A 72,089-nucleotide genomic window follows, 5' to 3' on the forward strand; every position below is an offset into this window, starting at 1 on the left:
GCCCCACACTACTGGCAAAGGGTGGGTGCTGGACCTGTAGTTCCAGCCCCCTCTCTACTGGCAGGGGGTTGGTGCTGCACCTGTAGCTCCAGCCCCCCTCTACTGGCAGAGGGAGTTGGTGCTTGACCTGTAGCTCCAGCCCCCCTCTACTGGCAGGGGGTTGGTGCTGCAACTGTAGCTCCAGCCCCCCCTTTACTGGCAGGGGGTCGGTGCAGGACCAGTAGCTCAAGCCCCCCCCTCTACTGGCAGGGGGTTGGTGCTGGACCTGTAGCTCCAGCCCCCCCTCCTCTACTGGCAGGGGGTTGGTGCTGGATCTGTATCTCCAGCCCCCCCTCTACTGGCAGGGGATTGGTGCTGGACCTGTAGCTCCAGCCCCACTCTACTGACAGGGGGATGGTGCTGGACCTGTAGCTCCAGCCCCTCCCCCCCTCTACTGGCAGGGGGTTGGTGCTGGACCTGTAGCTACATGTCCCCCTCTACTGGCAGGGCGTTAGTTCTGGACTTGTAGCTCCAGCCCCCCCCCCCTACTGGCAGGGGGTTGGTGCTGGACCTGTAGCTCCAGCCCCTCGTCTACTGGCAGGGGGTTGGAGTTGTACCTGTAGCTCCAGCCCCCCTTTACTGGCAGGGGGTAGGTGCTGGACCTGTAGCTCCAGCCCCCCTCTACTGGCAGGGGGTTGGAGTTGTACCTGTAGCTCCAGCCCCCCTTTACTGGCAGGGGGTAGGTGCTGGACCAGTAGCTCCAGCCCCCCTCTACTGGCAGGGGGTTGGAGTTGTACCTGTAGCTCCAGCCCTCCCCCTCTACTGGCAGGGGGTAGGTGCTGGACCTGTAGCTCCAGCCCCCCTCTACTGGCAGGGGGTAGGTGCTGGACCTGTATCTCCAGCCCCCCCCCCCCCTCTACTGGGAGGGGGTTGGTGCTTGACGTGTAGCTCCAGCCCCCCCTCTACTGGCAGGGGGTTGGTGCTGGACCTGTAGCTCCAGCCCTCCTCAACTGGCAGGGGGTTGGTTCTGGACCTGTAGCTCCAGCCCCCTTTACTGACAGAGGGTTGGCCCTGGACCTGTAGCTCCAGCCTTCCCTCTACTGGCAGGGGGTTGGTGCTGGACCTGTAGCTCCAGCCCCCTTTACTGGCAGAGGGGTGGTGCTGGACCTGTAGCTCAAGCCCCCCTCTACTGGCTTGGGGTTGGCGCTGGACCTGTAGCTCCAGCCCTCCTCTACTGGCAGGGGGTTGGTGCTGGACCTGTAGCTCCAGCCCCCTCTACTGCCAGGAGGTTGGTGCTGGACCTGTAGCTCCAGCGCCCTCTACTGGCAGGGGTTTGGTGCTGGACCTGTAGCTCCAGCCCCCCTCTACTGGCAGCGGGTTGGTGCTGGACCTGAAGCTCCAGCCCTCCTCTACTGGCAGGGGTTTGGTGCTGGACCTGTAGCTCCAGCCCCCCTCTACTGGTAGACGGTTGGTGCTGGACCTGTAGCTCCAGCCCTCCTCTACTGGCAGGGGTTGGTGCAGGACTAGTAGTTCCAACCCCTCTCTACTGGCATGGGGTATGTGCTGGACCTGTAGCTCCAGCCCCCCTCTACTGGAAGAGGGTTGGTGCTGGACCTGTAGCTCCAGCCCCCCTCTACTGGCAGGGGGTTAGTACTGGACCAGTAGCTCCAGCCTCCCTCTATTGGCAGGGGGTTGGTGCTGGACCAGTAGCTCCAGCCCCCCCCCCTCTACTGGCAGGGGGTTGGTGCTGGACCAGTAGCTCCAGCCCCCTTCTACTGGCAGGGGGTTCGTGCTGGACCTGTAGCTCCAGCCTCCCTCTACTGGCAGGGGGTTGATGCTGGACCAGTAGCTCCAGCCCCCCCTCTACTGGCAGGGGGTAGGTGCTGGACCTGTATCTCCTGCCCCCGCCCTCTACTGGCAGGGGGTTGGTGCTTGACGTGTAGCTCCACCCCACCTCTACTGACAGGGGGTTGGTGCTGGACCAGTAGCTCCAGCCCCCTTCTACTGGCAGGGGGTTCGTGCTGGACCTGTAGCTCCAGCCTCCCTCTACTGGCAGGGGGTTGGTGCTGGACCTGTAGCTCCAGCCCCCCCTCTACTGGCAGGGGGTTGGTGCTGGACCTGTAGCTCCAGCCCCCCCCTCTACTGGCAGGGGGTAGGTGCTGGACCTGTAGCTCCAGCCCCCCTTTACTGGCAGGGGGTAGGTGCTGCACCTGTATCTCCTGCCCCCCCCCCTCTACTGGCAGGGGGTTGGTGCTGGACCAGTAGCTCCAGCCCCCTTCTACTGGCAGGGGGTTCGTGCTGGACCTGTAGCTCTAGCCCCCTCTACTGGCAGGGGGTTGGTGTTGGACTTGTAGCTCCAGCCCTGCTCTATTGGCAGGGGGTTGGTGCTGGACCTGTAGCTCCAGCCCCACACTACTGGCAAGGGGTGGGTGCTGGACCTGTAGTTCCAGCCCCCTCTCTACTGGCAGGGGGTTGGTGCTGCACCTGTAGCTCCAGTCCCCCTCTACTGGCCGGGGGTTGGTGCTGGACCTGTTGCTCCAGCCCAACTCTACTGGCAGGGGGTTGGTGCTGGACCTGTTGCTCCAGCCCCCTCTCTACTGGCAGGGGATGTTGCTGGACCTGTAGCTCCAGCCCCCCTCTACTGGCAGGGGGTTGGTGCTGGACCAGTAGCTCCAGCCCCCCCTCTACTGGCAGGAGGAGTTGGTGCTGGACCTGTAGATCCAGCCCCCCTCTACTGGCAGGGGGAGTTGGTGCTGGACCAGTAGCTCCAGCCCCCTCCCCCCTACTGGCAGGGGGAGTTGGTGCTGGACCAGTAGCTCCAGCCCCCCTCTACTGGCAGGGGGTTGGAGTTGTACCTGTAGCTCCAGCCCCCCCCCCCCTCTACTGGCAGGGGGTTGGTGCTGGACCTGTAGCTCCAGCCCCCCTTTACTGGCAGTGGGTTGGTGCTGGACCTGTAGCTCCAGCCCCCCTTTACTGGCAGTGGGTTGGTGCTGGACCTGTAGCTCCAGCCCCCCCCCCCCCTCTACTGGCAGGGGGTTGGTGCTGGACCTGTAGCTCCAGGCCCCTCTACTGGCAGGGGTTGGTGCTTTACCTATAGCTCCTGCCCCCCCCCCCCCCCTCTACTGGCAGGGTGTTCGTGCTGGACCTGTAGCTCCAGCCCCCTTCTACTGGCAGGGGGGTGGGTGCTGGACCTATAGCTCCAGCCCCTCTCTACTTGCAGTGGGAGTTGGTGCTGGACCAGTAGTTTCATCCCCCCTTCTACTGGCAGGGGGTTGGTGTTGTACCTGTTGCTCCAGCCCCCCTCTACTGGCAGGGGATTGGTGCTGGACCTGTAGCTCCAGCCCTCCTTCTACTGGCAGGGGATTGGTGCTGGACCTGTAGCTCCAGCCCTCCTTCTACTGGCAGGGGTTTGGTGTTGTACCTGTTGCTCCAGCCCCCCTCTACTGGCAGGGGGTTGGTGCTGGACCTGTAGCTCCAGCCCCGCCCCCCCCATCCCTCTACTGGCATGGGGTTGGTGCTGGCATTGTTGTGGAGTTCGTTGGCAATTTTAAGGCTTCAGTTTCTTCGTACCCAGCAGTGGTCTGATTTGGTTCCCTCTCTTACTGGATTCAACGTCCTCCCAGCGAGCACAAGAAATATTGCCGGAACAACCGTACACATCTTCAAGTGGAAACTAGATTGTTTCTCCTAAGGAGTGCTAGATCAACCGGGCTGTGGTGGATATGTGGGCCTGCGGGCCGCTCCAAGCAACAGCCTAGTGGACCAAACTCTCTCAAGTTAAGCCTGGCTTCGGGCCGGGCTTGGGGAGTAGAACAACTCCCAGAACCCCATCAACCAGGTATCAACCAGGTATACTTTTTTGGAAAGGTTGGTGGAGTGTCTCCCGCTCTCTGCGCCTCTGTGAGGGGGGCCAGGATCCCGGGTTCAATAGAGGATCACGGGTTCAATCACCATGCAGGCCAGAAATGGTTAACATGTTTCCTGTTGCCTTTCACCTGTTGCCTCTGTTCACCAACCAGTAAATATTTATCCAGGAGTTAGGCAACTATTGTGGATTGTATGTTAAGGAAAGTCAGTAGTTGACCTTGGGGAACCCCGATAAACCTAACAACAGGCTTCCTCTCCTCAAAACTCAACTCAATATCTTGTGGTATGACCTATGAGAGAAAATAAAAAACTTACTGTTAATTGCTTCTGGGGGATCTCTAAAGTGATTTCCTGAACTTTATCCATGATGCTGGAGGCTGAGTCTCCCAGGTGTACGGGGTCAGCTGTGGCACCTGTCTCTGTGGTCATCATCTCTAGGGCCTCCCTGATGGTCTCCTGCACCTGTCATTACCAACACAAACATTAATGGTGGAGGCTGAGTCTCCCAGGTGTACGGGGTCAGCTGTGGCAACTGTCTCTGTGGTCATCATCTCCAGGGCCTCCCTGATGGTCTCCTGCACCTGTCATTACCAACACAAACATTAATGGTGGAGGCTGAGTCTCCCAGGTGTACGGGGTCAGCTGTGGCACCTGTCTCTGTGGTCATCATCTCCAGGGCCTCCCTGATGGTCTCCTGCACCTGTCATTACCAACACAAACATTAATGGTGGAGGCTGAGTCTCCCAGGTGTACGGGGTCAGCTGTGGCACCTGTCTCTGTGGTCATCATCTCCAGAACCTCCCTGATGGTCTCCTGCACCTGTCATTACCAACACAAACATTAATGGTGGAAGCCGAGTCTCCCAGGTGTACGGGGTCAGCTGTGGCACCTGTCTCTGTGGTCGTCATCTCCAGGGCCTCCCTGATGGTCTCCTGCACCTGTCATTACCAACACAAACATTAATGGTGGAAGCTGAGTCTCCCAGGTGTACGGGGTCAGCTGTGGCACCTGTCTCTGTGGTCGTCATCTCCAGGGCCTCCTTGATGGTCTCCTGCACCTGTCATTACCAACACAAACATTAATGGTGGAACCTGGACTATAATGAAGCATCAGGCACTGAGTAAAGTAACTGGACTATAATGAAGCATCAGGCTCTGAGTAAAGTAACTGGACTATAATGAAGCATCAGGCTCTGAGTAAAGTAACTGGACTATAATGAAGCATCAGGCTCTGAGTAAAGTAACTGGACTATAATGAAGCATCAGGCTCTGAGTAAAGTAACTGGACTATAATGAAGCATCAGGCTCTGAGTAAAATAATTTCACAATATAAGTAATGGTGTTTCTCTACACTGACCACAGTGTAGAGAAACACCAAGATGACAGTTGACTTTATTAATAAAAATGTTTCAGGTGTTAGAGCAAAAAGTTTCCTATCTATAAAGTCAACTCTCATCTTGATGTGTCTCCATGTCAGAAGTGTTTATATAGAGGCCATACTACACTCAGTTGGGTGAGAACAATGTGACCTTCGGTAGTGTACCTTCACTGAGGTGTGGACAGTGTTGACATCTGGGAAGAGTTCCTGGCACTTCCGGAGCCAATCTTCTACCTTCATCTTGCACCCATCAGCTGTGTCTATGGTTGTGCCAACCTCCTGTGGGGTGTTGACTGTGTCGAGGCTCCCCAACATGGCCTGCAGCTGAGTCTTCCCTTCCTCTCCTTGTGTTGTCATATCTACCACACTGGTATCCTCCAGTTCCAAGAGCTTCATTGCTGACTTGTTCTGCTCTACCAGAGCATAGAGTCTGTCCTGGAGCTGGAGGTGCTGAGTCTTCCAGTCCCCCAGCTCTCCCCGGTACTCCCCCAGCTGGGACAGTACCTCTTCACAGCTAGTAATGAGGCTGCTGATGATGCTCTTCTGCTCCTGCACCAGGGAACGTAATGTCTTACTGATGCCTCTGGCGGGACCTTCATAAGGTTTTGCTGCCACTACTTCCTCAGTTGTTAGCTGAATATTTTTGAGTTTCCTAACAAAAGCCTCCACAGCATAGCTAATTGGGAACTGAGTAGAGGCTGTGGCAGCGTGCTCGGCACGGCAGCTGGGGCAGGTCAGCTGACCATTCTTGATAGCATTGTCAATACACTGGGAGCAGAATGTGTGGCCACATGGCAGTGTGCGAGGTCGTAGCTGATTGTCATCATAATCGTTAAAACACACTGAACATTCCTCTGGCTTGTTATCCTGTGGAAAAGAATATTTAGTTTGCTAGATGTATTTACATTTAAAACTAATATTACAGTACTTTATTTATTAATACAAATTACATAATATTTTTATACATTCTTTGCTATTTCAAAGCAGGGTTAATATTACTGACAGATTAACACATTCACAGCAAGGCCAATATTTTTTATAAACATATCTCGGAGTATGGGATAATATATTTAGGTAACATATTGCAGCAGCAGGGCTGTTTGTAAGCCATACCTGAGAGTGCAGACTAACAAAACCCATCCTTACTTTATTATGAATAATGGAAGAAAATGTATGTATCGTATGTGATAATGGGGGAAGGATCAAGTATTCTTAGTCTAAGTTGGACAATAAATACACTGTGGGTTACATCTTAACACATGGGTTTTATTGAACAACTCTGGGTTATTTTACACTTACTATGGGAACACACAATTACATTACAGGATTGTTGAGATTGAGTGATACTCTTCCCCAAACATAACCATGATGGATAAATTGACTATTGGTCTCACACAAATCTGGGCTTAGTTGATTTGGTGGTGATAAGACCACCAAATCTTATCTATTTGATTTATAAAGTACAGTATATATATATATATATATATATATATATATATATATATATATATATATATATATATATATATATATATATATATTATATATATATATATTATATATATATATTTATATATATAATATATATATGTATATAATAAATATATATATATATATATATATATATATATATATATATATATATATATGTCGTACCTAATAGCCAGAACGCACTTCTATGCCTACTATTCAAGGCCCGATTTGCCTAATAAGCCAAGTTTTCATGAATTAATATATTTTCTCAAATTTTTTTCTTATGAAATGATAAAGCTACCCATTTCATTATGTATGAGGTCAATTTTTTTTTATTGGAGTTAAAAATAACGTAGATATATGACCGAACCTAACCAACCCTACCTAACCTAACCTAACCTATCTTTATAGGTTAGGTTAGGTTAGGTAGCCGAAAAAGTTAGGTTAGGTTAGGTTAGGTAGGTTAGGTAGTCGAAAAACAATTAATTCATGAAAACTTGGCTTATTAGGCAAATCGGGCCTTGAATAGTAGGCATAGAAGTGCGTTCTGGCTATTAGGTACGACATATATATATATATATATATATATATATATATATATATATATATATATATGTCGTACCTAGTAGCCAGAACACACTTCTCAGCGTACTATGCAAGGCCCAATTTGCCTAATAAGCCAAGTTTTCAGGAATTGTTTTTCGACTACCTAACCTACCTAACCTAACCTAACCTAACTTTTTCGGCTACCTAACCTAACCTAACCTATAGAGATAGGTTAGGTTAGGTTCGGTCATATATCTACGTTAATTTTAACTCCAATAAAAAATAATTGACCTCATACATAATGAAATGGGTAGCTTTATCATTTCATAAGAAAAAAATTAGAGAAAATATAATAATTCAGGAAAACTTGGCTTATTAGGCAAATTGGGCCTTGCATAGTAGGCCGAGAAGTGCATTCTGGCTACTAGGTACGACATATATATATATACACACACAATGGGGCCTCGACTTACGATGCTAATCCGTTCCCAGAGACGGATCGTAAGTCGAAGCGATTTTTCCCATAAGAAATAAAGGGAATTGAATTAATCCGTTCCCCACCCTCCAAAATATTAACATACAAATACATTTTATACTGAATACAATGTTTTTTTCTAACTTCAATACAGTACCAAAGTTTCTCTTATCTTTATGGAGGGCTCTTGATGGCGTATGGAAGATAGTGATGAGGGGGGAGGAAGAGAGTTGTTACTGTTTGGAAGGGGAGTTCCCTTCCATTATCACATCAGTGATGTTTTCTCTAGGGTACTCTCTTTCCTACGTTTTGTCTGAATACCACTAGAACCTGGTTATGATACAGTGCTTGTTTGCCTCACTACAAATTTGTCAAGAGGCATTTGTTGTTCCCTTAATTTTAACATTTGTCTGTAATGATGCATCAGTGTCATTGAATAGGTTAAGGCAACGACCTACTGCAGCTTGATTTCGGCGAGTCGTTTCAGCAAAGGTTTGCAATTCTTCCCATGCTGAACACATTTTCTTAATTGTTGAGGAAGAGACATTCTGTACTCTTGTATCTGCTATATGCTCATCCTTACATGGGTTTTCATATGTTGAGCCTTACCACTGACTTTCCTGGGACTCATGGCAAGGTATATAATAATTACTTTAATGTTCAAAATGCAAAAAATCACCACAAAAGCGGAATTTCTTATAGGCGCAATTGTCACTAAGCGAGCAGCTGTAGTAAACTGAGGCAGGTCGGCCGCGTGACTGGGAACCACTCGCTCTGTCGACCCGAACGTGTACCAACAAATATCGTAAGTCGACGACACCATCGGATGTCGTGTCGCATTTTTCGATGAAATTCACATCGTAACTTGAAATTATCGCAAGTAGGGGCAATCGTATGTCGAGGTGCCACTGTATATTTTATATATATATATATATATATATATATATATATATATATATATATATATATATATATATATATATATATATATATATATATATATATATAGATAGCGGGCAGAGTGTATCGTGATCTTGCCTGTACTCCTCTTGACATACCAGAAAACATTCTAAGGAAACTACTCCAAGCTTGTACTAAAGAGGCATCCTTCTTAAGCCTGGATGGGCACATGTATAAGCAAGTAGATTGGGTCGCCATGGGTTCTCCCCTAGGTGTTCTGTTTGCGAACTTCTACATGGGTACCATCGAATAAAAGGTCTTTGTCGACATGAACTTGAAACTGGCCATATACTGCAGGTATGTTGACGACATTTTTACTCAGGTACCTGAGGTCAGACATCTGCAGGAGCTGAAGGAGGCATTTGAGCGGAATTCTGTGTTGCATTTCACCTACGATATGGAGAAGGATGGAAAGCTGCCCTTTCTAGATGTAACAGTCATGGAAAGGAGTGGAGGTTTCCACACTGCAGTCTACACTAGAGAAACATAGGAATGTGCCTCAATGCCAATAGTGACTGCCTAGACAGGTGCAAGAGGAGTGTTGTTAACGCTTATGTCGACCGTGCTCTCAGCCACAGCTCAGGATGGAAGCAAGTCGATGAAGAACTTTGTAGGGTAAGGCAGGTCCTAGTCAACAACGGCTTCTCCAATGGTTTCATTGAAGACATCATAAGAAGGAAGGTGAAATGCCATGCAACCTCTGAAGAGACAACTAACACAACACCTGTACCCCCTATTAAACTATTTTACAGGAACTTCTTTTCCACAGCTCATAAAACGCAGGAAAGGGTCCTGAAAGATATTGTTAATAGAATCGTTACCCCTACAGACAAAAATCAGAAGATACAATTGACGATTTACTATAAAACCAAGAAAACTGCCAACCTACTCATGAGAAACTCTCCAGACACAAAGCAGAACGCTTTGAAAGAGACCAATGTCGTCTATGCCTTCAAATGCCCACTTAGGGACTGTAAGCCTCAAAGAACTCAGTATATAGGCAAGACAACAACATCTCTTTCCAGGCGATTAACGATACATAAGCAACAGGGCTCCATTAAGGAACATATAATCTCTTCCCACAACCATACCATCACCAGAGAAGTCTTAACAAAAAACACGGAAATCATCGATAGATACACCGATAGCAGGCAGCTTGATATCTGCGAGGCACTACACATTAAGAAGTCAACACCAGCAATCAACAGCCAATTAATGCACAACTATATTCTACCCACTTCAAGACTCCGCACCAATATAGAAGCATCAAGAAATATGGGCCAATAGGCCGTTTGCATTTACTTCCATTCTTCCCCTTTAACTTTACCCAATATTTCGTGTTCTATCTTGTGTTGAAAGTTTGTTTTCACCTCATCCAAAACTGTTGTAACATCACCTCACCCAAATGCAGGTATATAAAATTAAAAGCCATTTGAATTATAGCATAGTAAGAAATCTGTTTAGTGTTTGCAGGTTACAGTTGTGTGTGTGTAAACTAAAGTCTTTGAAAATGTAATAAGTTATTACGAAACGCGTTCAAGTGTGGCGTCAGACTAGAAATAAAAATGAATTTTGGAGAACTGATTTTTCAATTACCATCGACAGTGAAAAGAAACAAGAAATAGAGAAAATTTGTGTTAGAATTATTGATCTTATTTTTTCGGTCATATTTAATAATATATGTCTACAGGAAAGAATGCTACCAAAATATACTAATTATATATAAATATATGTCGTACCTAGTAGCCAGAATGCACTTCTCGGCCTACTATGCAAGGCCCGATTTGCCTAATAAGCCAAGTTTTCCTGAATTAATATATTTTATCTAATTTTTTTCTTATGAAATGATAAAGCTACCCATTTTATTATGTATGAGGTCAATTGTTTTTAATTGGAGTTAAAATTAACGTAGATATATGAACGAACCTAACCAACCCTACCTAACCTAACCTAACCTATCTTTATAGGTTAGGTTAGGTTAGGTAGCCGAAAAAGTTAGGTTAGGTTAGGTAGGTTAGGTAGTCGAAAAATAATTAATTCTTAAAAACTTGGCTTGTTAGGCAAATTGGGCCTTGCATAGTAGGCTGAGAAGTGAGTTCTGGCTACTAGGTACGACATATATATATATATATATATATATATATATATATATATATATATATATATATATATATATATATATATATATATATATATTTTGGTAGCATTCTTTCCTGTAGACATATATTATTAAATATGACCGAAAAAGTAAGATTAATAATTCTAACACAAATTTTCTCTATCTTTCTTACATTTCTTTTTCACTGTTGATGGTAATTCAAAGATCAATTCTCCAAAATTCATTTTTATTTCTAGTCTGACGCGACACTTGAGCGCGTTTCGTAAAACTTATTACATTTTCAAAGACTTTAGTTTACAAACACACAACTGAAACTGAATAGAGCTTACACATCTTCGAGGTTTATATCTACATTTGAGTGAGGTGGATGAGGTGAAAAAACGAACTTTCAACAATGGGTATTAAATTCCAACACAAGACAGAACACGAAACAATGGGTATTGAATGGAAGTAATTGTAGAAAGCCTATTGGTCCATATTTCTTGATGCTTCTATATTGGAGCGGAGTCTTGAAGTGGGTAGAATATAGTTGTGCATTAATTGGCTGTTGATTGCTGGTGTTGACTTCTTGATGTGTAGTGCTTCGCAGACGTCAAGCCGCCTGCTATCGCTGTATCTATCGATGATTATCAAACATCTATCTATCTAACAACACAGAAATCATCGATAGATACAGCGATAGCCTGCTATCGCTGTATCTATCGATGATTATCAAACAACTATCTATCTAACAACACAGAAATCATCGATAGATACAGCGATAGCAGGCGGCTTGACATGTGAACGCATTTCGTAATAAATTATTACATTTTCAAAGACTTTAGTTTACACACACACACAACTATAACTTGCAAACACTAAACAGAGTTTAACCCTTAAACTGCTCATGGTGTATATATACGCCCTGAGTAACATGTCCCACGGTGCGCATGGCGTATATATATACGCCATAGGGTGCCAGGCCCGATTCAAATGGCCCGCGGCTACACGGGGTTCACAGTAACTTTCTCAGGACTCTTGTAAACAGACGCCATTTTTTTTTTTAAATCGTGGGCAATATTCTCAGGTGTAAGAGGCACAGTACTGTTGGAGCAACCAAGGCTGGCGCATGCAGCATGAGCGAACAGCATTGCGGTTCAGCTTGTGACCACAGCATCGCCGAAAAATGTCAAAATATATAAATGTTATTATTTAGCGATGACAATATTACAGATGACCCATGACTGTGATATAAATAACCAGGGTTGTGATAATAGCAGGATTGTTGTAATAATTAGCGCTGTGGGAGGAGTGATGCCGAGAGACGGAGGGAGACAGCATCGTTTACTGACTGTGTGGCCACCTGTTATTGTTTGCACTCACCATACCAGGTCAGTGGTTCTCTATGGTGAACACAAATGTAGATACTTATATATAATGTGTGTATTAGTGTAATAACAGCAAAAGGATTATGCTGGGAGGAGCCATTTGGGTGACGGAGGTGACGTCGTCTGCACGATTTGTCTAGCTGTTTAGAGGGTGGCCACTATGCTCTTTGGGCGCACTACAAGCTTAGGTGTACAGTTACGGTGCATAAAACATGTAGATACTTATATATAATATGTGTATATAGGGTAATAACACTGCAAACAGTATTGTTGGGGGAGAAAGTTTAGTGCGTGTGACCTTGAATGAGTGAGGGAGCCGCCAGCTGCCATCTGTGTATAGCGACGACTCTTAGTGCCTGAACTAACTATATCAGCTTAGCTTTACAGTTGTGGTGAATAAAATATATACATACTTATATATAACGTCTGTATATAGTGTAATAACACCACAAATGGTATTGTTGGGGGAAGAAAGTTTAGTGCGTGTGTTGAGGGAGTGGCAGCGAGTGGCTGGCTGGTGTGTGGTGGTAACTCTTCGTTGCTTTTCGACTCTCAGTACCAACTTAGTGATTCGTTATGGTGACCAAAACATGCAGATACTTATATATAACCTGTGTATAGAGTGTAATAGCAGCAAAACTATGTGTTTATTGTTTTATAAACATAATTGAATCACTAATATGCACATCATACTTTTGAGTATAGCGATTATTAATCACTTTTATTATATAAATATATTACAATACACACTATTGAATAATATTACTGCAAAAGAAACTAAGAAAAAATAAATCGAAGACATTGAAACAATTAGGTAATATCTTTGTGGCAACTCCCACCTGTCAGCGCGGGTGACGCTGACGGGTCTGACGACCGCGCTGTCAACGCCCACTTTTTGCCAGACGTCCTCGGTCAATTGCGCCCAAAATATGTCACCTACGATTTTTTTTTTATTTTTCCCGTGCTCAGGGGACACAAATTAACATGTCTAGAAGACGAAAAAAATTTTTGAATTCTTTATTTCTTGCGCACAGGGGTGTAAATGTCCCCAGGACCCCTGAGCAGTGTAAGGGTTAAACAGCTTTGATTTTATACCTGCATTTGGGTGAGGTGATATGTTACAACAGTTTTGGATGAGGTGAAAACAAATTTTCAACACAAGACAGAACACGAAACAATGGGTATAATATTTTGTAAGTTTAAAGGAAGAATGTAAGTAACTGCAATGGGCCTATTGGCCCATATTTCTTGATGCTTCTATATTGGTGCGGAGTCTTGAAGTGGGTAGAATATAGTTGTGCATTAATTGGCTGTTGATTGCTGGTATCGACTTCTTAATGTGTAGTGCCTCGCAGATATCAGGCCGCCTGCTATCGCTGTATCTATCGATGATTTCCGTGTTTTTTGATAAGACTTCTCTGGTGATGGTCTGGTTGTGGGAAGAGATTATATGTTCCTTAATGGAGCCCTGTTGCTTATGCATCATTAACGATGCATAAGCCATTCTATAGGCCATTGCTCCCCTTGCCTCTCTGAGGGGGCCAGGTTCTGGCCATGGTCCCCGGTAGGCCCTAGAACTCCATACACATGACTGATGCCAAAGTCTGACATTAGCATACCCTCCAAACACACACCGAAACTACGACGTTGGTACAACGTTCGAACAAGTTTTAACACTTCCTAACCAGTTATAACAACCAATATAGCAAGTTGTAACTTCGTTCTAATACATCATAAACATGTTAAGCCAAGATGTAACAACTTTATTACAAGTTGTAACAAGCGGAAAATGGAGATAGTTTCGGTTTGTGTTTCCAGGGTATCAGCCTGGAAAAGCTCCGGGGAGCCTCCGGGTCTCACCCAGAAAATGGCGTTTCATTACATTCAACGCTGGTTTTTTCCAATATTTTGACTATAACACTTGTCAATGATACAGGTCTATATTTGATGGGATCTTCCCTGCTGTAACTGTTGTAGATTGCTGCTGCCTCTAATATCAACAGGGAATCTGAAATAGGTAGTACAGTTAATATCAACCTTGTAGTGCAAACATTTGTTCTGTGTTAGCCTTTTTCCACACATCTGCTAGGACTCCTGTTCACGGGGATGCCTGAAAAAATCTGTTAAGTGGAATGCTGAGCTCAAGTGCACATTCTCTCAAAACCCATGGTGAAACTCCATCTGGACCAAATGCTTTGTTCTTACTTAGCTCCTTTGGCATTTTTTTCACTTTATATTCAGACACCTCTATGAAATGTGAAAAATCTTTAAAGAATTCGGATAAAGAAAGAGATCTAGAAGTGGTTCTAGATAAAAAGCTATCACCTGAGGACCACATAAAGAACATTGTGTGAAGAGCCAATGCTACACTTTCTAACTTCAGAATTGCTTTTAAATACATGGATGGCAAAATACTAAAGAAATTATTCACAACTATTGTCAGACCAAAACTGGAATATGCAGTGGTTGTATGGTGCCCATATCTTAAGCAGCACATCAACAAACTGGAAAAGGTGCAGAGACATGCAACTACTGTAATTTACTCGTGGAAAATAGTAGAGGGGGCTGGTCCCAAATCTGCTCACAGAAATAATATAATTTGAGACCGGAAGGTATGGCAGCATGTGCAGAATACCCCCATTGAAGAGCAGAGGTTCAATAGGTACTCTGAGAGAACTGTCAACATCAGAGGCCTGATACTGTTCAACACGCTTCCACTAAATATAAGAGGCATAACTGGCCGACCCCTCACAATGTTCAAGAGAGAACTCAGTAAGCACCTCCAAATGATACCTGATTAACCAGGCTGTGATTTATACGTCAGGCTGCGAGTAGCCGCATTCAACAGCCTGGTTGACCAATCCAGCAACGAGGAGGCCTGGTCGACGACCGGGCAGCGGGGACGCTAAGCCCAGAAAACACCTCAAGGTAGCCTTAAGGCAAGGCTAAAAGTTTTGTGAAGAAATGTTTGCACTGCAAGGTTGATATTCACTATGTCACCTATTTCAAACTCCCAATTGATATTAGAGGCAGCAGCAATACAGTTGCTTTTACAAGTTTCATTGTGTAGCCTAAGGCTTATCTTCATTGTATCTAGAGGCGGTTTACCTGCTTGATGGGGTTCTGGGAGTTGTTCTACTCCTACTTCTACTCTACTGGAAGTACTTGAGGAGTACTCTCTACTCCTCAAACTCTGACTTGTGAGAGTTTGGCCCACCAGGCTGTTGCTTGGAGCGGCCCACATACCCACCACAGCCAGGTTGGTCCAGCACTCCTTGGAGAAACCTATCTAGTTTTCTCTTGAAGATGTCCATGGTTGTCCCAGCAATATTTCTTATGCTTGCCGGGAGAATGTTGAACAACCGCGGACCACTGATGTTTATACAGTGTTCTCTGTGCCTACGGCACCCCTGCTCTTCACTGGTTTTATTGTGCATTTTCTTTCATATCATTCACTCCAGTATGTTGTTATTTTACAGTGTAGATTTGGAACCTGGCCCTCTAGTATTTTCCATATGTATATTATTTGATATCTCTCTCGTCGTCTTTCTAGTGAGTACATTTGGAGGGCTTTGAGACGATCCCAATAATTTAGGTGCTTTATCGGGTCTATGTATGCCATATATGTTCTCTGTATTCCCTCTATTTCTGCAATCTCTCCTGCTCTGAAGGGTAAAGTGAGTACTGAGCAGTACTCATGATGCGACAACACAAGTGATTTGAAGAGCACAACCATTGTGATGGGATCCCTGGATTTGAAAGTTCTCGTAATCCATCATTTTTCTGGCTGACGCAATATTTGCTTGGTTATGCTCCCTAAACATTAGGTCGTTAGACATCATTATTCTCAAATTCTTTACATGGTGCTTACCTACTATGGGCAAATTTGATTGTGTTATGTACCCTGTATTATGTTTAACCCCTGTGTGGCTCCAGGCTATTTAGCAATTGTCACTCACAGGCGCATACAAAAAAAAATTATTTTTTCTTTTAAACCTGTTAATTTGTGTTCTCTGATCATGGGAAAAATAATAAAAAATATCGTAAGTGGCATATATTGCCCGCTACAGGGCGGGGAAGTCTGGCAAAAAACAGGCGCTGACTCAGCGTGCGTCCCAAGCGGTCTGTTGCTCGCCAGCTGTCAGGCAGGAGTTGTGGGAACCGACCTGTGAGATTTATATTTATTTAATTTATATGAATTTATATTTACGTTAATTTATATTCTTCGATAGCAATTTGTATAATGATAAGTGGACTGTATTTCTGCAATAATCTCTTAATCTCACAAATCGATCCTCTACACATTAGGGGGGGTTTATATTTATATGTATGCAGCCAATCAAATTACAGAAATAACTACATACATTGATGAGGTTCCTTATCTTATAGTACAGCAGGTTAGTCCACCAGGTATAACTAGGGTGTAGACACCAAATTATCCTCTTTGAGGTAGCTTCCATATCCCCCAGTAACTGGTGCACAAATCTTGCATCCTCGTCTTGACCTGTCAAAAGTGCGCTAGCTGTGAAGCCAGATACCTATATATGACAAGTATATCAGAGAAAACAGTACATGGAACATTGAAGACCTGGCTTAATTACCTTTAGTTTGAGGCTTCCACGTAATCTAACCGGGTCACCCTATATCCTGACATTAATGGCCATAAATGAATGATAAACGGGTTTCGGATAGACTTAACTTGATTTGTTGACAGCGTGTTGACAGATGGTACACCTTTGGTATCCATAACACTACGTCCAAGTAAAATTAACAGGAGCCGAATTTGCTCCCGTGTGAGCCTCTGGTCTCGTATAACAATAATGGCTGCCCCTTCCTCCCTCACGCCTGGCCTACTTTGTCCAGATTTCCAAAGGTGATAGAAGGGTCACATTTACTCTACTTTAATATTGATAATTAAGTTAATTTATATAAGATGTTTTTATGATGGTAAAGTCCAAAGACTAATGTATTTAAGAATAATTCCCACCATAATAGGTGGAGAATGTAATAGTATGTGGTGATGATATCCCGTTTTCTTTAGACGGTAATTCCACTACAAGTTACGTTTTCTATGGGTAACTTGTTTATACAACACAGCTCTTATCTGTCTGTATGAATGGTGTCGGATTTTCCGACATAATTCCCCAGGGGGCTGCTCACGGGTCGAAGTCCTATTTAGAACAGACGAACACCGATACTCCTCCTTCGAATTATTACATTAATTTGATGTTAGTAGTTAGTAATCACACATTTGTGTGTCTGTTCGTACAGGACGGATGTCCCGTACTAGAGTTGCAGGGGTTAGAAGTCTAATGCGATTTCATTTCCCTGTCAACTCTTGAAAGGCTAATATTCAAGCCTAATTACATATTATTTAACCCAGAAGACTGGATGTGATCAAGTACTACAGTCAAGTATGATTCAGGGACTGCAGTGAGATCAGTGACATTAGATATAACTTGAAGTTTGTTCAGGTAACTGGTCACTGATATATAAACACTGAGGCCCATGGAATACATCTTGATTAAATAATAAATGTATCAAATCAGTCATCAGATTTATTGGGGTTTAATTTAGTTAATTGATTCAGAAGATTGAATAGCTCATCATTAAAGTAAAGTATAGTTCTGAGACTGCAGTGGGTTCAGTGACATTGGTCGCAGTGACTTGTAGCTGTTTTAGGCTACTGTTCACTGATTTGCCACTGAGGCCTCATGAACTCATCTCCAGCTTTAAATGATGATACTAACATCAACCTCTGTTGGTATAGTCAGCTGTAATCTCCTTAGTATATTGCTACTGGAGAAATATAATCAGCTGACAAATTTAGATTTCTATTGGTATTGTTTATCTGCAGGCATAGGTCTCCTCAGGCTTGATACTGGGCCTGAGAGTAATTTACCTCCTGCAGAGTTTAACATGGTTATACCCTGATATTTAGTAGGGCTACCAATGAATTGATGGTAGTAGTCTGTCCCCACAAGGACAGCCATTTGGCATTTGATTTGCTCAAATTTACCTGCAGCTGCTTGATAATAGCTTTCCAGGTCAGCATAATCAACTGTTGATTGTTGTGACAAATCTTCACATTTCTTGATCTGTCTTGTTAAGTGGCCTTTAAGACCTGCAAGGGTTCTTTTCATTCTCCCTGCATTATCCATACTGGCTCGTTGGTGAAGCCTTGTGGGACTTGTACTTGGGCTGCTCATAATACTGAACAAACACTAATGGTAGCCTAGGGTAAATTCTGAACTCACTAGGCAATAATCCTACCTCTACTAGAGGTTAGCACTTAAAATTAATACACATTATATATATACAATCATACACACTAATGATTTGAGTGATAAACCAGTGTCACTGGAAGTACCTTTAGGTTAGCTCTTCTATATCACCCTAGGATGGTAGAGACACTAATTAATCACTCAAAGGTGTAATGATCATAAGTAAATTATTATATATACAACTCAACTCGAGTTGATAAAAATTACACCCAAAATAGGGTCTGGACCATTCATTAATGGTGTTAGGTTGTTCAATATAGTACAACTGACTATTGTAATAATGGGACTAGGATGAACAATAATAGTTCAACTAGTCATATCCTACCCTGTTGTGGGTTGGCAATTAGTAAATATTATACTGTGATCACTAGTGCAATATATATTAAATAATTCTCTATTTTGGAGAAATAATATACACAATTATTGATAATAGCCTCTTAATTAGCCTCTATGAAACTTCTAATATTATCTAGAAGTATTAAATATTATTAGTGACCTCGCGAAATAAAGTCCACAAAATTCGTAGATAATCTCTCGCGAAATGTAACACCACGAAATCCGTGAACAATCTCGCGACACAGTCACTAATTTGGCTGGTTTTAATATTAGCGCTGTCATTTCACGAAATAACACGCCACCAAATATCTGTGGGTGTGCATGAAACCGCTGACGAAGCTGAACTCAGTTGAGGGAGGCTCCTGAGCTCCCACGAGGCAACGCCGCTGTCTTGACTGGCTTTGTTTAAATAACACTGCACTAGTATATTTAATGAATCCACTGGTTAACTGGTTCATCCGGTACTAAGATGACCAAATGTGGGTTCAAAGGACCGAATATTCCGGTTCCGAAGGTCCAAATAATGTGGGAACCGACCTGTGAGATTTATATTTATTTAATTTATATGAATTTATATTTACGTTAATTTATATACTTCGATAGCAATTTGTATAATGATAAGTGGACTGTATTTCTGCAATAATCTCTTAATCTCACAAATCGATCCTCTACACATTAGGGGGGGTTTATATTTATATGTATGTAGCCAATCAAATTACAGAAATAACTACATACATTGATGAGGTTCCTTATCTTATAGTACAGCAGGTTAGTCCACCAGGTATAACTAGGGTGTAGACACCAAATTATCCTCTTTGAGGTAGCTTCCATATCCCCCAGTAACTGGTGCACAAATCTTGCATCCTCGTCTTGACCTGTCAAAAGTGCGCTAGCTGTGAAGCCAGATACCTATATATGACAAGTATATCAGAGAAAACAGTACATGGAACATTGAAGACCTGGCTTAATTACCTTTAGTTTGAGGCTTCCACGTAATCTAACCGGGTCACCCTATATCCTGACATTAATGGCCATAAATGAATGATAAACGGGTTTCGGATAGACTTAACTTGATTTGTTGACAGCGTGTTGACAGATGGTACACCTTTGGTATCCATAACACTACGTCCAAGTAAAATTAACAGGAGCCGAATTTGCTCCCGTGTGAGCCTCTGGTCTCGTATAACAATAATGGCTGCCCCTTCCTCCCTCACGCCTGGCCTACTTTGTCCAGATTTCCAAAGGTGATAGAAGGGTCACATTTACTCTACTTTAATATTGATAATTAAGTTAATTTATATAAGATGTTTTTATGATGGTAAAGTCCAAAGACTAATGTATTTAAGAATAATTCCCACCATAATAGGTGGAGAATGTAATAGTATGTGGTGATGATATCCCGTTTTCTTTAGACGGTAATTCCACTACAAGTTACGTTTTCTATGGGTAACTTGTTTATACAACACAGCTCTTATCTGTCTGTATGAATGGTGTCGGATTTTCCGACAGGAGTTGCCATAAAGAGATAATTACCTAAATATTTCAATGTCTCTGATTGATTTTTCATAGTATTTTTGCTGTAATATTATTCAATAGTGTGTAGTGTGATATATTTATATAATAAAATGAGTGAATCATCGCTGTACTCAAAAATATGGTGTGTATATTGTTGATTCAATTATTATGTTCATCAAACAGTGAACAAATACTTTGTCGATTATTGCACTATATACACAGGTTATATATAAGTATCTGCATGTTCTGTTCACCATAACGTACCATTAAGTGCTAATATGAGTCAAAAAGCAACGAGGAGTGACCGCCACACACCAGCCAGCCACTTGCTGCCACTCACTCCCTCAACACCTCACTCCCCACATTCTCCTCCCACCATACTGTTTTTGCTTTTATTCACTATATACAGACGTTACATATAAATATCTACATTCGTGTTCACCATAATGAACCACTAAGTTGGCATGCTGAGTGGCAGTGGCAACCAGTGGCAGCCCGCCTCTGGCTGCTACTTCCTCCCTCCCTCACCCACATTCTCCTCCCACAATACTGTTTTTGCTGTTATTCACTATATACAAATGTTATATGTAAGTATCTACATGTTTTGTTCACCACAACTGTACAACTAAGTTGATATAGTTAGTTCAGGCACTAAGAGACGTCGCTACACACAGTCAGGTGGCGGCTGCTTCCTTCACACATTCAAGGTCAGACGCACTAAAGTTTCACCCCCAACAATACTGTTTGTGGTGTTATTACCCTATATACAGACGTTTTAAACACTTTTATTATGTGTGATGTTAGTGCAACTGGCCTATAATTTTTTGCCAAGGCTTTACTCCCCCCCTTGTGCAACGGAGCTATATCTGCAGATTTAAGTGCTGCTGGTATCTCCCCTGTATCCAGGCTCTTTCTCCAAATTACGCTGAGTGCTCTCGCTACTGGTACTTTACATTTCTTTATGAATATTGAATTCCATGAGTCAGGCCCAGGAGCTGAGTGCATAGGCATATTGTCAATTTCTCTTTCAAAGTTTTCCAAGTTTGTGGTAATATCCGTTATATTATCTGCAGCTTGAATGTCATTCATAAAGAAGCTGTCTGGGTCATCAACTTTCATGTTGTTTATTGGTGTGCTAAACATAGCCTCATACTGGCTTCTTAGAATTTCACTAATCTCTTTGTTGTCCTCTGTGTACGTACCTTCATTTGTAATTAATGGTCCAATACTGGTAGAGGTTTTTGATTTTGATTTTGCGTATGTGAAAAAATATTTCGGATTTTTCCTTATCTCTTGTATAACTTTCTGTTCCAATTCCATTTCCTCAGACTCATATGATCGCTTCAACGTTTGTTCTATTTCTTCGATCTCCTTGCTTAGGCTTATTTTCCTTGCTTGTGATAGTTGTGTCTGCCGAAGCATTTCCGTTATTTTTTTCCTTCTCCTGTACAGTTGTCTGCGTTCTCTTTCTTGAGTGGTCCTCTTTCTGCCCCTCCTCACAGGCACGTGCTTCAAGCAGACCTTGTAAGCTTCAGCTGTCAGTTGAGCTATTCCCTGTGTGGGAGTTTTGTCGCTTAAGACCGTCTCCCATTGAATGGTTGCAAGGTCTACATTTATTTTTTCCCAGTCGATCCTCTTATTGTTAAAATTGAATTGATTGAATATTCCTTCTCGCTTGTTGGGTCTCTTAGACCTACTACCGTTATTTATGCTAGTTCGCACTTCAATGAGCTTATGGACTGAGTATGAAGTATCTGAGATTGTGATGTCTCTGATTAGTTCATCATTGTTTGTGAACTAATGATGAACTAGATAACAAGTCTAGAAAACTAGAAAACAACAAAAACACACTAGAAAACAAGTCTAGTGTGTTTTCGTTCCTAGTTGGTTCTGTAATCTGTTGATTGAGCGAGAATTTGTCACAGAATCTCAAAAGTTCTCTGACCTGTGGTTGGTTATTTCCCGGGTCATTCCCTGCTATGATATTTGTGTTTACCATTCTCCATCTTAGACTCGGTAAATTGAAATCTCCAAGGAAGATTAACTCTTTTGCTGGCCTGGCAAGCGACCTGGCACACACTGCAACGAAGGCTGAGCATTGGCCGTGAGCACACAAACCACACTCAAATGTTTATACAGTGTGACCTCACTCGAACGAGGCGTAGGCGTTATATGAGGCGAGGCCGATTCGTTTCACTGCGGAATTCGTTCTACCCGTCAGCCCCAGGCTGTCCCTCCCCTTCATGTGAAAATAACAAAGGTCCTACATCCACTATCAACAAAACAAAAAATCACAGAAAATCTATTTATTATGTATTTATCATTTTGAACATGGCACATGATAGAACAATCACTTACAAACAATTTGGATTAAAAATTCTACATATATGAGCATTATTGAATCCAAAAAAGCAAAATCACATAATTTTCTCAACAAACTGGAGGAGGGGTGGTTGGCGGGCCGCCGGTGGTAGGGGAAGGAGGGTCAGGGCCGGCCGCTGGTAGTCAGGTGCGGGAGGGGAGGAGGGGGGGGGGGGTTGTAGCATGTTGGCGGTATAGGAGTGGGGGGGGAAGGGTGGCAGCCAGACTGACAGGCCTTGGGCCAGACCAGGCCTCAGGCCAGGCCTCAGGCCAGACCTCAGGCCAGGCCTCAGGCCAGACCTCAGACCAGGCCTTGAACCCAGACCTCGACGAAACTCGACCCAATGTTGACTGCATAGAGGCTAGCCGCCTCCTTACCCCTCCCTCCCTCCCCCCCCCCCAATACATCCCCTCACCACTGACCCCACACTTTATTATGAATTCTTCATTTTGACTACGGAATATGGTAGAGTGATGCATTACAAACCACTGAAATGGTAAAATTTTCTCAGCTAATTTGGTGAAAAGCAGACAGTGAGTGAACTATCAAGGTGGAGCATGGAGGCGCCAGCCACGTATTGCCATTTACATGATAACTCTGGCCAGAGCTCTCCACTGACACAACCAGCCTCCCCTGACACCACTGTTACTCCATCTTCCCTGACAACTTCCACCACTGACACAACCTGCCTCCCCTGACACCACTATTACTCCAGCTTCCCTGACAACTTCCCCCACTGACACAACCTGCCTCCCCTGACACCACTATTACTCCAGCTTCCCTGACAACTTACACCACTGACACAACCTGCCTCCCCTGACACCACTATTACTCCAGCTTCCCTGACAACTTACACCACTGACACAACCTGCCTCCCCTGACACCACTATTACCCTGTCTTCCCTGACAACTTCCACCACTGACACAACCTGCCTCCCCTGACACCACTATTACCCTGTCTTCCCTGACAACTTACACCACTGACACAACCTGCCTCCCCTGACACCACTATTACCCTGTCTTCCCTGACAACTTACACCACTGACAACCTGCCTTCCATGAGAATAACTTACACCACCACCTGTCTCCTAACAATAAACCGTAACTACTGACACCACTTGCCCCCTGCCAACAACTCTCACCAATGACCCCTTGACACCATTTTATCATCCTTCAACCATTTATTCCTAGAAACAATGGGTAAGCATAATAAAACACTGTATAACTGTTTACACTTTGGCGAATCATAGTTGATGACAGCCACCTCCGACGCTCGGTCTCGGTGACTGCTTGGATGAACAATCCTCGCTTAATCAAACATTTGTATGTTCCACTGAACATTTAGTACCTAATTCAATTTGTTCGGATCTTCTGGGAATTCGCTAGAACGGGGTTCGTTAGTGAGGATGAACTGTACTCTTTTCAGCTTTCTAACCTCAATTTTCATGCTACGTCATTCATTTTGCTATCAAACTGTTCACAATATAAAGGGGCACATTTAAAACCAGTCCCATAATATTCGGACAATAAATGGAATTTTTAAAAATGCATTAATTGATGACGGCATTACCTTCATCAGGGACTCAGCGTGTTTTGGTTTTATGATGTCGATACCCTCATCAGGTCGCAAAACCCCTGATATTATTAGTTGATTTTTGTTAACCCTTGGGCTGCTCTCTTGCGATTTTAGCCTGCAACACGTCTTATAAAAGTGTTCATTTGTGTTTCCTGATCATGGGAAAAATAGAAAATAATTTGTGACATATTTTGACCACAATAGGGCGAGGAAGTCTGGCAAACGTGAGGCGTTGACAGAGTAATCGTCGGAGGCAGTCAGCTCCACCCGAGCTGTCAGGCGGGAGTTGCCACAAAAATATTATTACTTAATTATTTCAATGTCTTTGATTTTTTTCTGTTTTTTTTTTGAGTAATATTATTCAATAGTGTGTTGTGTGATATATTTATATAATAAAATGTGATCCATCGCTATACTCAAAAAGTATTGTGAGCATATTAGTGATTCAATTACAGTGCATCCTCACTCTAACGAACCCTACTCTAAAGCATTCCCGGATAATCCGAACAAATTGCATTTGGCACTAAATGTTCAGTAGAACATACAAAAATTCATTTGTGTTGTTCCACTGATGGTGATGACCTAGGCCGGCATGGCAGGGCTGTGAGAGCTGTGTACTGTACACACTCTCCACATCGTTCACTTCAATATCCGTATCACTAGTATCAGACACCTGTCTTAGGTCTTTTTCCAGATTTGAGTTATCAAAATCACTGGCATGCTCATCTTCAAGGAATAAGCCCTGTACAGTATTTCAACATCAGAGAGTGTTTTCTCAAAAACATGGCCAACTAGAGACTGGGAGCTCAATATGGATACATACAAAATGGTTGCTACCTTGAATATGAGCTTGCCCACAACCGTGGGGAATGCTGGGAATTTTTTTCAAGCTGGCAAACACCTCAGGAATCCATCTTGTACCCAAGTTTTGAACCCTACAATATATCTACGAGTGCCTTAACCACTGTGATGCGCTGAGTTTATTGTGACATTCCCCGTGCACATGAAATCAAGTGTTCCCCCAAAAATGTTTTTTTTAACCCTGAACATGTCTATGTAAAAATAAATACAAAATTCCACTTACTTTGGCTGTGGGGACGTGGACAAGGTGCGCTGTGACGTCATCATGGCTGGTCGCCCGTACCAGAAACTCCCAGAAGCAAGTGTGCAGGCCATTCAAGCATTGTGAGTTGCCACAAATATATTTTTAATTATTTGTTCTATGTATTTTCAATGCGGTTTTATTAGTTTTTTTTATTGTATATGATGCATATTTTTGTTATTTACAATATGTATACAACAGAACGTTCATAATGTTCCATGGAACTGTGATACTGTGTGTCAGTAATGTATCCACAATGTTTATTGTTGCAATATTACTTGCTAAAAATTCACTAAGATTACAATATGTATAGTTTCACACACTATTTACACACTAACACACTGTATTACACACTCAGTACTTCAGAAGTGAGTAATAATCAATGAAGTAGTCCATGGTACAAAGCGCGACTTCGCTCTCGTTGCACCAGGTACATAGATTTTCGCTGTTTCTTTGTTCTATGTGCTTTGCAAATAACGCACTCATGTACACCCTTGGCTTTAGTACTTGTAAGTGGTATGTAGCCAAGCTTGTAATGTGTAAGGTAGTCTTGAAAATACTGCTTTGTAAGGTCCCTGACTGGAAGATTCAGTCATTTATGGCAAGTGTCAGTCAATCTGGAAGAGATTCAGCCATTCTGGAAGAGATTCAGCTAATCTTGAAAATATCTATGGAAAACACCACCATGGAAACCGCTAACACTGTTCATCTATGCTACTTGTATCAGATGCATCATCACTGAACCCAGAAAATGATTCATCTATGTATCACCTATATAAATTGGAGATGGCATAGGTGGGCATGGGTGGCGTTCACAGCTACAACTGGATACGCTCGCTGTGTCGTCCTAATAGGTGCGGTATCACTTGCATCCGACCTTTGTGTTAGGTCCTTATTGCTTCATCAATATCATGACCTAGCTTCATCAATATCATGACCCTTATGTTCTTCAAGCTATAAGGTCTGAATTTCACCGACAGAGAGCAATCTTTCAACACTGCGTCGGACAGGTGTTTGGGAGCCAGAGGCACGTGCACCACCCCATGGTTACTCACTCAATACTAACCCAGCCAGCAGCCCTAGGACATTCTGGGAATTTTTTTCAAAGAAAGCTGCCTCTCACTGGAGGTCCCAAGAGTTCATTTTGTATCCAACCTACCGCGAGCGTGTTTTGACCGAGTACGAAAAAAAAAACTTTTGTCGGTGGGGACAGTTAATGGCGAAAAGCATTTGTCGTTTGGCACAGTGCAGTGGTTAAGGTGTTATGTGCACCGCTTGACTGAGCGAAATTAGGCGCTAATGCATTTCAGAGGGTTAATACACTCAACAAAACTGGTTATTAATACCATGACTAATACAATCAACATCACTGGGTAATGCCAATATGATGAATACACTCACCATTACTGGGTAATGAAAACACCAAGAATAACCCTTGTGTGGCTCCGGGCTATTTAGCATTTGTTACCCACAGGTGCATACCAAAAAAAAAAAATTATTTTTTCTTCCTAACCTGTTAAGTCGTGTTCCCTGACCACGGGAAAAAAAAATTAAATTGAACTTACAGACGACGTAATTGAGCCGACAAGATGGGCGATGACATCACACCCTGCATGATCGCTCATGCACGGTGTGTCCCAGAGGCGTCGCGTGCGGTCTTCAAGCAACCAGAGTTGCCACAAATTTATTTTTGCGTCATTATTTACAGTGTCTAGGCCTATTTTATTAGCAATATTAGTCACTAATTGTGTTGCACATAATGTTACATCACAGTCATTGTCAATAAATGTTACATACATCGAGTATACACATGTGCACACAAATGTTTTCCATTACGCCATTATATTATGTAATCACAATGTTCATTATTATATGTACACACAAGCATGCACTATGTACAGGTTTTTGCACTATTATTGCACATTTAGAAATCTTGGAGAGAGTGGTAGTCGTTGAAGCAGTCGACAGCACACAATGGCACTGCACACGCTTCACACGATGTTTGCACCACTTTACGTTTCTGTTCTCTCCTTTTTGTTGTTTTTACATACTAGGCATTCACGTTGGCCTATTGCACGCTTTCCAGCTGGTGGCAAATGTTTTAGTCTGTGTTGCTGAAAGGCCTCCATGTGAGCAAGCCTGGGTGTTGCAGCATGCTGCAACACTGGGTTCATGATTGGTCTTTGTATGCCAGGGACATCTTGACCAAACTTTGCTAATAACTGTGTTGCAAGTGTAAAAGCAAATGCATAGAAACTAGGTTTATGTCCAGTTTTCCCCAGATACATATTATAGCAGTTCAACATGCTCATGTCAACAAGATGGAAAAACACTTTTTTCGTCCATTTCAATGTTTTCTGCACACACTCGATCATGCCAACCATCATGTTAGCCTTATCAATCAAACGCATGTTGATATTATAGTCAAGAACACAATCTGGCTTATATACTGGTTCTTTCGTTACACAGTTCACCTTGCCACTATTCACCATTGTACCCTCATGAATGGTTGTCAGCATGTTCACTTCTCTCTTGTCTTTCCACCGAACCGAGAGTATTTGATCACATTTCTGTAGCTAGCACTCACCAACTGCAAGTCTACCGTCAAACACTGGCATTTCCCTCCTTCGTGCCTTTACTGTGCCAACCAATCCAGTTCTATTTTCAACCAAAAACGTAGTTAGCAATAGACTAGTATAGTAATTATCTGTGTATAAGATGTGGCCCTTGTTCGTCCATGGTGCCATCAGTGACTTCACCACACTACCCGAGACACCATGTTCGTTGTTACCGGGAATGTCTACATCGCTAGCTGAATACAGAATCATGTATAACACGTATCCAGTTTCACAGTCATACAGTACAAAGAATTTCAATCCAAATCTGTTTCGTTTGGAGGGAATATACTGCTTGAATGAAACATATCCTTTGAAAAGCACAAGGGATTTATCAATCACCAGCTTCTGTGCTGGTACGTAAAAATCTCTGAACTTATCAATCACTTCATTCATATAGTCTCACTCGCCAAAGTCTATCATCCTCTGCCCGGTCCTCATTACATGCAAAATGCAGATACCTGAGGAGTATCTGAAACCTATCTCGGGATATATATTTCCCTAAGAAAGGTGTTGGAATAGTCAGATCTTTGCTCCAGTAATCTGTGATAGCGTGTTTGACACAGTGCTTCATCAACATACATATTGCTAAAAACACATACATTTCACCTACATTGGTGGTTTTCCAATGTTGCAATCGTGAAAATTCTGTTATCTCTCTTCTAATGAGATGAGCCGCATGAAGGTTCGTTTGGTGTACAATATATTCCATGAGCGGCTCATCATAGAATGCTGTAAAATAATCTAATTTACTCATATCCTCTCCATTATCAGGGAAAAGCTCGGTAATCCCATCTTTATTGTCAAAGGCAGGAATTCGAGGAATAAAACCAGCACCATCACTCCACACTAGTACACCTGGTGTCCTGCGAGACGCAACAGGGGCACGACGGCGAGGAAGCGATGTACACCGTGGACCAGGAGCTGAAGCCCATCTACGCACAGTACGGCCACTACGTGCACATAAGGTGGAAGCACGTGAACATCACCATCACTACACTACTCTTGGTGCCTCATGTTGTTCCATGCGGTGGCGCTTGGCTGGGCGAGACGCTGCTGACGCGACAAATTCTTGCCCAGTAACACCACTGGTACTGGCACCAGGCCCAGTAACACTATGTTCTGATTCCACTTCACTAAAACCAGAAAATGAGTCACCTTCCTCTGACTCGTCACCGAAAATATCCTCAGACTCTAAATAAGCACATGAACTGTGTGGTCGAGGGTGAATTGGAGTAGACACTGGGCAAAGTGGTATTAGTGAGCATATAGGCCTCGCCATGGGAGGCGGCTGTATCTCATTTTCACTGTCAGTGCTACTATCATCGGTCAATTGTGTGTAGTCTTTATCAATATTAGTTATCAAAATCACTTTCCTCACCATCAGAAAATAATTCACTGGTTATTTGCTCTTGGGCGAGTGATTGCGTGGTGCGCGCCCGATAAGCGTTCGGCCGTGCGCTCGACATGGTGGCTGCTGGGTAACTGATGCCTCCCACGCGATGGTAGCGCGAGCTGGATTTTTTTTTACAAAATGGTGTCTGTTTACTATAACCCCTAAGCAGCGTATGGGAGTCCCCTCTACTCGCGGGCCTTTCAAATCTTGCGCGGTACTCCAATGCATCATATGATGTGGAGCGCAAGTTACTGCAAGTCACTCAACCCATCATATGATGAGTTGCGCACTTAAAGGGTTAATACACTCAGCATCACTAGTTAATGACAACATAATAAATATACTTACCATCACTAGTTAATAACAATATGATACACACACACACACACTGGTAGTACAGTAAGAATAAAATTGTCCTTACCATCATTAATGGGCAGAAGTTGTGTTTGCTATCGTCCTTGGTAGCCGAGCAGAGATGGAAGCAGTATTACCTATTAGGCAAAATAAAACAAATTTAAGGTTTCTATGGCTAAATTTTTCCCACCAAAACATAGTAAATTTTTTGAAAAATTTAATAATATTTTTTAGGTATTGTACTTTGAGCAAAAGTAAGGAGGGTGGCCAGGAGTAAGGAGGGTAGGCCAGAGAAAGGAGGGTGGGTAGGAGTAAGGAGGGTGGGTAGGAGTAAGGAGGGTGGGCAGGAGTAAGGAGGGTGGGCAGGAGTAAGGAGGGTGGGCAGGAGTAAGGAGGGTGGGCAGGAGTATGGAGGGTGGGCAGGAGTATGGAGGGTGGGCAGGAGTAAGGAGGGTGGGCAGGAGTAAGGAGGGTGGGCAGGAGTAAGGAGGGTGGGCAGGAGTAAGGAGGGTGGGCAGGAGTAAGGAGGGTAGGCAGGAGTAAGGAGGGTAGGCAGGAGTAAGGAGGGTGGGCAGGAGTAAGGAGGGTGGACAGGAGTAAAGAGGGTGGACAGGAGTATGGAGGGTGGACAGGAGTAAGGAGGGTGGGGCAGGAAAGGGGAAGGGGTATGGGCGGGTTCTCGGCTGCCTCCCCTCCCTCTCTAACAGCCTACGTAATACAAACCATGTGCATTAACCTGTAAATGCTGTAAATGGGGGCTGGGCCAAAAATATTTGAATTATGTGAAAATTAATATTAAATGTTAGACAAATCTCCAACTTATTGGCATAAGCGTCATGCAAGTTTCATCCTAATATTTTCAAAAATATATTTTAGACAATTTTTTTTTAAAAAGGAGAACATTTTGTTGATAAGGAGAACAGCTCCTATTAACTGGAACTGAGGGATAATGCAGTAATAAAGGGATGCAAGCACTTGAACAATGTACAATGAAGAAGAATAGTAGCAAGAAGTGTCCACAAAGTGGATATGCAGCTGGTGCCTGTATAGCATTGCTGAGTAATACATCATAATACCAATAATAATGAGTATGTTATCATGCTCTATTTTGTTAAATATCATAAAAATGTATTGCCTAATGTTAATATCTGTTACTGTCACCAATATCCAAAAAATATATATATTTTTTATCTCCTTTGTTTATTATCTCATTTTGATGTAACCTCTACATCCTGGAGAGTGCATACCCATCCCTAACTATGTCAAGATAGAATGAAATTGGTCACCCAATAAATCAGTCACAACTGGCAGAACTTGGGACTTTGAAATTTTTTTGACTGAGTTTTTCACAGATTTCAAATTCTATTTTCTTTGTCTCTTTAGGCAGTTTTGATGATCAGGGCTTTATCACTTTTATAAAGTACAGTAGCACCTCGATTAACGAGCGGCTGTATCTAAGATCATTTTGAGTAACGAGTGAGCCACTCACAGCAAATTTGTCTCTATTGACGAGCTTCACCTCTATTAACGAGCAAAACCACATGGTGCTTCCTAGCGTCTCGCGGGTTCTCACAAATTCTCGGACGCCTCCGACACCAGTGTTGTTGTTGTATCGCGCATGACAAGCATCCCTCTGCATTTATTTGCGCTTTTCTTTCGGTATTTTGTGGTTTTGTGACAACAATTTGTAACGCAAGATGTCGCCAAAGAAGCTGCTTGTTAAAGATAGTCTTGTCAAGAGGAAGAAACACACAATTACTATGGATTTGAAGAAGGAAATTATAGCAAAGCATGAGCGTGGTGTCTGTGTGGCTGATCTCACAAGGGAGTATGGCAGATCCTCATCAACAATTTGCACCATTAGTAAGGGGATGAGGAGGTAAGGGAGGATGCTGCCTCTTCCAGTGAGATCAGTGAAGTGTTGGGAATGTTTGAAAAGGTAACCGCATTCTTGGAAAAGCTGCCCTGATAAAGCAGTGACAACCTTGTGTGTGAACATGTTTAATGATAATTTGCTGACTCGTTTTAGGAACATCCTAAAACAAAGACTAGAGCAATTGTCAATAGATACGTTCTTTGGAAAAGTAGAGAAAAGAAGAGCCAGTGATAGTGAACCACAATCCGGTCCCAGTGGGGAGAAATTCCCGAGAGAGCCCCCCTGATTCAGAGGTGGATTCTCCTTCCACACCATAACCCCTCTCCTCCTTCCCACCTCCCCATCGTCTCATTCAAGCAAGCAACGACTCTTCATAAGGTAAACATGAAAATAGTACAACAAAACATTCATAAATACATGTGCAGTATTATATTTACATTATAAAATGTCATACAAGTATGGATATTTTTGTGAGTGGAACGGATTAAATTTATTTCCTTTATTTTATATGGGGAAATTTGTTTCTAAAGACGAGTTTCAAAATAACGAGCTCGGTGCCAGAAAGGGTTAAACTCGTTAATCGAGGTGCCACTATATACATTTTTATCCCCTAAATCATTATAATTTTCCCTATACAGTATTTAGCCGTTTTTTTTTTTGGGGGGGGGGTATTTTTTCTTGACATCATTCCAACTCATATTGACCTACAACTTTCACATATTCGAGTACGAATGCCAAACAACGTTTATTAAAATATATAAGTAAATTAATGAATTAGAACTACCTTATTCATTGTCGATAACTTTAACTTCAGTTATCTCTAAAACTTTGAGTCAGCTTCAAAAAATTCCGTTTCTGACCAATTCTCACCATTTTTACAAATAATGTGCACAGTTGTCTGTTCTACAATCCTATTAGAATAATATTTTAAATAAAACAAATTGTAACAGTCATTTGATAACTTGTAACATGTACATTAAATTTTGAGTATGCCTATAAAATAAGCACAGGTCATGTCAACGCATTGGGCCTGGATGAGATGGCTGGCACCATGTGCTTCTCCTCTTCCTGGGGTAAAAACGTCGGGTTCACGCGCGATGGATTTTCGTGATAAATTTGAACAATTTTTACTGTTTGAACTCATTTAACCCTTAAAAGGCGCATAGCTATATACCATTTGACACCCACAGGCGCATACCAAAAAAAAAAAAAAATTATTTATTCTTCCTAACCTGTTAATTTGTGTTCACTGATCACGGTAAAAATAATAAAAAAATTGTAAGTGGCATATATTGCCCACTATAGGGTGGGGAAGTGTGGCAAAAATCAGGCGCTGACTGAGCGTGCGTCCCAGGCGGTCTGTTGATCGCCAGCTGTCAGGCCAGAGTTTCCACAAAGAGATAATTACCTAATTATTTCAATGTCTCTGATTGATTTTTTGTAGTTTTTTTGCTGTAATATTATTCAATAGTGTGTAGTGTGATATATTTATATAATAAAATGAGTGAATCATCGCTGTACTCAAAAATATGGTGTGCATATTGTTGACTCAATTAGGTTCATCAAACAGTGAACAAATACTTTGTCGGTTATTACACTATATACACAGGTTATATATAAGTATCTGCATGTTTTGTTCACCATGACAAACCACTAAGTTGGTATGCTGAGTGGCAGTGGCAGGCAGTGACTGGCTGCCACTGGCTGCCACTCCCTCCCTCACCTCACCTCACCTGACTTGCCACCATTCTCCACCCACCATACTGTTTTTGCTTTTATATACAGACGTTATATATAAGTATTTACATGTTTTGTTCACCATAACTGTACATCTAAGTTTGTATGGTGAATAAAGTCACAGAGACATAGCTTCTCACACAGTCAGCTGGTGGCGGCCGCCCTCAAGGCCAGACGCACTAATATTTCTCCTACAACAATACTGTGTGGTGTTATTACGCTATATATACACACATTATATATAAATATCTACCAGTTTTATTCACCATACTTGTACAAGTAAACTGGTATGGTGCCCAAAGACCATCGTGGTCATCAGTAAACAACATGATAAGTCCTGCAGACGACGCTCCACCCTCACCAAAATGGCGGCTCCCAACCTCCTACTCTCGCTGTTATCTCACACTATACACACGTTACATATAAGTATCTACATTTGTGGTCATAGCGAACCACTAAGCTGGTATGGTGAGTGCAGTCAATAAAAGGTGGCCACACACACTCAAAAGACAACGCCACCATCCTCCCTCCCACAGCATTACTCCTCCCTCCATGGCGCACAGCGCCAAATATCACCACAATCTTGCTATTATCAGAACCCTGGTCAGTTTTATCACTGTCTGGGGTCTTCTGTAATATCATCGCTACATAATAGCATGAACAAGTATATTATGGCATTTTTAGGCGATGCTGTGGTCACAAGCTGAACAGCAGTGTTGTGAGTTCATGCTGCGTGCGTCAGGCTTGGTAGCTGACTCAATACTGAGGCCCCTAACACCCGGGAGTTTGGCCCACGATTTTTTTTAAAAATGGCGTCTGTTTACAAGAGCCCTGATGAAGGTCTGGTGAACCCCGTGTATCCGCAGGCCGTTTAAATCTTGCGTAGTACTCCAAAGCATCACATGATGCGATGCGCAATTTACTGCAAGTCGGTCAAAGCATCATATGATGCGATGCGCAATTGAAGGGTTAATCTGTCAAGATGTCTCAGAGCAGCATTCATGGTATTAAAGGTATAAAACAAAAGAGAAAATATTTGTCAATTGATTAGAAAGTTGACTTGATAGAGAAAGTAGAGCATGGATACTCTGTCACTCGACTCGCCCAAGAATTCAACATCGGTAAAGCTACAGTTTGTGATATAAAAAAGCAGAAGGATAATATTAAGAAATTCTTTGCTCAAACTGATACAATAGGCAACAGAAAAAATTGAGGCCTGCTAAGTATACGGATTTGGACTCGTCTGTATTTAAATGGTTTACACAGCATGGTACGAAAGGAATTGCTGTTTCAGTTGATTCTATTAGAAATGCAGCTGAAAGACTTGCTGTAAAGTTAAACATAGACAATTTCAAGGCTAGCATTGAATAAGTATGTCGATTTAAAGAGAGGTATGGCATCATTAACAAGAAAATTTGTGGCGATGCATTAAGTGCAGATGTTGGAAGTGCTAATGCATATAAACATAAACTTTCTCAGCACATGATATCTAATAATCTAAGCTGGTTTTAAGTGTACAATGCAGATGTAACAGGCTTTAACTGGAAATGACTTCAAAGAAACACTTTGGCCTTCAGGCTTGAGAAGAGTATTCCTGGTTGCAAGATAAAGAAGGAAAGAATTTCAGCATTATTGTGCTCTAACGCAGATGGCAGTCACCAAACAAAGTACGCAATTGTTGGGAAATCTGCCAACCTCAGAGCACTGAAAAACTGCATGAACAGATTACCTGTCATCTACTACAACACAAAAAATGCCTGGTTCACACAGATTATTTTTGAAGATTGGTTCCAGAATCACTTGTAAAGAAGTAAAAAAAGCAGCAGATGTAGAATTCAGAGTGTAGAATTCATCCTACTGAGGTAAAGGTAATGCTGTTGACTGATAATGCCCCAGCTCACCCCATTGCTAAATTAACATCGCCTGATGGCAAAATAACATGTATGGCTTTACCACCAAACACTACATCTGTAATACAGCCCATGGATTAAGGGCTTATCAATGCTCTCAAAAGGCTTTATAAAAGAGCTATGAATTCAGATATGGAAGTTCTGCTCTCTGAGGAAGACGAGATGCTTAACCACTGCACTGCGCAACGCGCTTGTAGGCGCTCGACGGGTGGTGCGTAACACACCTCAGGGATCTTATAGGTATAGCGTATGATTCAAAACTCCCGCGGATACATGGGGGTCACATCAGCTTCCTCAGGGCTCTTTTGTAAACAGATGCCATTTAAAAAAAAAATCGTGGGCAACATTCCTGGGTGTAAGAGCCTCAGTATTGAGTGAGCAACCAAGGCTGGCGCACGCAGCATGAGCTCACAGCACTGCTGTTCAGCTTGTGACCACAGCATCGCCGAATAATGTCAAAATATATATGTAACTGGTATTATTTAGCCATGATAGTATTACAGAAGAGCCTGAGTGTGATAATGACTGTGTACAATGTTCAAATGTCAGTGAATCAATGCTCTTCAAGATGTTCACAGCGCTAGCCACAGCACCACAGCATTATTTCGTCCATCTAGGAATCTTCAAACGACTTCATACATTCCTTTACAAAATAAATGTGTGATCGATTATTCATTTACAGGATTTAGTGACCAGGATTGTGGTGATAATTAGCAGTGTGTGTAGTATTGTGGGAGGTGGAATTTTGGTGAGGGAGGGAGGGAATCGAGGTAGCGTCAGTATGTGGCAGCTACTCTTGTTTTGCTCACCATACTAGCTTAGTGGTTCACTATTGTGAACACAAATGTAGATACTTATAATAAATAAATAAATAAATAAATAAATAAACGTTTATTTAGGTAAGGTACATACAAGAGATTTTACAAAGTTTGTTGGATTAATAGATAGAGCTAGTACATACAATGCCTAAAGCCACTATTACGCAAAGCATTTTGGGCAGGAAAAACATTAATGACTAAAGCTTAATACTAATGGGTATAAAGAATAAAATGTGTTGAGAACAAATAAAAATAGAGATAAAAGAGGGGGAACATGGCTGAAAAAGCAGCACAAATACAATTACAAATTATTACAGACAATTACAGACAAACAGCGTTGTTTTAAAAAACCCAGCGTTGAATGTAATGAAACGCCATTTTCTGGGTGAGACCCGGAGGCTCCCCGGAGCTTTACCGGCTGATATGCTAATGTCAGACTTTGGCATCAGTCATGTGTATGGAGTTCTAGGGCCTACCGGGGACCACGAGCCAGAACCTGGCCCCCTCAGAGAGGCAAGGGGTGCAATGGCCTATAGAAACCCCCGTGTGGTTGGAAGCATTCTATGTCTGCCATTGACCGGGTCAAGCATCCAGAAAGGCAAGCATTCCAAAACAAACCCCTATTCTGGTGAAAATTGCTACCTAAAGCCGAACTAGTGTATAGAACTCTTCAACAGAAAACAAGGAAACTAGTATGATGTCATACGTCACCGCGCCGCTGTCTGCGCAGCTCCCCCCTCCCCGGGAGGGGGAAGGGGGAGCCCCAGACCTCCCATGCCGGCTATCCACCCATCAGTTCTGAGGCTGGATGTCAAAACACACGAAAAACGCCGACCGGAGGGAGGGAGGGTTGCCGGGGAGCCTCCGGGTCTCACCCAGAAAATGGCGTTTCATTACATTCAACGCTGCTGTTCTGGGGGGAGCCCCGTCGGCTCCCCGGAGCTAACTACACACAGAGGAAGGTCAAGGGACAGAACCGGGAGGCGGACACCACGCACCCTTCAAAGAGGCGAGACAACCGGCAGCAAACGCCAACCCAAGGCGCCACAGCCCCGAAAATCCCGGGAACAACACGAGAACCATGAGCAGCAAGGCCCCTGCACGAACACCAAAAATCCATGCCCGAAACACCGCAAGGCCACGTCACCCAGACAGCAGCGAGAGCAGCGAAGCCACAAACGCCACAGGCATGAGGGAAGAACACAGGCAGCTTAGCCGCAAGAACACGGCTGACCACCCGGGACACTATCACCCACGAACCAGGAAGAACAGAACCGCATCAACGCAAAACGCGCTCCGGACCCAAACGCCGTGGCACGCAAACAACAGCGAAGGGCCGCCACTGAACACAAAAACGACACACCCCCGGCCCGACCAACGAAGCACCAACAAACCCTGGACCCCTCCAGAATGCAGCAGCCCCACCCCGCGCCAGAAAAGATGGAGACTGCTGCCACCAAACAACCAAAACGCTAAAACCGAAGGAGCAAGAAAACTCAGCGACGCGACCCCCAGAGGCAAAGGCCCAAAGGAAAGAGCCGACGAAAAAACACACCGGAACCGAAGGGGCACTACCAACCGAGGAGAAGACAGAGCACGCTGACCAGAGACCAGGATGGTGCAAGCGGCGCACGAACAGGCCGGAGGTGAAACGACGCACAAGACAGCTGACTAACGGTGTAGAAGCAACACCAAGACCGAAAGCAAGCTGAAGCGGCTCCGCCCGCGCTGCACGAAAAGAGGCGACAGTATGTGGCAAGACGACGGCCCCCAACCCCCACCAGAAAACCAAGCCGAGAGTAAACCAAGCTAACAAGAGTAACCACCTAAGAAGGGACAGGAAAAGGAAGGACCGCCAAAATACCCCATACTGCCGCCAAGAGAAGCACGCAGGTGGGACACCTACCACGAAGCCACCCGACCACCAACCAGAGGTGAGACCGCAAGGCAGAACATAAGCAGCCCCGACAAGGCCCCTCCGAGCCCAGGAAAAAGGCGGAGCCGCGGGAAGATCTCGTGCACGACCACCGAAACCCAGGTGGCACAAGGAGATGGAACGTCTGCCGAACAGAAAAACTCCCCAAAGCATGCAAGCCCGCAAGGAGTTCAGAAACGACGGGTCCGACGCGAGACATCGCAAGACCCCCCAAAAAAACAACCGGCAGGGCAAGCTAGGAAACCAAAGAAGGCGGAAGGGTCGCCGTCAGAACAGTACCCGAACCAAGGGGTACGAACAACTGCAATAGACTGAGACAAAGAAGCACATCACAGGACACAGGCTGACCAACGCCTAAGAACACACGCAGAACATCCCTGCTGCAGAGGAAGCAGGAAGAAAGAGCAGAAGCACAAAAACCCCAGGAGAACCACCAGGGGTGGACAATCAGGCAGGGACAGAAAAAAACCCACGCAATCCCCAGGCACAAAACGGCAGCAAAGTGCCACTCCACAACCGGACACAGGAACAAGGACATGCCACCGTGAAACACGGTACCAATGCACACGTGCAGCAGCAGCAACAGGCACCACTGCAACATGTAAATAGCAACTCCCTTCTGCAAAGGCAGAGAACGGAGCAGGCAGACCCCAGACAGGGCCAACGGACACACAACAAAACCCTGCAGGCCCAGAAACCTGCACCAGGCGACCGACGGCGGAGAAACCCCGCTCGATACCTGCTGGATGAGGTACTCTTTTACACCTGAAGCCCGGCCCAAGGCCAGGCTAGACCGGCCAGAGGGTGGCCCACCAGGCAGCTGCTAGGAGCAGTCCACCGGCCCACATACCCCCACAACCAGGACGGGCCGGAACTGCCATACGAAAACAGGCTAGTGCGCCCTGGAAGTCCACGGACGAACCAGCAAGAAGGCTTATGCTTGCAAGTAGGTCGTGTAACAAGCACAGACCTCTGATGGTAATACAGTGTTCCCCAAATGTGCCAATAGCACCACTACACTCCACTGGTACTATCCCGCAAGTTCTACCAGATAGGCGGGACCCAAGAGCCAGAGCTCAAAACCTGCACGCACAGCCAGGAGCCTTACCAGGTGAGTACAGAACCAACCCTACAACCCCCACACCTCACAACATTAAAAAAGGAGGGTCCCCTGAATGACTCCAGCATGGGTTGGACATGCACATGAGGGGGACAGGAAGGGTTGAAAAAGGGACAGTCACTGGTGTGCGAACGGTCTCAGTCGTACAAAAATATACCTAAATAAAGACAGGTATATAAACAACTCTGCATCCAGCGCCCGGCCAAAAGACGCCAGACCGCAGAAACTCACCTGGCGAACGGTGGCACGAACTTGACACGACTCAACCGTGCCCAGAAGAACCAGGGAGCACCGCCAGGTGAAGACGCCAGAGCCGGACCCCGCCGGACCCGCAGGAGAGCAGGGAGAGGCGAAGGAGGCGGTCCACACCCATGACACAGGGAAAACCGCGGTGTCCTCCCCACAACTGGGAACCAGGACACCCCCGGCGCGAAGGGGCACATACCGCAGCCAGGGAGAAGAACGAGAGGCAAAGCACTGTAGCAAAAAGGGCGCAAAACACCAGCACTGAAACACCGCCCAGACCAAAACAAACTCCACGGCGCATGCGCATAACACGCTGGCCGAACTGCACACCCTCTCTGCGGGAAAACGCCAGCCAGGACTACTGCACGAGAAAAGTAGCCAAAAGATGAAGCAGGAACAATAAAACCGGCCAAAGAAGCAAAGAGCGCAAAAAGGAACCCAACCGGGCGACAAGCAGCCCAACCGGGCGACAAGCAGCCCAACCGGGCGACAAGCAGCCCAACCGGGCGACACGCAGCCCAACCGGGCGACACGCAGCCCAACAGGGCGACAAGTAGCCCAACAGGGCGACAAGTAGCCCAACAGGGCGACAAGTAGCCCAACAGGGCGACAAGTAGCCCAACAGGGCGACAAGTAGCCCAACAGGGCGACAAGTAGCCCAACAGGGCGACAAGTAGCCCAACAGGGCGACAAGTAGCCCAACAGGGCGACAAGGAAGAGGAGCCGACAGACGTTCCAATAATGCGTGAAGTAGCGAAAAACCTTCCCGTACCCTCGAGAACACAGAAGCCAACACTAGTCCCGAAGGCACACGCAGGCGCACCCGAGATCAGAAGTCACGCAGAACCCCATCGAATGGGGAAACATGACAAAAACACCGTCCCAAAAAGGGGTGGGAGGAAACATCCACCCACAGGACGGAACCAACCGACTCAAAGGCCAAGGAACCGAGCCCGGGGAGGGGCCGACGCCCAACAGCATGCACGGCGAGTGGGGAGGAAAGACCCCACTCCGCGTAACCACAAGCCCCGCCTAGAGGGGGATAAAAAATCCCACGGGGTCCAACGGGGCCAAGGCCCCCCAAGTCAGCCCCTCCCCAGCCCCGGGAACCGACACGACAGGCCCCGGGGCCGAGCCGTTCCCCCAAAGCCCCGGCCGTACCAGAAAACCGGGGCAGCCGTGAAAACACTAAGGAAGGGAGCCCACTGGCAGATTCATACAACACGGCTGGAGGAACAGGCTCAAATGCCCCCGTCACTACCCCGGAAGGGGAATTCCCCGAGACTGCCCGAGTCTCAACACCACCAAAAACCCCGCCCCGAACCTACAGATGGTAAGGAACCGGACGCAGGCAGGAAGGGTGATCCAGGGGAAAGACAAGGGGGCGTGGATGGAACCGAAGCAACCAACACCCCCAAGTCCCAAAACGAACTACAACGGGGCAGCCCCGGGGCTCCCGGGGAGGAAACCACGAGAACGTTGCCACCACCAAGGCTTAAGTGCAATGCCCCTGCTGCCCGCACCCGCTTCGTTAGCACAACCGGGTAACCAAGCCACAACGAGCAACCAAACTCGCAGGACTCCGGGTCGAAGGTGTCACCGACCCCACAGGCAGCAGACGGAGGCAAAACAGAGTCACCCAGAGACAAAGGGCGAGAGCAACCCTCAAACTCGCTGGAAGCGAGGGGGGGACTCTGGGGTCACATCCATCGGACCCGCACGCCCCCAGGGGCTTCCCAGGGTCCCGAGCGTTTACTATAAGAGACTCGCGCTCAGGTAATCCCAGGCAGGGTACTGCTAACCGGCACCCAAAGCTACCAAACAACTTTCTAAGAGCTGAACCCCCGGGACGTGTAAACTCACGGGGACCTAGCAGGGGGTACCACCAGAAAATACTCAGAACACAAGGGACACAAGGGGCAAGAACGAAGGCTGACCCCCTTCCCCACCAGGTAGATAAACAAAAAGAAAAAGAAAACCCCGCAAGAGGACAGCGTACCCAAGCGGAACAGAGCCGGCCGCTATGATTGGTAAAGACAAGCTGCACAGCACCCTGCGCCCCTACCAGTGCAAACTGCCCCCTACCCTAAGGCGAACAAGGGAGACAGAACACTCGAGCACACAAAGAGTGGCCGAAAACCAAGCAGTAAACGGCCAAGCAGGGGCAGGACCCAAGGAACTTGTGGAAGGTGGCCCCAAGGGCAGTACTTACAGGGCACCTAGGGAAGGGAACCCTAGGCACATGCAGCCCGAGTACTGGAGAATCACTCCCGGCTCACGCACCACCTAGAAAACAGACACCACACTCTAGGTACAGTGCTGAAACAACCACTGGAGCCGGAGCACATAACCGTTGCCTATAGCATCAGCCGAAGAACTGATGGGTGGATAGTCGGCGTGGGAGGTCTGGGGCTCCCCCTTCCCCCTCCCGGGGAGGGGGGAACTGCGCAGACAGCGGCGCGGTGACGTATGACGTCATACTAGTTTCCATGTTTTCTGTTGAAGAGTTCTATCCACTAGTTCGGCTTTAGGTAGCAATTTTCACCAGAATAGGGGTTTGTTTTGGAATGCTTACCTTTCTGGATGCTTGACCCGGTCGATGGCAGACATAGAATGCTTCCAACCACACGGGGGTTTCTATAGGCCATTGCTCCCCTTGCCTCTCTGAGGGGGCCAGGTTCTGGCCGTGGTCCCCGGTAGGCCCTAGAACTCCATACACATGACTGATGCCAAAGTCTGACATTAGCATATCAGCCGGTAAAGCTCCGGGGAGCCGGCGGGGCTCCCCCCAGAAAAAGCCAAGAATTTATTTCCTGCACACAGGGGGGGTTGCCATATTTTGAGCCCGAGCAGCACAGTGACTAATAAGGATACAAAGGTTAGTAGAACAATAGAAAACTTCAAGAAATATTCAATTAAGGACGCAATTTACAACTAGGCCAAAGAATGGAGCAAGTTGAAGGTCACCACATTAAAGAATGCATGGAATAAAATTCTGAGTCCGGTACCTAGTTAGAATGAAGACAAAGATTACTATGATTTTGAGGGCTTTGATAATGTGATTTTTGAGACATTCAGAGATGCAGGTGAGGAAGATGTGCAACTTTCTGATGTGAATGCATGGTTAGATAATGATGCTGATGATCCAGGTTATGGTGAATTAGCTGATGATGTGATTATCTAGTCAGTTACTGGTAATAATGTTGAGGATGTTGAAGAGGAAGATGATAGTGTGTTACCTATTCCATATGCTGCATCATTGCAAAAGGTTAATGATCTGCTTGATTTGGTTGCTGTAACTGATAATGAAGAGCTGACAGATTATTACCGGCACCTAAAGGACATGAAAGATATTATAATATCTTTGTGGTTGGCACAACAAAGAGACAAACTATGATTCAAAAGTTTTTGGTATGATTTCACATAAGGCCTACAGGAACAGCACCCAGCACTAGCAAGGACACACCTGAGGATGCCCAGGCAACTGGACCAGCACCCAGCACTAGCAAGGACTCACCTTCCGAGGATGTCCAGGCAACTAGACCAGCACCCAGCACTAGCAAGGACTCACCTTCCAAGGATGCCCAGGCAACTGGACCAGCACCCAGCACTAGCAAGGACTCACCTTCCGAGGATGTCCAGGCAACTAGACCAGCACCCAGCACTAGCAAGGACTCACCTTCCAAGGATGCCCAGGCAACTGGACCAGCACCCAGCACTAGCAAGGACTCACCTTCCGAGGATGTCCAGGCAACTAGACCAGCACCCAGCACTAGCAAGGACTCACCTTCCAAGGATGCCCAGGCAACTGGACCAGCACCCAGCACTAGCAAGGACTCACCTTCCGAGGATGCCCAGGCAACTGGACCAGCACCCAGCACTAGCAAGGACTCACCTTCCGAGGATGCCCAGGCAACTGGACCAGCACCCAGCACTAGCAAGGACTCACCTTCCGAGGATGCCCAGGCAACTGGACCAGCACCCAGCACTAGCAAGGACTCACCTTCTGAGGATGCCCAGGCAACTGGACCAGCACCCAGCACTAGCAAGGACTCACCTTCTGAGGATGCCCAGGCAACTGGACCAGCACCCAGCACTAGCAAGGACTCACCTTCTGAGGATGCCCAGGCAACTGGACCAGCACCCAGCACTAGCAAGGACTCACCTTCTGAGGATGCCCAGGCAACTGGACCAGCACCCAGCACTAGCCATAACTTACCTGAGAGTACCAATTGAGCTGTACAGCACAGTTCTAATGACACTAAATGTACAAAGTGTAGTTTAAGTGATATATGTGTACTGCAGTAGTGTGATTCTAGTGGTCTGTACTTTATGTACAGACTGTAGTGTATAATGTACATTTGTTAGAAAAGTTACTGTTCTTTAAACAATTTATATTGATATCATATGTGTGGCACTCTCAGGATATTGAGACTAACAAAGTTTGCACTACACAACTCAAAGTTACCCTAGTGTTCTAGTGCAGACAAGAATATTCAAGATGGCCGCCTGCAAGAGGAAAAACAGAGTTTGATTTTGGGGGATTCAATGAAGAAAGCATTGATATAAGCAGTCTACACAACAAGTTGGCAAAATTAGATACCATAGTGAACTCTCATGTAGAAATAATCAGTAAATTGAAAGAAAGTAATGACTAGTTGTGTAGCAAAGTTTTATGTCTTGAGGGTTTAGTGAAAGACTTGTGCAAGGACAAGACTCAATTGGAAACAAATTGCAAAGCCATGGAAGAGGAAAATAAACTCTTAAAAAATAGCTTTGGAAGAAGCAAATTTAAACATAAATGACTACAATAGGTTAAGTAAGGAAATTCAACAGGAGAAACAGCTTTTGTCAGCACAGATGGAGGAAGTTACACAGGGAATAGAACAGTGCAAGAAGGATATGCAACTAACCTATGCACAAGTGGCCAAGGAGAAGGAAAAAATTGAAGAAGCAGTAAAGGAAGCCAAACACTGCAGCAACCAAGATAAAACAAACATTAGGCTGGAGATGAGGAAGGAATTGGCATCTAACCCAAAGTTGGTATAAAACACAGTTGATCGGAGCAAGTCCCTGATAATTTTTGGTTGCAAAGAAAAGATAATATCTAGGTCAGAAAGAGCTGTAGAAGAAGCAAAAGTAGTAGATAAAATTGTTGGCCTCGTGGAAGGTCATACTACCATAGAGAATGTCTGCGACTACAGGAGAATAGGCAGGTACGTAAAAGGAAAAGATCGATCTTTGAGGATCACCCTAAACGGTGCCAAATAGATGGAAGAAGTACTAAGAAATGCTAGAAAATTACAAAGTGATGAGGATGGGAAAGTGTGATCGTTAAGACGAGATCTTTCAAGAGAAGACAGAGAGAAGCTGAAACTAAACCTCATAGAGGTAAAAAACTAAATGAGAGCAGAAATGAAGAAGAAATCAATTCTTTTTTCTACAAATTGATAAGGGAAGGCAGGCCTGTAAAATGGTACAAAAAGGCAACCCAACAAAATTGCTAGAGAGAGGGGTAGTGATGAATAAGGAGAGGGGGAACATGTTCCTGAAAATAGTATACACCAATGTAGATGGAGTAAGATCAAAGATACTGGAGTTAAGTGATGTAATACAGCTTCAGACACCAGACATTGTTGCACTCACGGAGACATAACTTGAAGATGTTATTTTAAATGAGGTCATATTCCCAAGAGGCTACTCAATTTGGAGACGGGACAGAAAAATTAGGAAAGGCGGTGGCGTTGCTGTGCTGGTGAAAGTACACCTAATGGTGAACGAAATAATGATTGCCAATCCACGAGAAGTTGACGTAATAGCATTAGAGATCTCCTATGAGGATGATAAACTAATGATCATAAATGCACATAGTCCACCACCATGCAACACATGGACAAAGGGGGAGCTAGATAGTGAACGAGAGGGTCTTATAACAATAATGAGAGAGTTTATAGTAAGAGCGGATAAATATAGATCACGACTTTTGATAGTCAGCAACTTCAACTTAAAATCCATATACTGGGAAGCATACAAAGCTAGAACAGAGGATTTTTGGACCAGTAGATTTGTAGACCTCATCCTGGAAACATTCTTGTATCAACATGTTAAACAAGCTACGAGGATGAGGGAAGGGGACGTTGTTGGATATTTCCAACACCGAATACAACACTGTTGTATTCTCATTACTTATTACTAACAATACTAATGAAGCGCGTCACTATCCAGGATAGGTCAAACCGGAGCCTGGGACGCGAAGCACGGCAATCTTAATACTTATACAGTGCCCACAGCTAAGTATAGTCCTTTATGTGATGCATCAGGTAAAAGTTTAATGGTAGCTGGGTGATTGTCCGTTATGACGCACGATAACATCTAATAACAGGTGATTAAATTCTGTCACCTGTAACTCTCAATTTCTTGAATATAGATTTAGTAGTTAAATTAGTTACTACTGTACATATTTGTCTTGCAGCACGAGAGAGGAACTCTCCATGCCGTCTTCTCCCATATTAATCCGTCCCTTTCGTCAGCCGACCGAGTCCAGAGAATAAGAGGAACTTCCATGGCTTGTCTAAAGGAATCATCATTAAGCTAAGACTATATTTTCTTTCATGATTCTATTGCAATTTCTTATGTGCAGAATCCCTCAAGATTAATATATGGTTTACTGTAACTCTCATTGCTATACTCATAATCTATGTTTCCATCTATGGTAATGATAGCAGTTTCAATATAATTTTTATAGGATTAGATTATTATTAATTGAATTAGTGAACGAACCACACTAATTCCTGGACGTACTTACCTCCATTAATAACCCCCCAATGTAGGTGCTTGAGGGTTTGATTCATTTAATAATACAGCCCATTAATTATTTCTATGATCATAAATTCTAGTATTTTTATCCATAGTTACTGGTTTCATCTAGGAATTATTTAATGATCAGAAATTCTCAGTTTCCCTCTTTACTATAAAAGCGGGTGGTCCTTCGTAATTTAATTTACTACATTAATATTTAAATAATCAGATTCAAGCCCCAAATATCCCACATTATGGTCCTTATCGAACCGGATAGGCATTAAATCTATAATTAAAATATTAACCATTAATAACTAATCATTGTATGACAGAAGCTAGACTAACTATTTAATTAATTGTGTCAACTAACAGTGTAACACATCAGTTAGTCTAGATCACACTAACATAGCTACCTTATACATAGCTTTAGTGGGTCATAACCAATTACCCACAACATTTAGACCTACTCTTCATACTGAAGTAGAATCTTTAGGTCACCAAGAGCAACAGCTCATAACCTTATATTAATCACTAACACCAATTAAGTGTTAACCATTTAGGCTATACCAATGTTTCAATATATGGCTGTCAGCAGACTGTCCATTATAGCCTGAATCCATGTTATAATTACTGATTCACTCAAGTCAGTGGATCATTAACATTTAGGGATCCAGTATACTAATATAAATTACTGATCTCATACTAACTAGTTAATCATTACTAACCCTGATAATATTTTATTCCATAATTAGGAGTACATTCAGGAGTTAGATAATATTTACGGCAGTAGAATACTTGCCAAACACAATTAATTCCTTTGTGTTCATTTAATTTCTTATACACATAATTACACAAGTGTATATTATATAAAATACCAAAAAACCCAAAAACACAGCACAATTATTTGCACATTACTGCACCATAATATAATCTTTGCCAACCTTAGGTAGGTAGCAATTTAGGCTGTGATTGTGTTGAATCTGGCACAAGCACAGACTAAATATAGTTGTAGTTTCTCAAGTAGAAATTCTCACGACTAGGCTTGAGCTAGTTAGTGACACATATATTATTCATTTGTGCTGACCCTATCAAGGGTGGGATTAACCATTTATTGTGTAATTATTTTATTGCATATTTCTATGTATGTTTTTGAGTGTTACTGTAAGTCAACTACCCATCCGAGGCTGATTTAGAAGAGCTAAGCTGAGGAACACCTGTAGTGAGACCAAGGTACCACTCAAATCTTAGTTGCTTATTATTAGGTAGGTAGCTAACCTCTAAATGAGGTAAATTACAACCAGCCTCAAGAAATATCAGGCTGTCAATACTTATACCTGCTCTACATCAAGGAGCAGACACCATAGCTATACCACTAGCTACATAAGCCCTATCAGGCTGTCAATAATTATACCTGCTCTGCATCAAGGAGCAGACTATAGCTATACCACTAGCTACATAAGCCCTATCAGGCTCAATTTACCACAAGAATGAATCCTTTAGAAAGGAATGCAAGATTCTTGACAGCTCTTCAACGTCCCTTAGGAAAACTGCTTATGAAATGTCATTTCTGTGTCGAAACTGACCCAGGTGACGTCTATAGACTAGCAAGTTACATAAGGTACGCCATCCAAAAATATGATCATGTAAAGACTGTGATCGAGTCCCACAGGAATTTACTCCAAGTCGGTCATACTGTCTCAGACCACTTACGTCTGACAGAATCTGATCTCGATAACTATGAACATTCTGTTCAAACCAGGTTAGACCGATATAAGGAGGTGCTTGTGAGACAAGATATTCCCGAGTGGGTGGATCAGATCATTAATAGACCTGTATCCAAGTTAACACTCAGTTCAGATGAAATACCTGAACTACCTCAAGACGAGGAGAATCCTCTAATCAATGCTGATCACTATACAGGATCAACAACTGAAGTTCAACCTTCATTTTCTAACCTCTCATCTAATACCGCTTCATGTGATGATTTGTTTACAGAGTCTGATCAAATTTCAGACCACTCTTCTCAATGTTCCTTGGATTCTATAAGTTCAATACATAAGGCTACTGAATTAACTAGCCTATCACCAGAATCCAGAGAAACAAGTGAAGCTGCAGATGAAACAAGTGAAGCTGCAATAATCAGTGAATCTGAACCAGAAAATGATAAAGCTAATGCTGCAGCAGCAGTCGAAGCTGTAATCAAAGCTGAGGCTAAACAAGAAGCCTTAAGCAACACAAGTAATGGTCACAATTGCTCACAACAGCCTTCTAAAGTAAGTGCTAACAATGAGAAGACTATTATAAACCTTGTGCACCAATTATTAAATTTATCTTCACCAGAGCAATCAGTTGACTCTTTACAAGCCTTTAGTTTCCAGCTTGAGTCACTGATAAATTCTTTCAGTAAAGAGGTGGATCACCCAACTACTGAGTGGATGACTAAAATTATCATCCAGAGAAAATTGTCTGGTGACACACTTAATAAACTATATGTATGCCAGAATGGTAATACCCTGTCAATGCAGGATATATTTACAGGTTTGCGTAATATGAGCAATCATACAGCAGACCAAGCAATTAATGCTAAATCTGAATGCACCAAAACTGTACCTACATCAGTTTCCTTGCCTGAAACTCCTAAAGTGACACTGTCACTAGGTAACAAAGGTGCTAATAACCCATGTAACCAGAATCAGTCAAATACTGATTCATCAGTGAGACCTAAGAGTCCCACAGGTGCTCCTAAGAGACCTAATAGTCCAAAGAGCACTCCCAAGAACCTGTTAATGGTTCCCCAGAGTACACCAAGTACTCCCAAGAGAATAAATAACAAGCAAATGCAAACAGCAAAACCATCACAACCTGCAAATACTGTTTTACCTAAAACGGTAACCCCTAAACGAACTATAGGATGGGGGGGAATGTGCTTGTTTTGCAATCAAAAACATTCTCTGTACAAATGTACTAATTATCCTAATAGAGACACAAGAGTCAGACGACTCAAAACAGTTACATAAATGTACTAGGTGTCTCAAACCACATAATGTTAACAGCTGTGACACCCCACTGAACACCTGCAATAGGTGTAGAAGGGGCAAGCATCATGCTGCACTGTGCAAATTAGTTAGGACTAATTATGTCAATCCTAGAATAGGACGTAGAGAATCTACACCAGTACAGTGCTGCAAGGTGCGAGATGTGTACAGCGTAACTACACAAGCATCTCAAGTGGATGCTGCCCTGCCTACTGCCCAACTTCAAGTGAAGAACAGAGGAACCAAGATCACCATACGTGGACTATTTGATCAAGGTTCCCAGAGAACTTTCATTACTCAAAGGGCAGCAGAGGCACTTAATTTACAACCAATAGGACAGGTAAAATTAAACTTGTCAGGGTCCATGATAAATCGAGGAACCCATGAATTCACAGTAGTTCAACCGCTTGTACGACTAGGTAGTCATGCCAAGGCTGTCCAAGCCATTGTTGTAGATCAAATACCTTTAGACTTAAATATTAAGGGTCTGGGGTACACAGCCCACTTCCTGCAGGAACGTGAAATTAATTTGGCTGACAACAAGTTAACGTCTGACCGCCTTAACAATGTAGATGTACTAGTAGGAGCCGACTACTATTACCAGTTCATAACTGGACATGTTAAACGATTGGGAATGAATATGCTCCAATCTGCAGGTGGCTACTTACTTACTGGTAAAGTTCTGAATGTGAACAAGCCTAAACCTGCCAATAATAATAAATTAGTCAGCAGTAAATCAATTCTCCAGCAGCAAGCTAAAAGGAAAAACACAGCTGAGTAATAAACTCAGATTGAATGTAGTGCAATTGATACTCGCCGAGATGTTTCATAGCTCTCAGTGAAAACCAATGGTCCGTACTCAAACAAGTACAAGTCACAATGACCAAACCATTGAATTCACTGCAGACCTAGAATTATTCTCGACAAGTAGTAATTGACCACACTCAGTCTTCCTAGTTAAATTGTAATGTTGGGCTAGAGAATCTAGTACCCCCTAGGTAATTAATAATGTTAGGCTAGAGAATCTAGCACTTAATGCCACTGGCATTTCCTGAATTTAGTAATTCTATGAAGTCATCAAGCAACTTCAGTAATTACAAATTCACTAGGACCACTGGTCCACTATACTTGCGCTTAAAGGTTTGCCAAGAAAACCTTCTTAATACCATGTTTTCTGCACTAAGAGTTAGTGATAAATACTTGCATTCATTGTTTGAGTTGTTTTTTCTTTCGTTTCTGCTTATTTAGTGTAGGAACGCAGCACGAACAAACTTGCAAACTTACTAATATGTAAGTGAATTTACAGAGAACTAATATGTTTAATGCATTATCGTTAAACATTAGCATTGTTAATTAACATGCTTCCTGAGCTTAATATAGCTCACCTTAGAATTAACGTAATAATATGAGTGCTTGTTCCCCATGCGTACGAGCTTAATATTGCTCGCCATGATAATTGAATAATGCAAAACTCCACCTCGTTAATTCGAGTTCACTGAACTCACCCTGTTAGCACTGCTAACGAGCTCACTGTAGCTCACCCTGTCAACACTGTTGACGAGTTCACTGCAACTCACCCTGTTAGCACTGCTAACGAGCTCACTGTAGCTCACCCTGTCAACACTGTTGACGAGTTCACTGCAACTCACCCTGTTAGCACTGCTAACGAGCTCACTGTAGCTCACCCTGTCAACACTGTTGACGAGTTCACTGTAACTCACCCTGTTAGCACTGCTAACGAGCTCACCCTGTCAACACTGTTGACGAGTTCACTGCAACTCACCCTGTTAGCACTGCTAACGAGCTCACTGTAGCTCACCCTGTCAACACTGTTGATGAGTTCACTGCAACTCACCCTGTTAGCACTGCTAACGAGCTCACTGTAGCTCACCCTGTCAACACTGTTGACGAGTTCACTGTAACTCACCCTGTTAGCACTGCTAACGAGCTCACTGTAGCTCACCCTGTCAACACTGTTGACGAGTTCACTGCAACTCACCCTGTTAGCACTGCTAACGAGCTCACTGTAGCTCACCCTGTCAACACTGTTGACGAGTTCAATGTAACTCACCCTGTTAGCACTGCTAACGAGCCCACTGTAGCTCACCCTGTTAACACTGTTAACGAGCTCACTGTAGCTCACCCAGTCAACACTGTTGACGAGTTCAATGTAACTCACCCTGTTAGCACTGCTAACGAGCTCACTGTAGCTCACCATATTCACGAGTTCAATATAGCTCGACCTGTTAATGAGCTCAATACTGCTCACAATCTTAATTCGAGTACTTTGCTCACAATTAGCTTAGTCCCTTACTTAGGTAGGTTAGAAATTCAAACCATTTATTTAGGGACTTTAGTAGTGTCAACTGAGTACTAGCCTAATCTGTACTCACCATTAATTACAGTTGACTATACTTATAGAGACTGATTTAATAAACTCAAATTCATGTAAAGGTGATTTCGTATTAACCAGTTTACAGTGTCAAGCCTATGAGCTGCCATTTAATTAGCTCATAAGTCAGAATGACTAATCTGACTAGACTAGAATGACTAGGCTGCTAATCTCACTGTCGACTCAGAATTTTCCTTGATTTTAATGAATAAACTTTTCAGTTCTCTACTTTTCTATTATTTTAGCTAGTTAGCAAATTATTTGTACCATCAGTCAGAATGACTACTGCAGGGCAGTGCACATTAAATTCAATTTCCTCATTTGAATTTGGGGTGATCGTGATACTGCGTGATGTTATTGTCTAGTAACTCAATAGTTACAAGTCACAGCGACCCTAGACAGTGACCTTACTGTAGTGTCATAGTCTCCTTGATCTTGAAGGACTAATAATACTTTACTGTATAATCATACAATAGTGTTATCAGTTCTTAGGAACTTATTCTGAGTTTGCCTACGATTCAGCAGCTACGTAATACACCATTACATGTCACTGCGACCCTAGTTGTTGAGTTTATTGTGAGCTTTAGAGTGTTCCTGATTACCGATAACTTAATCATTTAATGTTTCAATATTTAACACGTTTCCACTAAGGGAAACTACAAGCCTATTATAGTTCTCAACTAAGAGCAATTCTTTAATTATTGTGTAGGCTATAAGTAACATGTTTCATTTACATGTAATTAGCAAGACTTAAGTTCTTGTAAGTCCTTGATCAATCCGGGACGTTCGTTATGTGTGTACCAACATACTAACATATTAACATACTAATGTACTAATCTTAATATCACTTCGGGATAGGTCAGTACAACACAGTACACTACGACCCTAGAATCCTCCCCCCAGAGTTATGTTGGATATTTCCAACACCGAATACAACACTGTTGTATTCTCATTACTTATTACTAACAATACTAATTATTGTAGTAAGTAAAATTAACAACAGGTAGAATTCTCATGTACTAATAATTTCATCTGTGCAGTAGGCTAGGAGTCTCACGTCACCTGACGCCAGTATTGCGTCAGATTTCCTTACAGTAAACACATTATATCCAATGTATGTGAGAATTAAACACGATTCTCTATACCTAAGGCATTCTGTATGATAACTAATTGCAGATGAATTGACTTCCAACTAAATGCCGAATAGAGCGTTGGAGTCATAGCGTCTATCTCGTAATAACGTTAACGTCACCAGTGAATGCCATGGGGAGACATTAATTCCTCTCCCTTATATATTTACTATTCTTAAATTGGTAAATAATAATAATTTCCTCCTCTAAATAATAAACCCGTCCAGTCTTCAACGTTTCAAGCGTAAATGCGAGAAATATTAATGTTCGTGACAATAATTTGTTTTATGAACGCGGATGCGGCGTGGGTAGAGGAAGGCCAACTCAGTACACGCGGAGAGCCGCTCAGAGGCAGACCTGCGTATTCCGTACTCACAAGGAGACGCCATTGTCCAGCCACTAGGGCAGACGTTATCCATCCTCAGATGAAAGTCGCCACTGTGAGGCGTGAATAACCTTGCAGATAATATCTTCAGCTAGTGCTGGTGTCAAATAAGGAACCTTTTAACCTGGTTCTTGACGACACGTGACCGGCCAGCGAAGCGCGTCACTATCCAGGATAGGTCAAACCGGAGCCTGGGACGCGAAGCACGGCAATCTTAATACTTATACAGTGCCCACAGCTAAGTATAGTCCTTTATGTGATGCATCAGGTAAAAGTTTAATGGTAGCTGGGTGATTGTCCGTTATGACGCACGATAACATCTAATAACAGGTGATTAAATTCTGTCACCTGTAACTCTCAATTTCTTGAATATAGATTTAGTAGTTAAATTAGTTACTACTGTACATATTTGTCTTGCAGCACGAGAGAGGAACTCTCCATGCCGTCTTCTCCCATATTAATCCGTCCCTTTCGTCAGCCGACCGAGTCCAGAGAATAAGAGGAACTTCCATGGCTTGTCTAAAGGAATCATCATTAAGCTAAGACTATATTTTCTTTCATGATTCTATTGCAATTTCTTATGTGCAGAATCCCTCAGGATTAATATGTGGTTTACTGTAACTCTCATTGCTATACTCATAATCTATGTTTCCATCTATGGTAATGATAGCAGTTTCAATATAATTTTTATAGGATTAGATTATTATTAATTGAATTAGTGAACGAACCACACTAATTCCTGGACGTACTTACCTCCAGTAATAACCCCCCAATGTAGGTGCTTGAGGGTTTGATTCATTTAATAATACAGCCCATTAATTATTTCTATGTTCATAAATTCTAGTATTTTTATCCATAGTTACTGGTTTCATCTAGGAATTATTTAATGATCAGAAATTCTCAGTTTCCCTCTTTACTATAAAAGCGGGTGGTCCTTCGTAATTTAATTTACTACATTAATATTTAAATAATCAGATTCAAGCCCCAAATATCCCACAGACGTTCCCTCCATGCTAGATTTTATATTAACCAGGAAGGAGGAAGAGATATTTGATATTCAGTACCTTCCTCCCTTGGGTAAAAGTGACCATGTCTTTTTGGGAATAAACTATGCAATGCGTTATAATCTGGTAGAAAATAAGGAGGTTGAAGCAGTTGAAAAAGCTGACTTCAGGAGAGGACACTATGGCGACCTTAGACATTTTTTTTAGTGAGTATAATTGGACAGACTTGTTGCTAGGCAAGGAAGTAAATGAGATGTATGTCAAGTTTTGTGAAATATATGATAAAGGCACAAAAAAAATTATACCAAAGCAGAGATACACAACTAGGAAACAGGATTGGTTTGACAGAAATTGTGAGAGGGCCAGAGACCAAAAGACACAAAAATGGAATCAATATAGCAAGAGGCCAAACCCCCAAACATACAAGCGATACAAAGACGCGAGAAACAACTACACGTCAGTGAGGAGAGAGGAAGAAAAAAATTTTGAAAAAGAAATTGTGGACAAATGCAAAACAGAACCAGGTCTATTCTATAAATTCATAAACAACAAATTGCAGGGTAAAGGATAATATTCAGAGGTTGAAAATGGGAAATAGATTCACGGAAAAAGAAAAAGAAACGTGTGAAACATTAAACGAAAAGTTTCAAAGTGTGTTTGTACAAAATGAAATCTTCAGGGAACCAGACACAATAAGAATTCCAGAGAACAACAGAGCACATAGAGGTGTCTAGAAACGAAGTGGAAAAAATGCTCAAGGAGCTAAGTAAGAACAAAGCAGTTGGTCCAGATGGAGTTTCACCCTGGGTTCTGAGAGAATGTGCACCTGAGCTCAGCATTCCACTTCAACTGATTTTTCAGGCATCCCTGTTTACAGGAGTTGTAGCTGATGTGTGTGGAAAAAGGCTAACATCATTCCAATCTACATAAGTGGCAATTGTCAAAATATTGGAAAAAATAATTAAAACTAAATGGGTAGAACACCTGGACAAAAACAATATAATATCAGACAGACAGTATGTTTTTCAATCTGGAAGATCCTGTGTAACGAATTTACTCGGTTTCTATGATCGAGCCACAGAGATTTTACAGGAAAGAGATGGTTGGGTTGACTGCATCTATCTGGACCTAAAAAAGGCTTTTGACAGTTTCACATAAGAGGTTGTTCTGGAAATGAATATATTGGAGGGGTGACAGGTAAGCTTCTAGCATGGGTGAAAAATTTCCTAACTGATAGAAAAATGAGGGCCGTAATCAAAGGCAATGTGTCGGATTGGAGAAATGTCCCAAGTGGAGTACCATAGGGTTTAGTTCTTGGACCGGTAATGTTTATTGTTTACATAAACGATCTACCAGATGGAATACAGAATTATATGAACATGTTTGCTGATGATGCTAAGATAATAGAAAGAATAAGAAACCTAGATGATTGTCATGCCCTTCAAGAAGATCTGGACAAAATAAGTATATGGAGCAATACTTTGCAAATGGAATTTAACGTGAATAAATGCCATGTTATGGAATGAGGATTTAGAGAACATCGACCCCACACAACCTATAAATTATGTGAGAAATCTTTAAAGAATTCTGACAAAGAAAGGGATCTAGGGAAAGTTCTAGATAGAAAACCGTCACCTGAGGACCACATTAAGAACATTGTGCAAGGTGCCTATGCTACACTTTCTAATTTCAAAATTGCTTTTAAATACATGGATGGTGAAATACTAAAGAAATTGTTCACGACTTTTGTAAGACCAAAGCTGGAATATGAGGCAGTTGTATGGTGCCCATAACTTACGAAGCACATCAACAAACTGGAAAAGGTGCAAAGACATGCCACTAAGTGGCTCCCAGAAGTAAAGGACAAGAGGGGTCTGTCTAATTACCACAAGCTACACAAGCTTCACAAAGCTTCCTGGCAATACGTTTGTAATGAATAAATATGATATGTTAGGTTAGGCTGACCTAACCTAACCTAACCTAACCTAACCTAACCTAACCAAACCAAACCTAACCTAACCTAACCTAACCTAACCGACGCTTGGATCGTCGACTTTATTTGGCGTCACCAGCTCTTTATTTTCGTCTAATTTCTTAATAAAAATATACTTTTTCAGATTAAAATTATGTTTTCTCATGTTGTACATTCAGCACCAACATTATAATGAGTAAATATATCATATTTATTCATTACTAACATAAGCTTTCTGAAGCTTTGTGAAGCTTGTGTAGCTTGTGGTAATTAGACGGACCGGACAAGAGCTATGAGGAGAGGTTAGAGGCATTAAATATGAAAAACTAGAAGATAGAAGAAAAAGAGGTGATATGATCACCAAGTACAAAATAGTAACAGGAATCGATAAAATTGACAGGGAAGAATTCCTGAGACTCGGAACTTCAAGAACAAGAGGTCATAGATTTAAACTAACGAAACAAAGCTGCCAGAGAAATATAAGAAAATTCAATTTTGTAAACAGAGTGGTAGACAATTGGAATAAATTAGGTGAGGTGGTGGAGGCCAAAACCATCAGTAATTTCAAAGCGTGATATGTATGACAAAGAGTGCTGGGAAGATGGGACACCACGAGCATAGCTCTCATCTTGTAACTACACTTAGGTAATTGCATTTAGGTAATTACAACTCAACTGGTAAGGTAAGTACAGTACTGCAACGTGCCATATCAATTTATTTCATTTCAATATACATTCTTTGTTATTTAAATTTTTCATAAGGCAAATGTGTACTGGCATATGCATTAATGTGATTGTATTTTTTTTTGGGGGGGGGGGGGGGGGGAAAGGGTGTTGCTGGGGCCGAACGGATGGAACGAATTCCACACTGGAATAAATCGGCTATGCCCCATAGCCGAGGACACACTGTATTACTCATTTAATTTCTATATTTACTGTCAACATTTAATGTCATCTAATTTCATGCATTTCTTTGATAAAGTGTTTACTCGTGTCCTTTATGATATTCGTTATTTGTAAGTGTTGGCCCCATTAACCTTAAATTATAGTATGTTACTCTATGTTCTGATTTGTTAAAAAAAAAATGTTGTGAGGAGCAGTTCACTTGCTTTTCTAAATTACAACTTGTATTTCCATTCTATAATTAATGCAAATAAACTACTGTACTGTTGCTAGAACTTGACTCCATAATGTAATAGTCTATGCTTGTCATCCTTAAGTATCACCTTCTTTGTATTAATTTTTTATTTTCCTGGAACACTCTCATTTTGTTAGCTTACTACTCTAATAGTATTAAGTGTTTTACCTCGTCACAACATTAATTAAACAACTTTTATATTATTAATAATTTTTGCCCGAAACGCTTTGCATAATAGTAGCTTCATTAGTATATGTAACTCCTGTCTCTTCATTGAACAATACTCTTATGTTCTTTGTACACACAATCTTTTGAATAAATAATAATAATATTATTATTATTATTTACACACGGAAAATCACACAAAAGTGATATACATCAATGAGAAAATTCACTCGGGCTGTGAGATGAGGCAAACCTGCAATGTTTGCATTACCTCATAGCCTCAGTGGATTGTTCATTGATGTATATCACCTTAGTGTGATTTTCTGTGTATCTGAAGTTGTGCATACAGTGTTGAACTACAGTACTTTATCCTTCACCTGAGTGCTTAGGGGTCTTACATAAAATTTGGACTGGCTTCAGGACTTCCTGTGATATCAGGATATCACAGACTTCCTGTGTTATCAGTAGAAATCCGATTATAAAACTTTTAGGAAGTCAGTGGTGGTACAGTGGTAGAGTATGCGACTGGCAATGCCTTGGTTGTTGGTTTGCAACACCACACAGTCCCAGTGGATTTTCGTATTATTATTATTATAAAAATTATCATATTCGATAGACCAATGTCCACACCCCAACAATGCCATAGGCCTATTTCCACACCCCAACAATTGCATGTTGGGGTGTAAGACAATGGTGGAGCAGAAAGTACTCCAGTACTTACGGTGGATGATGAGAGTGCGAGGAACAAGGTGGTCAAGTGGCGCCAGTGACTCCTTCCTTCAACAGTTTTGTCTCTCCCTCGTGGTATATCCTCAATGTCTTCAGTGGTGTGGCCTCACTACACACTTACACTGCCACAAGTGTCCTGAGAGTACTGTGGGAGGAACAATTTGGCGGGTATTGTGGACACAGGTCTTTAAGACAGGCGAACTTCACGAGTCGTGGAGACGTGTATAGCAACCTTTGTTGTGATGACGTCACTCGCTCGCTCGCTTACTCGCCACGTCGCTCTTCCCATTTTCTTTGGTTACTGATCTTTGCTGAAGTTTAATTTACCTGAAAGCCACTAATATTGGTGGCCTCAACGAGGACAGGAAGCTGGCGGCTTGTTAAAGGTTCTACCCATTTGCCTGGACGATCTTTTCTATCTGTATTTTAAAACCCAGTACAGATTTGGCGTTTACCTTACCTACTCTTTGGCGGGTAGGCTGTTTTACGGGTTTACAACCATACGGGTGAAAGAGCATCTTCTGTTTTCTGTCCTACATTGAGGCTTGTTGAGCTCGAACCCGAGAATCTGACCTTTTGAAGAAAGTGTCCAGATCGACATCGTCCAAATTGTTTAGTATTTGAAAGGTTTCGATGAGCTCCGCCCTGTCATGCTGGTTTGCAGTGTTATATATTTATTTATTTATTTATTTATATACAAGAAGGTACATTGGGATTGTGAGGATACATAGCATAGTAATTACATTCTTGTAAAGCCACTAGTACGCGCAGCGTTTCGGACAGGTCCATGTACCTTCTTGTATATATATATATAAATCTAAGAAAATTTTAAGTAGGTAAATACTAGCAAAATTTATAAAAATGATAACAGATACATAGCAAGAAAAAAAATAAGATGAGAAAAATTTGTAGGTATATTAAGGCACATAGGTAGCTCAGATTGATTGCAATGACAGCTTGAATGGTAGTTAACAAAAATTAGTAGGCACAATACAGTATATAGCTTGCACAAAAGCACATAAAAAGAAGACAGCAATGAACACAATGAGAGAGTTGTTTGGATTAAGTACATAAAGATTGGGAGATTTGGTAACACTAGATACAAAGCAAATTTAAAGCTCATTGTGGGAAACTACGAAGATGAAATTAAGTACTTTTTGGTTTTGTTTTTGAATGGGGCAAAAGTTGGACAGCTTTTCAATTCACTAGGGAGTGAGTTCCATAGACTGGGTCCCTTTATTTGCGTAGAGTGTTTACACAGATTAAGTTTGACCCTGGGGATATCAAAGAGATATTTATTTCTGGTGTGGTGATAATGGGTCCTATTACATCTGTCCGGGGAGAGTTTCAGAGCAGAATTTGCATTTAAGAACAGGGTTTTGTAAATGTAGTTGACACAAGAGAATGTGTGGAGGGAGTTAATATTTAGCAAGTTTAGGGATTTAAACAAGGGAGCTGAGTGTTGTCTGAAAGCAGAGTTTGTTATAATTCTGATAGCAGATTTTTGCTGGTTGATGATGGGCATGAGGTGGTTTGCAGTGGCTGACCCCCATGCACAGATACCATAATTCAGATAGGGATAGATTAGTGCATAATATAGTGAGAGGAGAGCAGAGTTAGGAACATAATATCTGATTTTAGAGAGTATACCAACTGTTTTAGAGACTTTCTTAGTTATGTGTTGAATGTGGGTGCTGAAGTTAAGTCTCTTGTCTAGGAATAGGTCAAGAAACTTTCCATCATTTTTATTACTAATGTTAATGTTGTCTATCTGTAGCTGAATTGCATTCGATGATTTGCTTCCAAATAAGATGTAGTAGGTCTTTTCTATGTTTAGTGTTAGTTTGTTAGTTGACATCCATAAGTAGACTTTTTTAACTTTATTATTCACAACATTGTTTAGTGTATGTGGGTTGGAGTCTGAATAGATGAGGTATAGTATCATCAGCAAACAGTATAGGTTTAAGAATATTAGAGACATTAGGCAGATCATTGATATATATAAGAAATAGAAGAGGTCCTAAGATGCTGCCCTGTGGCACTCCAACGGTTATTGGTAGAGTGGAAGAGGTTGTATCATTGATGGTTACATATTGGTGTCTGTCACTAAGATAGGATCGGATATAGTCCAGAGCAAGGCCTCTGATTCCATAATGATGGAGTTTATGTAAGAGGTAATTGTGATTAACAGTATCAAAGGCTTTTCTTAGGTCAATGAAGAGTCCAATCAGAAATTCATTTTTGTCAAGGGCTGAGTAGATTACGTCAAGGAGATTAATGATTGCATCATTGGTGCTCTTGTGGGACCGGAAGTCAAACTGGCAGGGGCTGAGTATGTCGAATTTTACGAGGTAGGAATAGAGCTGTTTGTAGATAATTTTTTCAAATATTTTTGATAGAATTGGTAGGTTTGATGTTGGTCTATAATTGTTTATGTCCGCCGAATTACCTCCTTTATGAACTGGCGTTACTCCTGCTTTTTTAAGGATATCATGGAAGGTATGACACTCTATGGATTTGTTGAACAAAAGAGCTATAGGTGGCGCAAGGGCATGGGAGGCGCTCTTGTATACAATGGACGGAATTTCACTGATGTTCCCTGCCTCGGTTTTTAGTGAGTGTATGATGGACATTACATCTGCCGGGCTGACTGGTGAAAGGAGAAGAGAGGTTTGGATAGCTGCCTGAGAGATATGTGTTAATATGTATTCACCTAATTGTGCTTGCGGGGGTTGAGCTTTGGCTCTTTGGTCCCGCCTCTCAACTGTCAATCAACTGGTGTACAGATTCCTGAGCCTACTGGGCTCTATCATATCTACATTTGAAACTGTGTATGGAGTCAGCCATACACAGTTTCACAACCATACATTTATTTATGCATATACAAGAATGTACATAAGGAATGTGAGGATACAAATATGGTTATTACAGTCTTGTAAAGCCACTAGCACGCGCAGCGTTTCGGGCAGGTCCTTAATCTAAGAAAATTTTAAGGAGGTAAATACTTGCAAAAATTATAGACAAAAAAATGATAACAGATTACATGAAATGAAAAAAAGATGAGAGAAAATTGTAGGTACAGTATATTAAAGCACATAGGTACACAGAGATTATGTGTCTATGTGTCTACATGTGTCTAAGTCTGTGGGATTGAAATTGAATTGAAATTGAAATAAGTTTATTGAGGTAAAATACACACAAAGGGATGAGGTAGCTCAAGCTATTCTCACCCCATTCAGTACAACGTGTTAATATATACATAGACACACATCACAAATAAACATATTACCAAACATTCTGAGAGGTAAACATATACATTTCCTCCTTCACAAGTAGTATGGTATCAGACGTACACACAAATACTTTTATGACCTAGGTATACTGTATAGACAATTTGCAAGACACATGCAGATAATTCAACAAAACATTACAATCTTGGTGCAAAATTCTTATATCTCTCAAGAATATCATCAACCTTTCCGTTGTGACACATCCAGGCTATTTGTTCAGGAACAGTCCTTATCTCAGTGTTTCTATATACATTAATCAACGGACAATCAAGAACATAATGGGCAAGGGTGTGAGACCTTAACATACCACATAGTTTACACTTCGTGTCATTATCATGAACATCTATCCCATATTCCCAGTAATATTTGTACCCAAGCCTGAGCCGCATGTACACAGAGTCACTCCAAGCATTTCTCCTTTTACCATAAGTGAAATGGGTGTTTTGACTCACATACATGTAGTGTTGCATGGTTTGACTTCTCTCATACATTATCTCTCTCCTCTCCACTCCTGCCTGTGCCTGAATATTTCTGATTTTGCTTCTTATTTGTCTCATTGTGAATTCACATTCAATGTCAACTTGTGGTTTTGATGTGGCACGTTTGGCCAAGTCATCCGCCACCTCGTTGAGCACTATTCCAACATGAGATGGAATCCACATGAATTTCACACTATAACCTTTTAGCTGTATCTCAGTTATTCTTCTCTTACAGTCCTCAACTATAGACATGAAGACTGGGTTTCGACTGTTTAAGGACTCCAGTGCTCCTCGGCTATCGACAAATACAAAAACATTTTTGTCGTCATGACGTACTTCCTCCAAACACGCCAGAATGGCCTGCAGTTCAGCTTGTGTGGATGATATATAATTACTAAGCCGGAGTTCAATTATCCTGTCCACAGTCCCTGTCATGTTCACAGAAAATGGTACCATCCGTTTTCTATGTGCGGCGGCTGAGACGCCAGAGAGGAAGGTAAACAAGAGCGTACAGGACGCCAGCCAAGCTTGGTAGCTACTAGTCATGTAATCATATTAAGTATTAAAGTCAGTAACCAAGTCATGACTTTACATCAACCCTACAACCAAGACTTCCTCAGTAACACACAAACACCACATTGGCGACGAGGATGAACTGTGAACGCAGGTATTTGTTCAGTTTCAAACACAAGGGAGAAGCATGCTGCCTGGAGGAGGAAGAGAAGCTGTGAGCGCCATACCCGATGCTGTATGCTAACCGATGCTGTGTGCTAACCAATGCTGTGTGCTAAACGATGCTGTGTGCTAACCGATGCTGTGTGCTACCCAAGCTGTGTGCTACCCAAGCTGTGCTGAAGAAACTATACTGAGGAATCTGCCGACGTTGTGTACGAAACGACGCTTTGATGTGTACAAAACCTGATGTTTTGGTTACGAAACGACGCTTCGTGCTACAAAATTCATCACACTGAACTGACTGCTGTACCAACTGCTGCTGTACCAACTGCTGTACCAACTGCTGTACCAACTGCTGACAACTGCTGTGCTGCTGCTGTGAGTAGGAACAACACATGTACACAAGGGCTAGGTAAGAAGTCAGTTGCTGCTATATTGTGCACTGTTGTGAACTTTTGCATTAAAATGCTTGTGTGCTTTGCAAAATTAAAGTAATTACAGTGAATTCTTGACTAACATATACAGTGCAGTAAGTGTTTAATATTCTGAGGAACATTTAAGTGATAAGTTTACATTTATTCAGTAAAAAATGGCAAATATACCTCAGTTTCCTGCATTTGATCCTGACTGTGACCAGACAAACCTGTCACAGAGGTGGGTCAAATGGCTTAAAAAGTTTGAAAATTTGTTGATTGTTTCTGACATCAAAAGTGCTGAAAGAAAGCGTGCCTTTCTACTTCATTATGCAGGTGATAGAGTTTGTGACATCTTTGACACACTGAAAGACACTGGTGGTGCCAAAGATTATGACACTGCATATGTATTTTTAACATTGAAATCCTTTGTGGAAAAGATTAAGTTGTTTAAAGTCTTTGTGTGCTTAATTAATGTTAAATGTATGCAGTATCTCTTGATATGGTAATAACTTACTTTGTGTCAATAACTTTGCTTTGTGCTACAAGCATGGTAGACATCCTGTATTCATTCTTTTTAAAGAAAAGGAGGGATGTCATGTTCACAGAAAATGGTACCATCCGTTTTCTATGTGCGGCGGCTGAGACGCCAGAGAGGAAGGTAAACAAGAGCGTACAGGACGCCAGCCAAGCTTGGTAGCTACTAGTCATGTAATCATATTAAGTATTAAAGTCAGTAACCAAGTCATGACTTTACATCAACCCTACAACCAAAACTTCCTCAGTAACACACAAACACCACAGTCCCAAACTCCGTATAATCCCTTATTAGGACACCACACCCGGCCCTGCCATCCTCCGCCACCGACCCGTCGCAATATACATGTAAACTGTTGCCTCTTGGTAACCGAGATATCATGCTTCCATACAAACACCGTAATTGCCCCGGTTCATGATGAATCTTTTTCACCTTGAGGGGTACAATTTCGACGTCTATTTTCTGTACTTTCCAGGGAGCAGACATATTACACTGTCGAGAGGGTTTACAGCAGTCAAGTACGTCGTATTCCCTGAGGTCATGAGCTAATCCTCTCGTGTAGCGTGTCTCCCTCAGTTTCCTGGAAGTGTGTACGTCACTCAAGCAGGTCTGAACGCTCTCAAACAGCTTATTCCCTCCTTTTCTCCGCATGAAACGAATAGATACTCTAGTGTTAATGTCACGGACTCTATCACACACACTCTGTAAATTTAATTCCATTCTCATTATTTCAATCATTGCATTTCTTTGACATCCAAGAATAATCCTCATAGCCTCGTTCTGTATCAGCTCTATTTTTTGAATTCTGCCTTGGTCTGTGTAAGACAATACGGGTGCTGCGTAGTCTATCAGGGATCGAACAGTGCTTATGTATAACATCCGCAAGATAGGTACCCCAACACCTTTACCAGAAAAAGCCAGTGCTTTCAGAGGATGCAGACGGGTTTTACATAAGGTGCTGATATGATTTATTTCAGCATTTTTACTCTCACATGTGTATCTAACATACATGCCCAGATACTTGTACTTCTGAACACGGCTCAGTTCCACACCATTTAGAGTAAGTGTTATATTTCTTCGTTTCCTATACTCGTATTTGGTTTTATCTGCATTTATAACTAAGCCTAACTTGTGACAGGTTGTACCAAGTATGTTAAGAGCAATTTGAATTTTGTTCCCAGAAGTGCCTTGTATAAGAATGTCATCAGCATATATGATCGTCGTAACCCCTGGAGGATACATCTCTGATGCTAATCTGTTCATTTATACATTGAATAAGGTGGGACTTAATACTCCCCCTTGTGGGGTACCTAACTGAAACCTCCGTTCCTCAGACATGTATCCCTGGTAATACACCTGACCTTTTCTGCCTTGTAGATAATCCCTTATCCAGTGTAGCAATCTCCCTGTTATTCCCAGATTGGCTAATTCGTATAAGATTACTTCCCCATTGGCTTTATCAAATGCTCCTTGTAGATCAACAAAAACTCTACAATTGTCATCCACATTAGACAAACACTTTAAGAGACAATCCGCAGTACTTTTGCCTTTGATAAAACCAAAGAGATTACTGGACATGTTATCACCTACAAGGTAGAGTAGCCTATTTAACAAAATCCTTTCCATCATTTTACAAAAGCAGGATATTAAGGAGACAGGTCTGTAGCCTCCGTTTGACTTAGGGATAGGAATGATGACAGCCTCTTTCCATTTTCTTGGTAACTTTCCCTCTCTATAACTCATATTAAACAAATCAAGTAAGGGACTAGGTTTCATACCGGCTAAATAATTAAGTATGTCATACGTTACTCCATCTTTTCCCGGAGCAGTAGAGCTGCCACTTTTTATAGCATCCAGTAGCTCATCGTGAGTTATCTCAGTGCATGTTATAGATCTTGTATTTAAGGCACATAAAGTTACTCCATTTCTAATATTTTCCCATGACTCAATGGTGACTCTCGTGTCTGCAGGTAAGGACTCCATACCAGCAGCACTTACCCATTTATCTACTAACTCATTAGCAACTTTCCCTGGATCTGCGTGAGCAATGAATTTGGTCTTACAACCCCTGATTTTGTTTACTGCTCTCCATATGTCTTTAAGGTTCTTAGTATTACCAATGGACTGAGCAAATTCTTGCCAGTATCTGTCCCGCGCCTCCTTCCTCACCTGACTGCATTCCCTAGCCACTTCCAACATTGTATTTTTCTCTTCATCCCACATTCCATTTTTTAACCATTCTTTATGTACACTCCGTAGCATTCTCTCCCACCCCTTGACTTGCTGATCATTGGAATATTTAAATTTCTTAGGTCCGTGCGTCTTGCTTCCCATGCCCCCGTTATTTTCCCTCTGTACTAATTTCTCTATGTTCTCGACCATGTCCTCGTAAAAACTATCAACGCAGAGCGGCGTGTAATGTTGATACCAATCTCCCATATTTTGAATAAAATAATTTTTCATACCCTTATTAATAATTAGCCTTTTCCTTTGAAAGTGGACTTGTTTTTTCCCCAGTGGTAATTCAACGTTCAAGGCAAAGTGGTCACTAAGTAGTTCCCGAACAACCCGAGCCTCCCCCATAATCCCCTGAGAGTTTAAAATGCAGGCATAGTCAAGCCGTCCTCCCCTGATGTGAGTTGGTTCATTGTTTCCCAATAGACAGGTATCTGGATGATCTTGTAAAAACTGTAACCACTTGACCCCATTAGCATTAATACTACCCACTGTCCCAAGGCTTGTGTGCCGAGCATTAAGGTCCCCAATGACCAGTGAAGGATTAGTATAAATGCAGTCAGGTAAATAGTTAGTGTCGAAGCAGTTCCTGGATACATACAAATTAACTACAATAAATTCCCCTTCCCTTAATGATAATTTAACACAGACACTCTCTATACCTTGCGTTTTTGATGGCGGTTCTACTAACTCTGCTGGTATGGAGTTCTTTACATAAATTGACGTGCCTCTGATGTTATTTGCGGCGAAGAGGTGAAACCCTTTATAACCATTTAATTTCAATAAGCCTTCATTCCTATCCCCTGTCTCTTGGAGAGCTACAACATCAATATCATTTCCCATCACATAACAATGAACATCTGTAACCCTGTTTCTTAAACCATTAACATTCCATGACAACACTTTCAGTCTAGGGTGATCCATTATTAATCAATTCACTGCCTAAGTCATCCCCTATAAATTCACTAAATGATAGCCATACCTGGCATAACATCTCCCACCTCCTCCCAAGTTCACCAGTAAAAGCGACATTGCGATTCTCAAGAGATTTTTTCAGCCCTGAGACGTCCATTATTGGCCCAAATGATTCCTTCATTTTATGTGTAATTATAGGGTTCTTCCTTTCACTACGACTACCATCATTCACACACACTTCACTTTCTTTCATTTCAGCACTCAATATTTCATTATTGCCCTCAACCACTATATCCTGATTTTCTTTCACAGTTTTGTGAATTTCCTTGACCTCCTGAACGTTTAATTTCGCCTCGATGGACTCGATTCTCTGCCCAAGATTTCGGAGGAACTCACCAACTTTTCTTAGTTCAGCCCACACCTCCTTGGCCATATTATTATGACCCTCTTTCTGAGCCACAGTAGCCACTTCACTCACCGTTACATTGTCACTGCCGGAGTCCTGAGTGGTGGCGTGGCTGCTTGTTGCTTGAGCCTGACGAAGTAAAGGAGACTCCTTTACCCACGCATTCGTCCGGTTCACTGGTGCTGTTTGGGGCAGACTGTTTTGCTGTGCTCCAGGTGTCTGGGTAAGAGCTCTTGCTTGCTCTGTAACATTCACTGGCCGGATAACACCCATACTCGGCCTCTTGCTACACACAGCTGAGCTGGCATTGTGAACGCCTCCACAGTTGCAGCATCTGGGAACTATTTTCTCACCCAGATTAAGTCTGTTTCTACACACATTAGAGAGGTGAGACTTTCCGCAGAAACGACATCGTGGATCATTTTGACAGCTCCAGGATTCATGCCCCCATCTGCAGCATTTCAGGCATATTATGGGCTCTTCCACATACTTTGCTACATGCCTGTAGCCAGCCCCGGTGATGAACACTTTCTCGGGAACTTCACCTCTCACTAAAGCCACCACCTGACTCCTAGCTTCACCTTTAATAAGGTGACGCTTGGCCCACACAAATCGTTGGTCGTCGAGGATGAACTCGGGGTCCAGAATCTGAGGGTATTTATAGATAATTACCTTCGTCAGCTTCTCGTTCCCCTCCGGTATTTCCATAACAATTCCATCATATCCTTGCTGGGTAAGATACTCCACTGCCTCCATAGAACCTACCGTTAAGTAAGGTCTGTTTACACCTTCCTTCAGCAGGGGCTCGAACTTGCGGTGTTCTCTTCCAAGTGTGACTGTCCACAGCAGCTTCTGATGATAGGCCAGCGTGCATGAGGCAGGGAAGAGAAGCCTCCTCCGCTGACCCTCACCTTCCTGACATCGTTCCGTCCGTTTGTCGACATCAGTCTCGGCGTCGTTCTTCATTCTTTTGTCGTTTCCGTTAAGTGTACCATTACTGTCAACACTATGCCTTGCCTCCTGTCTTAACCGTTTCTTCTGTTGCCTTGTTAGAACGTCTTGATACTCGCCCTCCTCGACTGACTGGCTGCTTTCTGAGTCCATGTTAATATTGCCGTGGGAAGTAGCCAGCTCTTCTGGTGACTGAGTCTCCATCGGTGGTGGGGAGGCCTGTGGTTGTGCTGGCCTCCACCCCTCACACACACACACACACACACTAAATATATGAATCAGCAAAATTATAAATTAAATATGCAATCTGGTATGCACATGACTTGAAACTGGAGTTATGTAAATTAATTGGATCAGGTAAAGCATAGTAAATTTTATCATAAAACTGAGAAATATCACTGAGAAATATCACACACCCACAAAATATATAAATCAGCAAAATTGTAAATTAAATATGCAATCTGGTATGCACATGACTTGAAACTGGAGTTATGTAAATTAATTGGATCAGGTAAAGCATAGTAAAAATTTTTCCTGAAACTGAGAGATGTAAATTTCATGAAAATAATTACACAAGTATACAACACTCAACATGTAGTACAATATGATACTTAATAATGGATAAAATGTAGAAAATTTACACAAAAGAATTAACATTAATGCAGAACATGTAGCAATAAGGCATCAAGAATTTAAAACAGATTAACTTTCTGTAAATGTGTAAATAATAATAATAATAATAATAATCACTGTGGAAAGAATACAAGAATATTCTGCAATGTTATAGCAACTGCTGTAATTAGCTTATAATAAAGTTATAGAGTACAGTACTATAAACACATACTGTAACATTTAATATAAAATGCTAAAGGAAACTTCAGATTAAGGTCTGGGGAAAACATAAAATTTGTCTATAATGCACTTCAACTGCTGAAAAAAAAACAATATTATTTATACTTAATACACTGCACCAGAATGTACTTGGAATCACTTAACATAACATTACTAATGAACAATGGAACTTGTAGCTCCAAACACCACAAAAAGGAATTGAGTGAGGAATGGGCAGCTAATTCCTCTTATCAAGTCACTGGAGGAAAGAATATTTGATATACAGGGTTATTTCCTTATTAAATCGCAATTATTGTATAGCACAGTGTGTACCAGCTATAGTTTACTTAGCTTCGGGCTGTGGTATCTTCAGAACAACTTTGGCTATCGTGGAAAACAATCCACGAGGAGTCGTGTGGGGAGAGGTGAGTGGCGGCGTTGTTTACATCCGGAGGCGATCCTGGCGTCGGTTTCCTGAACCTGGGCTGACGTCATGGATTGGCGTGACGTCATGGGCTGCCGTGACGTCATGGGAGGACGAGGGCGACGATTACAGAAACGAAGAGTACAGATGATTGTTGCATTGTAGAAAATACTCCATCCAGTGAGCAGTACACTTCACTTCAAAAGGCGCTGGAGTTGACACTCGGCGGTGTTAACAGTAGCTAGGGAGCACCAACTAAAATCTGGGCGGGTAGGCTGCAGCGTCACTGGACGTTTGAAGTTCAAAATGGCTGGGTGAAAGCTGGCCTTTCCTCCTCCCTGGATGAAGTAATGTTCTTGTTGGCAATAACTGCCTTACTTGGAGACGTTGACCTAGTGCAATAGTTGTCTGGTAGGACCCTGGACTAGTAAAATTATCGATGAAAGCAAGTGCTGCTGTGGTAGGTGGGTTGTACTTGCTATGGCGTCGTGAGAGGCACACGAGGGGAGGTTTTGCTTGAGAAATATCCCTCCCGGCTCACCAGTATTGTGTGTTCCACTTTCCTTTTTGTTTGTATTGTTACTTCCTTATGTGTAGGTCTTGCTTAGGGTCTTGGAGTAACACTTCTTGATAGTATTACTTGAGGTAGGATAAATATCAGCACACAAGGTCCTGTACGTCCTGCCTCTAGCGTTGTCTGAGAGGAACTGAAAGTATCATTGTTTCTGCGCAGTAACGCACCAGTACGTACTGATCTTGCGCATGTGATGCGCACATCATGGTTACTGTGCACAGCCAGCTGCGTATGACATACATCATAGCATGGGTATGTGATCACTGCTGCACACGATGGGTATGGGTTCACTACCACTCATGAACAGGACATGTATTGGAGGCACTAACGCTCACAGGATAGGTATACATGGGGTCTACAGGATAAGTATGGGATCCACTCAGCCCTTGAGGCTGATCTGTCGTGTTTGTTGAGGTCTATAGCAACTCTTCTTGCATGTAAACATTCCAAGCATAAGAATTATATTTAGTGTCTGGACCGAGATTCATCAGTCAGTTACGCAAGTACTTACGAACATGTTATCTCAGTCTTTGGCGACTTTACACATATTAAACAGTTGATGAGCTCCAAAGGACTGGGAGGCTGTTTATAATTATATATTATTTTCTAAATTGTTGTGTTATGCCGCCAAAACTCGGTATGTAGATGTTCAACCCGTCCTCCTAATAGAACGGCGCCTTTTGACGAATACTCTTCCCAAGACCAACAATTGTCGTACTAGAAAATGGTAGCGGCTCGTGAAACTGCAGCCCATCCTCTTGTGTTGGTAGTACTTATAGTAACGATGAGGACCACAGTAAATATATCAACGTACGCAACGTACGTAACGTACGCACGTACGTATGCAACGTACGGACCACAGTAAATATATCAACGTAACGCTGCGCGTACTAGTGGCTTTACAAGAATGTAAATACTGTACTATCCAATGTATTCTCACAAACCCAATGTACCTTCTTGTATATATATAAATAAATAAATAAATAAATAAACGTACAACGCAATTAGAAAGTAGAAATTTGTACTATTGAATTTAGACAAACCGGAAAAGGTTTTGTATTTATGTTGCAAAGACAACCTTAACCAACTGAACCTTCCTAGGCCTAATACGCGCAATCTGAGGCCTAATATCGTACATATATGTGTGCTATACTAGACCTAGGAATATATATATATATTTTTAGCTTTATTTTTTCAGACTATAAAGTGATTGGTACTATATACTTCACTTCGGACTATGAAGACTGTCTATAATTAAGACTATAATTAAGAATTCAGACAATAAAGTGATCAGTAAGTTCTATTATGTAATGACTTAGTACGTCAACGTTTGTACTATGGAGCATATACAACAACTACTGTGTAAACAGGAGGATGGGTCGCGACGTTGACATACTGTGCCGTTCTCTGTTGTGTTAGGATAAGGTCACTTACGCGCGAGAGTTTGTTGACGTTGGGAGACTTGAGGAGGACGGGCTGGATCACGGGGCCAAGTGTGACATCGCTGTCAAGTGTGTTATGTCGGTCTTGTCTGAGGTCAACCCCTAGAGTTGGCCTAAATAATCGCCCCCGGGTGGGCTCGAACCACCAACCTTTCGGTTAACAGCCGAACGCGCTAACCAATTGTGCCACGGAGGCTCGAGGAACGTACTAAACAAATTTGTAATAAGGAGGAACTACTTAGATATCGAAGTGTAATAATTATCTGAGTTTGAGAGCTACTAATAGTGGCCTCGATGAGGACAGGAGGCCGGCGGCTTGTCGACGGTCCCCCATTTGCTTTGATGATATTTTCCTGATGATGATAATTCCTATAGTGTCCTAATGCCTAAGTAACCTTGTGTCTAGTGGTCACGACGGAGACGGGAAGCCGGCAGCTTGTCAATGGCTCCCCCATTTTTCCTAAGTTTCCTCCTTTTCTTTCTTCCCTAATTTTCCTCCTTTCCCCCCACAAAAAAGAGTAACAACAACAAAAAGACTCTGGGGTTGGAGTCCCTGTGCCTTCTTGTACCAACTTCGAGGTTAACTCCGGAGCTGGAGCCCCCTGGAGGCAGTTCCTTGTTGCCTTCAACCTCTTACTGACAGTTCCTGCGACGGCGCTGGAACCAATCTTATTGGCGTTTGCCTTTCCAATGGAGACGTTCTGTGCTGTGGAGAGGGGAACCTGCTGCATGGGTGACAGCTTCTCCCCCGTATCAACCTACCCTGGCTCTGCGCCCTGAAGAGGCCACTCCAGACCGACAACCAGAGCGCAACTCCATAGTC

At 42.8% G+C, this 72,089-nt stretch overlaps 1 protein-coding gene and 1 non-coding gene across 2 annotated transcripts; both read right to left on the minus strand.

Moving 5' to 3' along the window:
- Nucleotides 1–4,750: 4,750 nt before the first annotated feature.
- On the minus strand, nt 4,751–59,370 carry LOC138371355 (tripartite motif-containing protein 59-like). Its single transcript, XM_069336141.1, has 4 exons — nt 58,086–59,370; nt 29,771–29,840; nt 5,389–6,090; nt 4,751–4,903 (listed from the first exon to the last, which is right to left on the minus strand). Exons 2-4 carry the CDS (start codon nt 29,774–29,776, stop codon nt 4,751–4,753), a joined length of 861 nt encoding a protein of 286 aa, XP_069192242.1. The 5' UTR covers nt 29,777–29,840; nt 58,086–59,370.
- Nucleotides 59,371–71,388: 12,018 nt separating this feature from the next.
- TRNAN-GUU (transfer RNA asparagine (anticodon GUU)) lies at nt 71,389–71,462 on the minus strand. The gene has a single exon. It is a non-coding gene; the product is annotated as a tRNA-Asn (tRNA).
- Nucleotides 71,463–72,089: the final 627 nt, after the last annotated feature.

This window comes from Procambarus clarkii, chromosome 35 (genome assembly GCF_040958095.1).
Source record: "Procambarus clarkii isolate CNS0578487 chromosome 35, FALCON_Pclarkii_2.0, whole genome shotgun sequence".
NCBI classification, from domain to species: Eukaryota; Metazoa; Arthropoda; class Malacostraca; order Decapoda; family Cambaridae; genus Procambarus; species Procambarus clarkii.

Coding starts and splice junctions, on each gene's coding strand:
- LOC138371355 (XM_069336141.1), bottom strand. Junction 4,904..5,388: donor CTGTCCACACCTCAGTGAAG/GTACACTACCGA, acceptor TGGTAATGACAG/GTGCAGGAGACCATCAAGGA.